A 72,089-nucleotide genomic window follows, 5' to 3' on the forward strand; every position below is an offset into this window, starting at 1 on the left:
GATTTGTTAAAAAGTACATAAAGATACTCTTTTAATAATTGCAGTTGAGTTAAAAAGAAAGAGAATTTGTATCCCAATTACTTTTAAAAGGTCTGAATTAAATGGATTCATACAAAAATAAAACAAAAGAGAAACATTTTTAATAATCAGAACGAATAAAGGATTACAAATCATTAGTTTTGGTACATATATATTTATAGATGATGTAGTCATGTAAATAATACAATACTTTAATGAATTACTTATAAATACTTTGTTTATAATTTAAACCAGAATATTTTTGTTAAAGCATAACAACAATTAAATAAAAATTTGATCATTTTCGCCATGAAATGTGTTTTTTTTTTTTTTTGTAATTGCATATTCATACAGTAACCTTTATTATTATAAAATAAAAAAAAACTGATAACACAGCAGGCTTTCTCACGACGCGGCTTTTTTCTGATGCACGGCTTACCCATACAACTTAATTTAAAATATTTATCATTTTATTTAAATATAATATATTATGTTTATTTACTTCAATGATTCTAACTAAAGCGCGCGCGCATACCGTATTTCATTCACGCGGGTGTGGCGGTACTAGTGGCCATTTTAAATACTTTTTTACACTTTAAATATTATTAATTTATTTAATTCTACCGCTCACCTGTGACGGTAAAACATGGCAGATGACTAAAACACCGGGTAGTCTAGAGGTGAACTCGTCATCGAAAATCAGCTGATTTCGAAGTCAAGAGTTCTAGTAACGGCAGTTACTTTTATACGGATTTGAAAAGTAGATAGTGGATACCGGTGTTCTTTGGAATTTGGGTTTCAATTAACCACACATCTCAGGAATGGACGACCAAAGACAGTACAAGACTACATTTATATTTACATTCATATTTATCAGACTCTGAAATAATACCTTACGGTGGTTCCGGAGGCTAAACAGAAAAAGAGGGAAAAGAGAGATACGACTACAGCAGTTGTACTTCAGTGCTACACTTGCGTTTTTTTAGGCGAGAGTGGGTACTAATCACACACCATACCCATTTATCGACTAGTTTATTTAGAGAATTATTTGGGGTGCGGGTGAGATTTTGCAAATTTTTTTTTTGAAACATTATTTTTTAATTGTTAATAAACGTGCTTATGAAAAATAAGACCTTAATTAGGCAAAATCTAAAGATACTAAGGGGGACCTTGAACTACATCCTCACCCTTTTAACCTTTTAAGTTGAAAATTTAATGGTATCAATATATAGAAGTTATCTGAACAAAATCGGTCGAGTAGTTCTGGAAATATAAGGTGTGAAACACCGAACCCACACATGTACATGGGAATATTTCCATCCGATTTTTGTGTTTTTTGGGTTCCTTAGGTTTTAAAACGTAAAGAGCCGGTGAAAACCGTATATGCCCAAATTGTACCGACTACCATATTACCTTTGTATCCTTTTATTTTTATCATTTTTATTATTTTTATAACTAATAAGCATGAATTTATTACCTGGAAATTAACAAAAAATATAAAATTGATGTAATATGATATGATACAAATGATGTAATACATTATTTTGTGAACTAAGATTACATTATAAAGTTAATGACAGAAAATTCGTTCATGTCTTATAATAAATTTTAATACATGTTGTTATATGCAAACTACGCGAATTAATATTATATTTCAAAAACACTCAGTATATTGCGTTTATATTCTTAATTCACGTCTTGGTCCTTCATCTGGAGGTCCCGAGCTGGAATCCCTGGTAGGCATGGCATTTTCCTACGCTACAAAATTCAATTACCATATCCCACACGCAAGCTTCAAGCTTACGTTCAAGTGATCTTTAAGAAAAAAAAAATGTTTGATCGTAGAAGATTGATTCAACTCATCCCGTTCAGAGTAGGAATCAAATTTTGAAAAAATCCTTCTGTTTTGTGCAGATTAGTAAAAAAAACTTTGTTATGTTACAAGTTAAAAAATGGCCATTTTTTTTTTTATTATAACACATTATTTTTGAAAAAAGGAAATATTTTTAAAATGTTCTTTTTAGAACGAAACTGAAGACAATCCTACACATAAAGATAGATTTTATTGAGATAAAATCAAAACTTTTGGTAAAAAAAGGGGATGAAGTTACAATTTTTTGTAGCTGAGCTAGGGAAATGGTACTTAAATGTGAAAGTTAAATTTACAAGTTAATAACTCCTATCTGTTACGATCTTTATAATTTACACAACAAATTTATTCAATTTAATGGTTTTTCTTTTCACTGTTTTAATCTCTACACAACTTCTATTTTTCAGTACTGTATAATAATATTTATAATACAATTAAAATCATTAAAAAAAAAAACTGATCCATTTTGTTTTCAGCGTTCAATATTCCTGCTTAATCGGCACAATTAATGGATAAGTTTCAAAATAAAATTTACAATGTATTGTCATTCAACTCCTTAAAAAACAGGAAAACTTCAAAACGTAATGAGAAGATTTACAGTTAAATGTAGATCTTTCAGGGCTTTTCGATTTCAACAAAATCGCAAATAAATGATCTGGAATAAAATATTCTTTACTACACATTAATCCTTAAGTATACTAAAGGTATAATATTATTCATTATTTCTGATAAAAAAACATTTTTCTTAATATAAATCAGTTTGATTAGGTAAATTGACACTCTCACTTTAAATTTGAAATTTCAATTTCTTTTAATAGTATTGCTCAGGTCCTACCCAAAACACGACAAATCACTGTAAGACGTTCACAAATACATCCTGCACATAATAATGAACCACTTTAGCTCTTATAATTGTGGTTTTAAGGAGACAGGCCAGTTTCCTTGCCGGCCTCCGTAGCGCGAGTGGTTGCGTCTCGGCCTTTCATCCGGAAGTCCCGGGTTCGAATCCCGATCAGCATGGCATTTTCAACACGCTACAAATAATTCAACTGGTCGATCCTCTGAAGCAATACATAAGAGTGGTCCCGGAAGTTAAAAAAAATATATATAAACAAAAGCCAGTTTCCTTAAAACTTTCCTGTCGACTTTTATTATTAGTATTATTAATATTACAATTATTAGTCAGCTTCAGATGACGTCATACACGCAGAGATAGGCGTTCCAGATATTTAATTAATTCGTTTTTTAATACTTTTAGTCGCAGATACAACTAAAAAGATAGCTTGGTAAAACATTATTAATAGAGATGGCACTCCAACCACTTCTGTATTGAATCAGTGGATTTATACACAGATTTCAGAATAAAAAACACTCATAAAAAGAATAAATTGATTGGGAATTGAGAAATACCATTGAAAATTTTCACAGAAATTCAATACATTTTTAAATATTAATAGAATTATGAACTTGATGAGCTTGATGTGGCATAATTTATTGACATTTAGTAGGAATATTACCACAAAACTATCAATTTCTGTTTTTTTTTTTATTTTCTAAGTAGTAAATTTATAAATTTAAAAGAATATTTTCAATTATTATATAAAAATGTAAACGTTTTACGTAATTATGGAGTGGAAATTTCGTAAAATGAACTTGAGTTTCTAATTTCAATTATCTTTTTTATGTAATATTTAATATTAAAATTCTGTAACTATCGGAAAAATTTACTGTTTAACGCAATGATTTTATTATTATATTAATTAATAAAAAATATATATTCATAGCTGATTAATTTATCATTTACGATATTTGTAATACATATATAAAAAAAAAGAAAAAAAAAAGTTATTTCAATCGTTTTTTAAATAAATATTTCAAAAATAAACATTAAAAATTGGATTTAAACGGTTGCTATTTAAAATACTATTTATTTTACTTTTTTATCAATTCTGAAATCCAACTACTACACTTAAAAAGTTACAAAAAAAAATCCTAATCTTACTGTTTCCCATTTTAAGAAATTCTTTATGAAAAACTTTTAGTTATATTTTAATGAAAAAATCTACGCAAACATGAAAAACAAATTGTGTAAACCTTTCTCTTGCTTTGGTTTATGATCATAATATTTACTTATTTTCAGAAAAATATTTTGTAATATTAAATTTGAAAAACTGAAAATATGACATTTGTTGTTTTTATTCTTAGTGAATTATACCTAACTATTTAAAGTATGTTTTTTTTTTACTTTCATCTATGAATAAAATGCTATCTGTAGCCAAATATTTGGCTGATTTAGAATTTTTGCGAAACTAAAACTTATAGGATTAAGTGTTAAATGGTTCCAATATAAAATACTTTACAAGGTCACAGACTGTTTATAGGATTTAGCAATTAAAATCATTAATCAAGATTTAAGCTTACTATATTAAATCAACTAATACATTTTTTTTTTTGTTTGAAAAGATTTTATTCAAATGCCCAAATTCGTAAAAAATCAATACTGACTAAAGTAAAATTTTATTAGCGCCAATTGAAAAAAATATTTTAGTTAATAGAATTTTTAGATCCATTTTAAACAAAATTGTAGAATATTCATATTTATTTAATTATTTTTTTTTTAAATGAAACAATTAACTAATGCATATAATAAATAAAGGAAATTTTCAGTTTTATACAAAATAATTTGTTGAAAATTGTTTAAGTGGTATAATATTTAATATAAACAACGAAAGAAGGATTAAAACCAGTTCTTGTTGGTCAAGTATTAAGTTATGGATAGAAAGAAAATATTACTTTCCTCTTCTTTGATAGAAATGAGTATTTTTTTTTTTTATTGACAATCGTAGCACATTTTTATATACAGATACAGTAATAAAAACTGTTAATTTACTAAATATTGGATTATATAATTCATATTTTTCTATGCCAAATGATCTGACTCCCATTTTTTTTCTCTGTCTTTCTTCTCAGACTTTTTTAAAGTATCTTTCACACAGTTAATGAAAGCATCTCAAGAAGTACTTAAACAGTACGACAAAGAGATAAAATGATTATTATTTAATCAATAATTTTTCTATCCTAAGATCAGCGATTTAGAGAGGAAAGGTTCTGTTATCATTAAAATTAACCTTACCAATTTTTTTTACTTTTTAAGATAATATTCCAATATTTTTCTTATTCTGAAGAAGATATTAATAAAAAGAACTTTTTTTAACCGATATTTTTTAAAAACCTTACGATTCATCTTATAAATTTTGAATGTGAATGATGCAATTATAAGAATAAGCTTATTAAAAACTGGAATTTTAATATATCGATAAAGGTGTGAAAAACTAACAATATGGTGCTTTATCAATAAGGTAGAAAGACCGTGACTACCTGAAGCTGCATAAGTAAGACATGTGAGAATACTGAGCGCGTCTGTGATTGGTTTATCTCCAGAGGACTTTTACTGTCACTTAGAATAAGCATAAAATAAGATTCAACCGCTCGCAGAATATAAAAGCTCAAATATACTTTAATACTTTACAATACGTTAAGTAAACAAGATAGAGGTATATTTTTAAATTTTATTAAAATATTCAAAAGGTATAAGAAATAAAATCCTACGTGAATTTAACGTGACTTACGAGATAATGTACGAGTTAATATAAAATTCTTGTTAAATATAACTGCTACATTATTCAAAAGGGAATCTATGACAAGTAAAGTAACTTTCTTCAGTTTTATCTTATTTCACTTCTGACCTGTGATACTTTCTAAAATGCTGCTAAAATATCCTTTCACGTAGTTTTCTTAAAAGGAACCACTACATATAATATACATGTTAAAATATATGAACGCTAAGAATTCTTAAATTAACTTCAATATTTATCTCTTAATACATTTAAATTCTATAAGTATTTGAATTACATTAACTAAAATATTTCAACTAAGCCTTCTCAGAAGTACATAAATCGCATATGCGTAAAAATCAATAAATGTTAGAAGCTTAAATCAATTAGTTAAACCAAGAATTTAATTATTAGTTCATTTAAGAAAAAACACTACAATATTTTAGATTACAATGAATAAACAAAATATGACAATACACTAATTTTTATAGTGTAAAATACCATTAATTTTAAAAGCAAACAAATACATTTGATTAGAAAGGATTAATAAATAAATGTTTTATATCATTGTACAAGAGAGTCAACTAATTAAACTACTTAGTAATTAAAATCATTAGATAAATTGACAAATTCTCTTGCTATCTAACATTATCATGGATAGTTTATTTATATTCAGAGTAAAACTTTTTAAACGAATTCATTTTTACCAATTAATTTCAGTAACTGTTTAGTAAAACTCTTTTTTTATCAATGGATAAGGTTTTATTAATTATAATACACATAAAATCGTAATAAAATATAGTCTAATATAGATATAATAGTAATTAATCGTATTAAATATCTAAACAATCATGAATTACCGTTTCGCCACTCATTACAGTTTTTTTTTTTTTTTTTTTTTTTTTTTTTTAATTTAAAATTATTCAATGTAATTTAAATCAAAAAATTGTATAAAAGCTCAAGTAACTTAACTTCTTTTAATAGACAGCTGTTAATTACAAGAAAAAATGTATGTTACTTGTTTTATATATATATATATATATATATGAATTTTATTTATGCAATCTTTATATATGAATTTTAAATGGTATAATAGTTGGGTTCGTAATCCAATGGTTACCGTCTGACTTTTCTCTCTTTTATGTTTAATAGTAATAATGTAGATTCCCCAGGCTGCAGTACAAGCGCTACGCTAAGTTGATGGCTTGGTAAGATTGCCAAACCTCACAGCTTTCGTGCACACTGAATTATCCTTCTGGGTTTAATTCCCTTAGTTCTTCATTCTCTGGCGATGGGAATACTTTGTATTTCCTTTTTGAGATCTCTAACTGTTCTTTAATTTTAACAATAAATTGGACGTATCATCGTCAAGTAACGAATCAATCCCAAGGTTTTTAAACCTGATTGTTACTCCTCCTTCCTACTAATGATGAAAGGAAGCTTAATATCAATGCTATTTGAGGGATTGATATTAAGCTTGGAACCAAGTTCTAAAATTCAAAAGAATGTTACATACCTTTCACTACTATATTAACAGGTTACTTTTAAATAAAAAATTTGGATAATATTGGATGGAAAAGCATTGAAACTCCAAAGTAAGAGATTTTTTTATTGATAATGGAATTAAACAGTTTGAACTGAAAATAAAAAGAGTAAACATTACTGATATAATTGCAATCAAATGTAACCGTCAGATATTTAAACAAAATTTTACTGCAGTAAGAATAAAAAAAAAAATAATTAAATGAATGAAACTGGATGTGACATTTATTGAATATATGCTAGATCGTTACTATGGCTACAACTACAACCTTCATTAAAAAACCACTTTGCCCTCCAAAAGATCTACTTAGAATTTCCAGTCCACTCTTACGAGTTCTTCTACACTCTGACAAATGACAACCTTTCTCTGATGATATTCCCGATTAATTATTATTATTATTGGGATATTGCAGAGCAATAGAGGTGGATAACTTTAACATAGTGCTTCAAGAGATAGGATGATAGTGTTAAAACTTTTAGAATGAAGTACAAAAAAATTTAATAAATTAAATTATGACAATAATTTATAAACAAGGGGTGCGTATCAGATTCTAAGTTACATTGACTATCTGTTGAAATCCTTTTAATTTATAATTACTTTCCCTCAATCCTCCTGGTTAAAATATATATTTTTTTTTAATTTATTTTTTTCTGAAAAATTAAAAGTTAAATATTTTTGAGCTAAATTTAACTTATATATTTAATTTTGAAATTAATACGCCGTCGTTGACCAACATCGTGTCGATAATTTTTATTGCTGTTTGCTTAACATGCTTGCAAGAGGCAAGTGAATGCAACCGCTAACAAAACTCCATTCATGCGATATCGTAATACACATATTTGCAGACTAAAATCAGCATATTTCATGCAAGTATAAAATGCTAAACAAATTTATTTGGTCAAAATTACCCTCTCATCCATTATTGTTATTGTTATTACTACTATATTATTATTTTGAAAGTTTTTTATAAACATTACTTTATGAATTATTTAATATAATACATAATATTTTGTGATTATAATAAACCGATATTAAGTGTTAACAACTCACGTGGAATACTATTATCAATAGCCCATTAATTAATTATCCCTATTCAATTATTACTATTCCGACGTGATATCAGCATCTTTAAAGAAATGGCTCATAAATTAAAATGTTTTATTTTAAAAAAATTATTTTTTATTTGTAAATTTGGCATTATGCTTTTCAATATTAAGCATATAAATTAAAATTTGTAAATGAATATAAGCTGACGAATTATGTTAATAATAACCTTCAACACCAATGTAAAGTAAACTTAATCACCATCACTGTTTATAAAATAAAATCATGGGTCATTATAGTTAAAATATAAGCTTTGAATTAAATTAAGGTTATAGAATTATTTAAATTTAAGTTTAAGAATTATTATAGAAAAACGTAATAAAGATGTATACATATCAGTATCGAGAAAATAAACTATCCCGACAGTGATACATTACTGAATATAGCAACTGAGAAAGGATGGATCAACGATCGATCCATGATTACTACGTTTTTCACGGATATTACTTGCTTATTTAACCAGCAGTGATAACTTCCACAGTCTGCTTCCTGTAGTATATTACTTTCAGAAACTCACAATGATTTTATCAGTCGTTTTTTTGTCAGTAGTTTCAAATCCCGTTAGCTAAAAAATGTTAATGCACTAATATACTGCGAGGTTAACTACTTTGAGGGAAACAGAGAAGAAAATCAAAGTCATATTTATTTTATGAGGCGTCCAAGTTTATCTCTATATTCGATGTAAACTGTTTTAGTTTTAGACGTATTGATAGAAGATAGATAATTTATGTCATACATATCATAATAAACATCTAACCGACTCATATAAATGCACTTAGAGAAATTGCTTTGATGTAAACAAGATGCGATGAGATGTATAGGTATTATTTCCTCCATATTCATTACAAATTTAGGGAGTCTCAGACTGAACGTTACAATCTACCTTTAAGTCATATAGAGTAAGAATTAAGATGGAAAATTTTACAATTTTTACATCTTAGGATTTAAAAATATTGAAGAGCGGAAAACTGAAATAACGACCACGGAATGAAAGGTAGTAAATGTAACATTCATTTAAATCAGTTTTTAATTGCATAAATTTTACAAATAATTTATTGCACCTATCAAGGTTCTAAAGGTCAATAAAAATTAATTTACCCTAGGTAATAGCTAATAAAAATTATTTATTTCATTTCTTTTAAAAGCATAATTAATAACTATTTCAAAATCAGGAATCATTTTCATTATCATAAACAAACATCAATTACTTAAATTTATTATTTACGTCTATATTTTGAAACATATGTATATATGTTTTACGATAAAGATAACAAGTTGACCTTACGGTACTATTGAAGGATAGTAAAAGCCATTATTGATAAATTTTAACTGTTTGATGTTCAAAGAATTTAATCCTCTGTTTTAATAGAGGATATTGCATCACACACATTCGTTTTAAGCTCATTACGACGAACAATATCATCCACTATGTTCTAATAACCATAAAGATAAAAGCGAAAACATTTGAAATTAATTAATAAATTCAATGATTTAATGAACAAAATTTATATAACCAACATCTCATCTCCAAATCGAAAATTTACAATAAATTTTATCAACACATAACATTACCATCCAGTTCTCTTCTTTCTTTAATTTTATTTTCATGTATCAGTAAAATGAAAGATTGTATCAAAATACAATATGAAATGGAAAATACTTTATAAGACAGATAATATTCAGAATTATTGATTTAATGCATTAATCATGAAGGATTACAGAACTCCACATAGGTACAATTAAAATAATATTTGTTAAGTATTATATGAAAAAATTTAAATATTCGTACTGTGTAGAAAATTTTACAATAGATCAGTACATTTTGCATTAATCTCTATTGACCAATCCCTATTCAAAAAACTTCAAAAAAATTTGTTATTATAACTAGTATTCTCACGGAATTGATGATGGTATTTAAAGAAATTAAAACGAAACGGTAGCCTATAGATTAAATATATTTATCTTCCACAAAGTGCTTTTCGTAATATTAATTCTTATTGCATAGCGCAAAAAGATTTTTAACACGATAAATAAATTCGTACACTTGTAAAGTAAAACGACTTGTAAAGTCCTATTTTCGTGAAATTAGAGCAATAATTAAATTGAAGCAGACGTAGAAAAAATTGTTAAAAAGAAATTTAAACATGACAGTAATATTTTATTAATAACATCACCTCTTTGAAAGAACCTTCTTTTATTATAGGTGTGAGAAAATAAATTATGTAACATACATGTAGGATCAAGTGAATAGATGCAAAAAAAGGAGTGTAAAAAAGAAGTGTTTTTTTTTTTTTTAATGTTACATGTTTTGTGTCCTTTTTCTATAAAATATATTTCAGTAGCACACTGAATAAAAAAGATACATTGTTAAAGTCAGTAACGATGCGTTGAGGAAAAAGAGAAGAGTAATCATAAGACGAGTTATGCCAAAGATAAAGAAGGTTCATAAGGATATTTATAAAAAGGACGTCATTAAGAAAATAATATCTTTTTTGTTAGAATGAAATGTAATCCTAAAAACCCATGCTGCAGATGGTAAATATATATTAAAGTTGAATGTTAAAAAGATGTATAATTCAAGAAATAAACGTAATGAATTCTTTTAAATATGGAGCAGTGACGAAGAAAAAATATAAGAAAATATTTACCAATCAACTCTAAGTTGTTTTGTTCGAAAAGGAAGCAACATTTTTCATTTTTTACTCCTGAAATTATTTTATTACAAAAAAAAAATTTAATCATGATAATGATTTGTAAATATTTCCTCAACATGTTTTTCTTTGTTATTCGATTAACTAATGTCAATTAGGACTAATGGAAAAACAAGTCTACATGCAGGTTGCTATTTAGAAAAATAAACTTTTAACATTAATTTGATGTTAGTGATATTTGGTTAACAGTAGGTATTAGATAGCAATTTCGAATTAACACTATAAAATTTTACGCCGCGCTCTACGACAAAATTCTTTAGAAAATACATCGAATTTTGTATCACTACCATGCAGCTTGTCGGAAACTACAAACGAGAAGAAAAACCCATTTTGTCACTCATTCTTTCAGTGAAATAAATTTTTTTGAAGGTTTTTATTAACAAAAAAAATGTTATAAATAAGAAACCAAACGACATATAATCTTTATTATTTTTCTTCTGATAAAAGTAAAGGCAAAAAGTAGTTTTAACATTTTTTTACAAAAGTAAACATTAAACTTTACATTAAAATAAAGAAAGATCACAAATATTACTGCAATGGTTTACTTATAAAACCTTTCAGCGTAGAACTGATAGTGAATTAAAAGCATAAAAGTTTGACGTTAGTTTATTTACCTTAGAAAAAAATATGATGAAAAATAATAAATAAATAATTTATTATCGTATTTTATATTTATAACAATTAACATTTTGTAGCGTTGGCATAAGTTAATCTAATTTTTTAGTAATGAATAGAAAACGTTTATTAGATCTCAGTGATACAATAAAAATAGAATAAATGAAATATAATTTAAATATCTGAAAATTAAATGAAGAAATTTACCAAATATTTATAAAAATAACGCATTCTATAAGAAAAAGACGTTTAGCTTTTAGAAAAAACGACAGTTAAAAAAAATTGAGGGGAACAGATTAACCAAAAGAATAATTAATTATCTTTCAAAATTAAAAATTAGAAATAACTGGTTTCGAGAAATAGAAAAAGATCTTAAGAAGATAAATAATAAAGGAAAAGTTTGAACCGAAATACTGTCAGAAAGAATAAATTACAAAAATTTTCAGAAATAACTAAGAGGAACTAGGGGAAAGAATTTTCCAAAGAGAAAAAGACGTAGTCAAAGAATGAAAGATTACTGTTCAGAAAACAAATACACTGCAAAGTACAATTGTTTTTTAATGCGATCCGTGGATGATTTAAATATAAATATTAGAAAATAATAAAATCTTCACAATATAGAAATCAATCCGGGTTATTAAAAAAATCACTTTTTTGCTGATGTAAACAGTAACTATTCCGTAAACATGGGAAATTAAAAAAAAAATAAATAAATTTATTAATTGTTAATAAAAACAGCCAACTGGAATGGTTAAACTGAAGTATTTTTAAAAAAAAAACTGTAATTAACTAAAAAAATAATATGCATTTCAATAAATGTAGTAAAATGTTCTATTAAATAACAAAATATATATATATATATATATATATATATCATCACGTTTAGCCAAAGATCGTATGGCAATAATCTAATGAAAAATACGGATATATAGCATGAGTACATGTTCTTTTCATGAATCCGAAAGCGACAATAATTTGCTGCCTTATTCTATTTATGCCAGTGTGTCAATAATACTGGTCACAATCAAACTTAATTCAGTTTGATATATCGTTTATTAAAACATTTCACTCCAGATTATAAGATCTAAATTAACTGATTTTTACGTTTTCGCCAATTGCAAAGCTTGATCTTGAATAATTGGTTTTAGTAGGCATCCACTTTTGTCTACAGACTTGTGAACCACTCACAAACGAGCGGTTAACTTCATCAATATCAGAAATCGTTTGTAACTTAGTCCCGTTTTTCTATTTAGCCAAAGTATATTATTATTTTAACACGATTTGCAGTATTATTATAAAAATGTTTAATACGTATTTTGCATTTATGTAATTAAATAAAAGCTTTCAAATCTGAAAATTCTTTAGGTAAATTAATAAGAATAGAAAAATTAAACCTGATAAACTTAAAAAATCTGGAGTTTACAAATTGAATGTGGTTCTTGTGATAAAGTCTATACAGAATAGATGTATAGATCTTATGAAAAGTGTATGAGAGACCACCAACCTTGTGTTTCCAATAATAAGAGGATCTCTAATTATTATTATTTATTTTCTATTATAATTATTTCATTTAATTATATTTCATTTCTTTTGTTTGTTGTTTTTACCTTTTTAGTTGTTATATAACTTTAGCTTTAATATTTTCTTCAGGACGATACTATGTACCGAAATAGCTGCTGCAATTTTTAAATATATATTTTGTGAAAATCGAATAACATATTTTGTTTATTTTCTTTTGTTACGATGAATTTTCAGCAAGTAATGGCTTAAACCACCAATTTATTGTAATTCTCTGTTACTACCCTTTTTCAGTTAAAATTTAATATTTTAAGTTTACTTACTGTGATCGCGACAAATTTGGGTTTCCAGATTTCAATGGAAATATTCATTTTGACTATCCCTGAATCCATTTTGATTAGTTTCGGCGTGACATCTGTACGTTCATATGTATGTCGCATAACTCAAAACAATTAGACAGAGGATATTGAAATTTTGGATTTAGGACTGTTGTAACATCTAGTTGTGTATCTCTCCTTTTAACTGAAATCGATTAAACCGAAAGTGTCCAAAGAAGCCCAAAATCCCCCAAAAAAATTTGGATTTTGGACTTTTTCTTAACTGCAGTAATAAGTCCTCATTGAGAGCTTTTCAAGGATATAGGTGAGTGGTACTTATTTTCACTGGTTCCAGAGTTATAGTCAAATAAAATTTTAATTAATTTCGATCTTACAAGAAGGCACATCAGTTGCCAAATCAAGTCAATCGGGCTTCATCTTTTTTTTTTTTCTTTTTTTTTAATTTAAATATATTGATATAATTGTATTGATTATATATTGATATAATATATATATTATATTATATAATATATTGATTATAATTTAAATTATTGATTAATTAATAATTATTAACCTCTGATTGTAAAAAAATATTTACGATAAAAAAATAATTCAATAATAACAATAAACAAAATAATAAAATAAGAAAATATATCTGAAGTTAATAATAAAATAAAATTTTATGTACTTTTCATTTAAAAAAATGTGTAATGTAATTTAATGGGCGTGCAAGGAAGTCACGTAATGTCCACATCAGACTTTTTAAATTTATAACAGGATAAAAAATTCTAATTCTCCTTTTTAATAAGTTTAATTTCTATCATCTATAAAAAATTTCTTCCGAATCAAATACCGTAAACGTCAAATATATAGAATTTTCATTTAATTTTAGTTACAGGCTTAAATTTCTGTACGTAATTCTGTAGTAGCAGTTTTTTTATATGGTCTCTATTAAAAAGTAAGTTTTCAAAATAACATTTTTTTATGATGACAAGAATAAATTATATCATTATGCACTGTAGTACAGCAGTTCATAAGTATGTTACTCAAATGTCTATAGTATATTCCTTATTATTATTGCATTATTAATATTTTTCTTTTTTTAGTTTTAGTGATAGGGTTTTCAAATAAAATTAATACTATAATATTTTTAATTTTTTTACTTAATTCTGCGATTTCAAATATAAGTCCGAAATAGATAAGCAAGGAAAGGAACATCAAAAAAGAATAAATATAAGAGAGGAAATATTTTACATGGCAAGTTTTCACAAATTTCTTGTATTTTTTGGTTTCTTAGCCTACTTTTGTATTTAATATTTTAAATACGTCTGTAAACATATTTTGATCTTCATTAAGTATTGAAATTTATTTACTAGTAATATGTGTTCGTGCACACGGGCAAGAATATTAAGTAATATGATATTCGATTTGGTAACCATTTTTTTTTTTTTTTTGAAGTTTTTAGGGGCATCGACTACTTTGGTCATTAGCCCCATTCCACTTCAAAAAATAAAAAATAAAAAAAAGGTTCAATGATTCACAATCTCATGAATCAAAAATGTTCAAAAATTTACATTTTTCTATAACTTCTAATCCAACAAATTACTTCCTAGGCTTTCCTTTCGGCCATCCTTTCATGCACCGTTTTTCCATTCTGCGAACGGCTTCAGCTTCCTATGACAGTGTATCTGAGGCCTCGGACATGGCAACTTCTTCTCTTTCTGATGCCAATAACGTTCGCCGGCTTACATCAGGTGATGAAAAGCTTCATTGGTGATGTTAACATCGTTGCAATTGAATCTAGACTAGCAAGCGATGCACTTTCCGCGGCTGATGAGCTGGATTCTATCTCTACTGCAGTACTGGGTCCAGCTGAAATAGATGCTCTCACCGAAGCTGTTCTTCGAGCTTTTGGAGGCTCCATTGTTGCAGTTTTTATATCACCTGCGTCTGGTGCTTTTTCAATAATAACTTGCACCTCCGTTTCGGTAGATTCGGATTTTCTTGTCACAATTTCTTTAGGCTTGTGACTAGTCGACGGAGTGATCTGTTTCTCTTTATCAGATAAGTCAAGATTTTTAATTTTTACGCTAGTTGGTGGCTTTACGATCGCAGATTTGGCTGGTTTTTTAAACGGCGCTGGTGCGTCTCTCATGTCAACGGCGTCAGTCCGGGGATGAGCCGTCTCATCTTTACTTTGTTTTCTCTGATGAGTCGACTAAATCTTTGAATCAATGATTCTTTCAATCATTGTCGCAAGACTTGGTGCCATCGTGTTAAGCAACTGCTCCACATTAATTTTAGATGTGGAAGGGGCAGCCGCTGCTTCTGCATAAGAAGTCGATGGTCGTGGTGTACGCTGATTAACAATTTTCTTGGCTTCAGGATAACTGACCTTCTGAAGCGTTTTAACTTCCTGAATGGCTGTTTCTAATGTATATGTAGGGCAGTTCCTTGAACGACAGTTGTGATGCCCTTTACAGTTAACGCTGATTGGAGGGTCTTTACATGGGTCACCCTCGTGTGTTTTCTCTCCACATATACATATTTCCTGCGCTTCACATCTAGCTGCTGTGTGTCCGAATCGTTGACACTTAAAACATCTCATTGACTGCAGAATGAATGCCCATACATCAAGCCGATGGATGCCAACTCGTACCTTTTCAGGAAGGTTTGGCCTATTATATGTTAAAACATGCGAGGCCGAAGGAACAACTTCACCATTTCTTCGCATGGTTAGTCTGCGACACTGAGTCACTCCCTGACTCGACATTTCTTGTACAATTTCTTCTTCTGTACAATTAAGAAGATCGCGACAAACAACAACCCCTCTGGATGAGTTAAATGTGCTATGCGGTTGGACAGAAACCGCAAATTCACCGATCTTCTTCAACGCCTGAACTTTCTGGCTTTGCATGTCGTTGATGGTTTCGACATGTAATCCATTAAAAGTTTTACGAATTTCCTTTACAGGGCCACCAGCACACTTTGTTATTTCTCTTGCGATTAAAAATGGGCTAACTTTTTGAAAGTTTCCATTCTCCTTTGTAATAATTAAAAATCTTGGTTTGGGAGCAATGTTTCCAAACGACGACTTTCTCAATTCCCTACTGATTTTGTCAGCATCTCTCTTGATTTTATATGACTCCTTGCTCTTTTGCCTCTTCGGTTGTGGCGAATCGGAAGTTTTTTATTATACGTTTAACATATTTTAATGTTTTATTTAAGTAAATATTCGTTATATTTATAATTATTGTTCTTGTTAAATTTTTAAAGAAACAGATATGTTAAAAGTATTAGTATAACACTGAAGATAATAATGATATTCTTAGAAATTGGTATGAACAGCAAGTATTCATCAGTCTCTGAAACGGTACAAAAGTTCAGAATGGTCTGAAACACGCACATTCTACATTATCGTGCCACAACATTTTGAATTATTAAAATTGCAATTATTGCATGATTATCTCTCGTATAATATATGAATATAAGTAAATTACATATTTATACGAACAGTAATTTAATTTTAATACAGATAAATGAAGCATTAATTTTGATGATATATTCCAAACACTTGGACTGAATTTGCAATCAATAATTAAAATTACGAATCCCTTGGTGGTTTTAATTTTATATGCACGCAGTGATTACGTTCTATAAAATCTCTTCATCAACGGTAAATAATATATTAGAATTCTTCTATTTGAAATTTTAATTAAGTGAAAAAATGTTCATTTATTTATTTAAGTAAATGTAATATCTTTGTCAAAAAACGATTAAAATATGTTATTGAGGTTATTTAAATACATTTAACAAATATATTTTTGCTATAGATTTTATATTCGTCTGATAACGTGTATGCTAAAGTATAGATTTTTATTGTAACAACTGTTTTTAGAATGAACTAGATTAAATCAGAACCCTGGAAGAAATTCAAATTAGTAAAGGTATAACTCTTTTTTAATATTTCATTAAATTTTATTCATTCATACTAAGTCAAATATGAACAAAACGAATTGTTATAATCAAAAAGTAATAAAGAAATTTTTCTACTATTATATATTTTTATGAAAAAACTAGTAGAACCAAGTAAATTAAAAATATTACATAAATAGTTTTGTTACTTATTCCAAGATAAAGTTGAACGTTTAGTTCAGTATGTCCCTAATATATTTTATGAAATATTTTTTCCTACAACTGTCAAGGAGAACAGATGCTGTATTAAAAATTGGATCCCAGGGAATAAAAATACATATGTAAACTTATTACCGTGTAGGCTTCTGTAATATAATATTTATTACAAAGATAAGGTGATATTTTCAACATTTTTTTATTTTGTAGAACAAGACACTAGTATTAGATTTGCCAAATTTAATTAAATTAGATTTACCCGTTCCTAAGAAATAATTTTTTCGTTAAAAATCACAAAATGGCTTCCAGAAGGAAAACAAAGCAAAATAGGACTTAAGTCGATAATACCTTTTTGTTCATTTTGGTATCCTGAATCAGTTCCTGAAGTTCGGCTAATACGTCCCGGAACAGCCCATATGTATTACAATCACAAAATAGACTCCTTTTAAATAAATCAACAGTTCTTTATGCACTAATATCCTCACTCTTTTGAATCATATTTTTCTTAGAACTATTTTTAGAAAGCCCGGTTTTGTGTGACAATAAAACCGGCACTCTATGTCCGTTACTCACATATGACTGTCAATTGAAGATTTTTTTTCCATTGCGTATTATTGGGTTGAAACAGAAATTCTTAAAAGTGAAAAATTAGTACCTCTGAAAATTAATGCATTTGTTGGAGCACTCCCTCAAAACAGTCTCCTGAAAAGAATATTATGGAAATTGGCCGTTTTGTTTATTTGATTTACCTCCCAGTACAAATTACAAAAACTTAAGTCAGTAATATAATATTCCAATATAATTGTGCTCTCTACTTTTAATTTTGTTACTATAACCAGTTTTAAGTGGATAGATTTTTAAGTGGATAGGTAACCAGTTTCGAGGTAGATTTACACAGCAAGAGGTGATTAATGCGGTTAAAAATGAAATAATAAGAAAAGCCCGGGGGCCGGATGGGATCCCGGCGGCAATCATCAAGGGCCTCGCTGAAGTGATTCCGTGGGAATTAGTCGATGTCGCTAGCTATGGACTGCAGAATTGCGTCTTCTTTAACTGTTGGAAAGCAGCCAGAACAGTCTTCTTGCCCAAACCGGGTGCTGCTGCGGGACAAGGTGAATACCGCCCTATCAGCTTGATCAATAACATGGGAAAAGTGGTGGAGAGGTTAATTGCGTGTAGACTGCAAGAAGAATTAGAACAGAAGAAGAGTCTACATGCAGATCAATACGGTTTTCGTAAAGGATACTCAACGATAAACGCAATTAATAGGGTGACAAATTGGGCGGCAGGAGTTCGGGAGGACACCTGGCGGACAAGAAGACTACCTTTAATGATACTATTAGATATAAAAAATGCCTTCGGCTCAGTCCCTTGGCCTGCGATTTTAAATGCGTTAAAAATAATGAACATCAGTATGTATTTAATCAACCAAATTAATCACTACCTGCATGAAAGATATACGGAAATCAGAACGATTGAAGGAACTGTTACATTTCAGATACTTGGAGATGTTCCGCAAGGGTCAGTGTTAGGACCCTGCTCTGGAATATTTTTAATAAACAGATCTTTAGACTGCGTTACCCGGAAGGGGTAACTATCGTAGGTTATGCGGATGATGTGGCAATTCTGGTCGAGGATCGAGAAGTAGAGAATTTAGAGGTCAAAGCTAATCAGTCTCTCGTAATAATCAACGAATGGCTAGAAAGCAACAAGTTACAAGTGTCCCCTGTCAAGTCGAGATGTATTTTTTTCTCCGGTAGAAGAAGAGTCCGGGGAATCAACATCGCAATACGAGGGGAGCATATCTTAGAGGTGAGTTTCACCAAATACCTTGGTGTAATGCTCGAAGAGTCTTAAATTTGGAGCGCACATAGAGATGATAAGCAAACGGGTAGCCCCCACTATAAGGGCGTTAAGGGGAATGTTCAACAACCATAGCATACCCAGAGCTTCAGTCAGGAGACTGATCACATCAGCCATGATATCGTCAGCGCTATATGCAGCCCCGGTATGGGGTGAAACAATGAGCATACAAAGGAATAAACAGAGATTAAGAAGTGTACACCGGGTTGCGTTATTGGGGGTTGTGGCGGGGTACCGCACCCTATCTTACGATGCGCTGTGTGTCTTGGCTGGGGTACCACCAATCGAACTACAAATAAGAAATCGAAGGCTGAGAGCAACTGGTATATCAAAAACTGAAGCGGAAGCAGAGACTAGGAATAACTGGCAGACCGAATGGTCTGTCTCATTGGTCGGGGTATGGACAAGACGATTGATCCCTGATCTGGAGGTCTGGCTGGAAAGAAAACACGGCAATCTGGATTATTATATGACACAACTAATGTCTAGGCATGGCTCATTTGGCTATTACTTGCATAGATTTGGCAAAAGTTTATCGCCTATATGTATCTACTGTAACGAAGTAGACGATGTTGAACATACAATCGTCGATTGTCGCAAATGGTCCCAGTACAGAAACGAAATGGCAGCAAACAACTTAACAGCTGAAAATCTGGTCGGGTGGTTATTGGTCAATGAAGCAAACTGGGACTGGTTCACGAATTTCGCAAAAAATATCCTCAGGATAAAAGAAGAAGACTCAAGACGCCAGGGGTTATAGGGGCTCAATTGTAGGGAAGGGAGGACAGCCCTGCCCCAGAGGGCCCGTACGCTCAGGTATGCGGGTTCCTGTGATGGGGTGGGGACTGCTGGGGCAGACTGTATGGGAAAATGTAAAGACCTAGTCCCGGCCGGCGGTGTTGGTCCCGGGGGCGCTTCGGTGCTTTTTGTGGCTGGCACCGTCGGTTTGAGGCAGGGCATAAAGACAGAGACCCGGTTCCCTCCAGGGGGGAGACGGCATAGCCGGACCTCGTCTCTTCCGTGGGGGATTTGAGGCGGGCGCTAAAAAAGATCCGGAACCGGGGGGGCTAACCTGCCGAGCCGGGTGTAAAACCGGTGGGCAGGGGACGCCCCCTTAGAGTCAAATGAACACGTTCCTGGGCCGAGTATACTTAAGTGGATGTCCGGCCCAGTAATGTTGGGGGGGGGGGAAGTGGATAAAATAAGTGGTTCAGGCTTTATTATATCTATTTTCAATTTTCAATTTTTTTGATTCTAATGTAAAAACATATATATATATATATATATATATATATATATATATTAAACTGATAACTGACACAATTACTACGAAAAGAATAGGTCATCAAAATGATAATTATATTTATTTTGAGACAAGCAACTTAAAAAAGCTATTAACATTACACCGTAAGATAAAACAAAGATATCTTGTAAATATATTTCTAAGAGTTAGAATAATAGGATACTCATGAAATTCTTACATTATTCATTGAATTATAAAACTATAATAAACAAGAAGCTAAAAATATAGAAAATATAAAACCGTCCAATTTTTTATTTATTACTCAATGTTTATAGTAGAAGATACATAACCTTTGGACGGACGACGAGTTTTATTGTAATGTATGGATTCTTTCTAGTATGAATTAAAAAAAAACCATGCTTATTACTGATTAATAAATATTATTATTTTATTTTAGATATAAAATTGATTGAATTTAAACAAAAAACTTAGGATTTATTTTACGATTCGCATGAGTATTTTCATTGTCTTTAATTATATTTCCTGCTTATTCATTTTAAAATTCTCTTTTATAAAATTAGCTTATATTATTTACACACATCCACTATCATGTACATCTCACTGTCTCTTTCTCTCTCTCTCTCTCACTAACTCTCTCTGTGTGCGCGGGCGCTCGTCCGCGTGTTTACATCAAAATTAAGAAAAGAAACCGTAAATAAATAAAATAAAAGCCGCAACCACTATTCTATCCACCAATATATATTACACACCTTGTGGAAAAAATGAAAGTGTACGAACCTAGTCATAAATAAAAAAAATTAAAATAAGGGTAAATCAGATTAATGTCTTCGCTGAAATTAGAAATTGCATGATCTTTGAGAATAGGAAAAGGTAAATTTGCTTTCATAAACCAATATGTTTCATTTGTGTATTATTGCGTGTTATTTTGTATTATATTGCTTATATTACGGTTGATAAGGAATATAAATTTCTAAATTTCAAAACTAATTGCCAGTTTACATGTACGTAAAGATAATTTTGTTTTATAAAACAGCAATAATATTATTTTGTATTCTAATATTATAAATTGTATCCTAATTCCAATATTTTTTTTTAATTCTTAATAATGGAGACATTGTAAACACATTGCAAAATGTGACTGTAATTTGTATAGTTAACAGATCTGGCTCTGTAATAAAATTGATAAAGTGACAGTTAAAGTATAAAACGAATTTTTTTATTGTAATTAATTCTAAAAGGTTTAGCTATTGCCAAAAATAATCTTATTGTTTTAAAGACAACGTTCGAATTAGTTATAGAATTTCATTTACTTAAGTATTAAGGATGTATTTCCTATTAAATTTAAAAATGGAATAAAAGATAAAAGAGTTAATTGTCCAATGGTTCACCGTTTAAAGGCAAACAACAATGTGTCGGTGATATCATCTGAATGTAGGTAAGATCACATATTTCTGTCCTGGCACAGAAATTTCCTCTTTACTACACTTCTCCATTTACCAACATCTAAAAAAAGCGACTATATACAAACTTCATGAAAAAGCATTTCATATATATCAGCCGATCGGAGCTTGCTTCTCTCATCTGACCATCTAGCCAGGCGACTTCGCCATCTAGACCCCGAAGTCCAGGTCGGCACACGTGAACCCCGGAGTCGATTCAGAGCACTCTGTAGACACAGGACCTACCCCAGGATTGCAGAGCTCGCTTTGCTCGCCGTTCCGGATTTGTTGCAGAAATATAATAGAAATAATACAGAAATATAATAATAAAGTAAAAGGATTAATCTTTTCTTTCTTTAACGAATATCTTTAATTTACAACTTCCCCCGAGGAGGCTTAAGCTTCGGCAATCTATGGCTTAAATACTTTCCTTGGACAGTAACGTATCCTTCAAATTTGAAAGAAATTAGTCGGTAAGTATTCGCGTTATGCCAGAAAAAACAAACAGACAGATACAAACAAATAAACTTTCGGCTTTATATATATATATATATATATATATTCCCACGATTATGTATACTTATTTTCAATAAATCAGAAGGAATATTTTTCTTGTAGAATTTCATAAAAATCGGAAAACATACTCGTATATACCCGTAGTGAGAACAATATACAAATTTAAATGCCAAAAGGTCGAAATAAATCAGGTTCTCGCTTCATCCATTTATTCAAGGATTCACTTCTTTACGATGATGTTAGAAAAAATTATATAGTTTCTAATTATTTCAGTCATTTATTATAAATATTTAAATTAGCAGCTGTTTCTACGAAAGCTTGGCCGACATTGGAGTAGGAGAAAGTTATTCTGGATCATCAATTTTAATTCACAAGGGAGGCATTCTACCGTTGAGCAATCGCACACAGCCATTTATGTCATTACACAGTGCCTGGAAGAAAGAAATTCTGCTCGGTAGCCATCTCGGGTGTGCTGCAGACCTATGACAAAGTCTAGCTGTCTGGTCTGTTCCAAAAGTTAAAAAGCAGTCTTCCTCAACTATATTACTGGTCATACGGAATTATCTTAATGAGAACTCCTCCCAAGTCAAATGCAATGGTGAATTATCTCCATTTTTTTTATCAGATCAGGGATTCCACAACGTTCTGTTTTAGATCCTGTACACAATTTTTACTGCGGACCTTCCAGCTCCGGACGATGTCACGGTCACTGCGTTTGCTGATGATACAATGAAACTGGCCGTAGACGAGGACGCGCACTTATCCTCAATGAAGCTACAATCTTTGTTAGACCTGATCGGCAAGCGACTATTAAAATAACAAAGCATAAAAGTAAATCCGAATAAGTCAAGTCATATAACGTTTGCATGGAGGAGGGGGTGACTGTCCTGACATCCACCTGTACGGGATCGTCTCCCACACTCTGATCGAGTTCGGTGCGTTGGGCTCCTTTAACGTGGATCGTCGTTTAACGTGGAAGTACCACATGAAAGAGAAAAGGAAGCAACTTAACAGCAAGTATAAGAAGCTTTACTGGTTGTTAAGGAACTCGCAACTGTCGTTGTCCAATAAATTTTGATATGCAAGTTGGTTCTAAAACCGATATGGAGCTATGGCATACAGCTATGGGGCAGACGTGCAGAAGTAACGTTGAGTTTATACAACGTTTTCAGAACAAGTGATTCATTGCAGCGGCACCGTGGTTCGTTCAGAATGAGGAAATTCATGGTTCGCAAGGAATTCGTGATTCGCTTTAAGTTACAGAGAGAGATTAGGCAGTCACGTTAACCTTTTAGCAGATAATCTTCTAGAGAACCGTGAGGATGTTTGGCGACTTAAACGTCAACACGTGCTGGACTTGGGATACATGAGTGATACTTCAACTGGTTCAGAATCGGACTTGCGATAAACATCTTTACTATGCCTTAAAGAGGAGCCTCGCGCCCTTCTATTTTTTTTTTTTTTTCATGAACATGTCATGCTACTACTATGTCATACTATTGTTAATCTGTATTTATTTTTTAATAATACTGTGGATCCTTTTTTGGTTTGTTTTTTCACTAAACTATTGTAATCTCTTGAATCATTATGATAACAATTAAGGCACGTGTGTTTACTTATATATGCAGGGTGATTTTTTAGTCCTGTTACCCAATTGTTAATGTCTGGTAATTTTTTTCTAAGAAAGGAAAATTATGTTTTGTGACACGAAGTTCTATATTTGCTATGTAAGTTTTTGTATGATAGGTCAAATGGCTGTGAATTTTTTATGGTTATTTCGGTGAAGTGAGTTATCTGATGTTTTCTCTTTTCGATCTCGATCAATTCAAGGCTGTGAATCAATTCTGTGAACAATGGGAATCCAGGAGTCCTCTTTTGGGCTCATATTTACGTAGTGTTAGGTTTTTGTTTTTTCTTGTACAAGAAAAAAATGATTTTGTATTCGTGACTTTTATTTGCCTCCATATTAAGCATGGACTTCTGCTGTGTTGTTTATAAGGAACTCGTGAAGTCTTGTCATTTAATTATGTCTAGTTGTAAGTTTTTATCCCTTTTGCCATTTTCGATTTTTTCTGTTGCTATCCTGTAGGACTTTAGGTCCATCATTACTTGTTAATTTCAAAAAATATGACGCCTAGAAATGCTAGGAGTATGCTGGGAAACATATGTTTGTATAAATGAGTGTATTATATAGAAAAAAAAACAAGGTCGCAAGGGACTGAATCGTGGACACGTGTAGGGACAAGGGAGGTAGCCTCAATTCTGAGGACGTTTTTAGTCCATCCACATGCAAGAGTGGATGGATTGGGGTGCTCTGATAAAGCATTGACAACCCTCAAGTTATATGATGTGGGCGCGAGATACGGTGGTTATTGGTGGGGGGGGGGGGGGTGTATGCATGGGTTTCATACCCGGACTCTGATTATGGTATAGGGACAGGAAGGGTAGCCTTTCTAGGGAGCGGTGTCGTGGCAACCAGAAGTGGTGGTCATGATGTCTCAATGAACCAGGAGAGACCCCGACGGGTAGGACAGCGATTAGTTGCATGTACAGGTGGGTCAATCTGCAGCCACGCCAATCAGGGCGACCGAGGCACCTTCTTCTAGACGATTACCGGTTGCCCCTGAATGGTTAAAAAGGTCCGAAAAAAAGTAATTATCATCTTAATTCACTTAAACTTATGACATTATTTTTTTCAACTTATCAGCACTTTAATATTTTTTAAATTTGAAATTTAATATATTGATTACGAAAACTGTTTACTCAACAGAAAGTATTATAAATTTTGTATTTAAAGTGAGGTAACTTCTACACCTACGATTTTTATCATCCATTTGTAATCCTTTTATGAATGAAGCTTTTGTTGGGGAATCGACATAAGGTAGCAATTTATTTGTACAATTTTCTTAGCGGTAGGTAGGAATCCATTTTTCTGGTCTTATTCAGCACTCATGATATAATGTAAAAGGATTTTTACTGTATTCAACTTCTTTGTACAGCTGTCTATTAAGGTATTACAGTAAATAAATTAATCAATCAAACGTTAAAGAAATATTTACAATAAAAATAACTAAAATTACAGTCTTTAGAATATTTTGTTTAATGTAGGATAAATTTACGGAGTTGAATTTTGAAGTCACATTATTTATTAAATTAGCTTAGCTGGCGTTCAAAAAGTTTGCTGCATCAGTTTTAACAATCATTATCTCTTCCTTTATTTTGCTTTATACTTAGCAGCTGTAAGTTTCTTCTTATTTTATTTTTATGTATACATTCATGGTCTGCTGATGATTAATGTTTTGGTTGTAGTAGAAAATGATGGATATTCAATTTTGTTCTAGCATCAGCCACGGGGTTATAAAATAGTTTGTTCTAGTTAAACTTCTGCTACATCTGCCATTTCTGCGGTTGAAAACAATCAGTAAAATGTTGCATTGTAAACCTTTAGGTAGCCTTTCTGATGTTTCTACCACAAAACTGTAGACCTTGTTAGAAGAAATTTCTAATAACAATATCTCAGTGATATAAACACTGCTCTATTTAGCTAAAGCGAAGTTTTGATGTTACACCATATTATCCTCTTTATTTAGAAGAGTACATTTTTATTAATCAAAGTTTTATTATATTTTGCCACTTTTTTGTAAAACTTTGGTTTTTAAGTATAATTAAACATGAGTAGCTACGTTAATCGAAAAAAGAAATCCACTTTTTTTTTTTTAATTTGTGTTTAACTGAAATTTAAAAAAATAATTATGTTTTATGAATAATAATAATAATAATCTTCATTTAAATTAAGAAGAAAATACAACAATTAAGTAAAAAAGAAAGATATATAACTCAGAACTGGTACAAAAATAAAATAACAGAGAAGTCTTATTCTTCATGGAATAGACCGCTTAGTGTGATTGGAATTAATACTTTGTAAAAGGGAAAAAATAGATTTGAAATAAAACAATAATTAATCCACCAAAAGGTATAGGAAAAACATAAATGGAGGTAATAAAAGAATTTGGAGGGAAGTACAATAACAAAATATCAAATAAATATAAAAAAGCGTTATTTCAATTATCAAAAATTATATGAAGAAACCGTCATAGTTATCTTGAGTAGAAAGGACTTCTCAGAAATTTTTACTATTCGTGAAATTCGTAAAATTTACTATTCGTAATTTTTTACTATTAGTGAAATTTATTAGTATTGATGAAGGAATAAATCTGAGATAAAATATTTAACTATTTAATTTTATTGGTGTTCGTTAGATTTAATCTTCAAAATAGGATTGATGCTTTAAAAAAGTATTGCGTTAAGTAGAATTAATCTGTGAATTTAAAATAAGTCTATGATTCTTTTATTCCAGGATGATAATAGTGATGGCAAATTTTAGTAATAGTGACTTAGGAAAAAAGGAATAGAAGTGGTTAATTAGTAAATATATTTTGCAATGTTGTTTACTTCCACTAGCTGTTAACATAGTCACTTCTCTGAAAAGAGAAGTGACTATGTTAACAGGATAAGCGTCAAGCATTTCGGCTAAATTAAAAATCTTCAATGCAGTTCATAAATCCATGTTTTGTTAGTGATCCCAGATTTACGAAAGTACTTATTTTTATTTGAGTCTGAAATTTTAAATAGAAGAGCATTTTTGTACGATGAATGAGATTAGCTGAGCGTTTCAATGTGCGTTTGTCTGGTTTATCTTTAAATACTCTAAATATTAAAGAGATTTTGAAAAATATTAATCTTAAGCCCCTCGTCCGTTAAGAGTCCTCCTCGGACTCTTCTCGTTTCTATAAATCGCAAATTTGTACATTGTAAGCAATTGTACTGGGGAGATAGTTTTTGAAACGGGTGTATTTACAGAAAAGATAAATCTATTTTAATCACACGGCTGTTAAATGCAAAAGTGGAATCAATAAGGCTAAACAAATATTTGTTTGCAGTTTCAAATAAAAACGGTTCTTATGTAACTTAAAGGTGGATGAGACTGTTTTTCATTTTATAGCAATTTGTTTTATACTCAGCAGTACAGACTGAAGTTTCCTCATGAAAAGAAACTAAAATTCAACTTTTAAGTTGATTAAAGGGGTAAAATTGACCCGATTTCAGTTTGTACTGTAAATATGCTTTGGCGTATTAGTATATGTTGATATGTGAACTTATTTAGAACTTGAAGGGCTATAGTCGCTCTATATATATATATTTATAAATTTGTTTCTACAGTTATAAAATAAGAAACATTTGTAATACTAGAAAGATTGTATAAGCGATTTTTATTTAAATGTTGAAGGATGTGAGGATTATCGTGTTCATAAATTGTTTATTAAATTTACTAAATTCTGTTAACTACATTTTTTGAATTACCATAATGTATTTTAATATCGGTCATTAATTGTCAATTCAGAGAATAGTTTAGATAGTTTTACCTATAAAGCAATTTGTCCTGACTGACTGACTGATTCATCAATTTTTTTAATTTCTCTATAACAAATGAAGATATCAACATGATTTTTCGTGTGTGTTCATGTAAATATCTAAAAACGAAATTCTAGATTTTTTGAAATTCCAAGTTGAAAGTGTTAAAGTGGATTTTTATTATTTTTTTTTGAAACCCAAGAAGCTGACTACTCTCACATCTGAGATTGGACGTACAAGGCGGGGAAGAATGGACTACCCGAGGGAAGTGATGGACCTTATTGCTATTAAAAGGAGACTTAGGAGAAATTAGTAATATTTCAGGAGACTAGCGGTTAGGACATCTTTGAACAATGCTGCTCGTAGTTTGAAACAACTACTGAAGTCTATTACAAATGAGAAATTAAAAAATTGCTTCCAGCATCTTTCCCATTCGCGTAGAGACAGCTACACTATGGAGCACCGCCAAGAATCTTCAACAGTTTCCACCCTTATTTCCTCCTTCCAAGACGTTAGATGGGTTCAGAGCGACGAAGAGAAGGCTAATCAATTTGCTGCTTACCTTAGTAAGGTTTTTGATTCACTTGACATACGGGGGGAAAGAAGCTGGTGAAGAGAAGGTACTGAAATTCCTGAGTACCCTGATTTCTCTGAGCTTTCCTATTAAGCCATTTTCATCATCAGAGGTTCAGGAAATATTCAAAAAGGATCAGGATTTAAAGAAGGCCCAAGGCTTTGATTTAATTACTAACAAATGCTACTTATACTTGTAACCAAAACCAGTTAAACCGGTATACGGGGTAGGAAGATAAACCCATTACCTACTTTGTCTGAAATGCTTGAGATATTTTTTTTTCGGAGGCTGTGGCTTATTCTTGAGCATGGTCATGTTATTCCAGATCATTATTATGGCTTCCGAAGTGGTCACTTCACTATTGAGCAGAAACTCAGAGTTGTTAAGGTTATCAGCAAACGTTTAGAGCAGAAGGCCTTGTTTCTGAACAAGGCCTTCTTGTTCAGAAGGCCTTCAACAAGGTCTTTCTGCCTGGCTCGTTATACAAATTAAAAATAGCTTAGGCCAACCGTTTTACTTGGTTCTGCGTACTTACCTGGGTGGAAGTTTTTCAAAGGTGAAGTATAGCAAGGAACTGTCTATATTCTTTGACACTAAGTCGGGAGTTTCACAAGGCTCAATTTCAGGTCCTTTCTTATATTCCATCTTCACAGCGGACCTTCTAACACCGAACTATGTGACTGTCGCTTAATTTTCCGATGACACGGCTATTCTGGCGATGTTGATCCAATTCTATCTTCAAGTAAAATAGAATACAATTGGAACAAACCAACGGATGGTTATATCAAGATTAAGATTAATCAAGCAAAGTCGAGTCATGTAACATTGGCAGCGAAGAGAATGGTGTTTTCATACCATGCTAAAAGTATCTTATTCTTCATCTTTATTGTCATCAGAAGCAGAAGGTCCACGTAAGGGAAAAGAGAAAACAACTGAATATTAAATTTAAGGAAATATGCTGGTTGCTGAGGAGGTGATCACAATTTCATTATAAAACGAGTATTTATTGTACAAAACTATTCTGAAACCGATCTGAAACTATGGTATTCATCTTTGGGGTAGTACAAGAGCAGCAATGTCAAGAGAAGATAACGACTCCAAGATAGATTACTGAGGACCATCAATTCATTATTTCACTTCGTTCAATTTTCTTTCGTTACTAGTTTTTATTAATCTTTCGTTTTTAGTTTTAGTTTTATTTTCATTTTTTTCTCTCGGAGACTGTACAAGACTAGACTTCATTTACACTCATACATATCATCCTCATTTATCCTCTGAAGTAATACCTGAACGATAATTCCCGGATACTAAACAAGAAAAAGAACAACAAAAAAGGTAAGCAGGTTGGATTATTTTAATACAGAATTAAAATAAGTTAAATGATAGAACAGAGTTACCTTGTTCTTCAAACCTGAAAAAGTCAATTTTGTCTTTAACTGAGATGATTACTCACATTCTTTCTAGTGAATGAATTTCTCTTCTTGCGAGGAAATGAGGATCTTTCATAAAATACTGAAATAGTTACTTAAGTTGTTTACATTTTACTTGGAAGATTTTTTGAAAAGAATTAATTTTTTATTATTTTATTATGACGATATTAAATATTTCAATGAAGGAAGAGGAGCTTGAAAAAATATTTGAATTTAAAATAACAGTGATGGGATTTTAAAAAGATATACTCGTGTTTTTATTTATAGAGAGCTGCATACAACTCTTTATTAAGGAGAAAGAATTGGATTACTTTAAAAGATATATAAAAATTTATTCACAAATATACTAGTATAATATACGTCTGTCAATTTTTTTTGTATCTGTCAATTTTTGTGATAAATATTATTATAACTCGTAGACAGAAAGTTCTATTTTACATAGATTACATGAATAAAATGTTAGCTATGTGGTTTTTCTTTATCTGTCCTATGTCTTCCTGTCTATCAATCTTCGTTGGATTTTGTTGTAATAAATGAATGTATACATCGGATAAACATTTTATAATATTTAGTTCAATAATTTAAAAATACTAAACGATTATAATGTGTTAACAATGTATTAATTAAACAGTAATTTTTTAAAGGTCATCCGTCTTTTATTCATAAATATATATAAAATTCATATTCAGAGAAAATATTTACTTGTTGAAGATATTATGTTTTGAATTAATACCAATGCTAATCTTGTATTATTACAAAATCTACAAGATTACAAAACGTTGGACTTAATAAACACAATAAGAGCTATGACCAAATGAATTTAAGGATTGCAAGATGTCAATTAATTTTTTTTAGTAGCTTAAGTCGTTTAACTTACATACTACTCCTGTCAGGCGAGTTTGTGTTCAAACTCAATGAAACCCGATTCCAAATTTTCATTTTGATAATTTTTTAAGAGTAATATCTTCTTTTTTGTGCTTTAATAGATTATTTATTATTAGTTTCAATCAGAACTTAAAAAAAATTATGTAATCTTTTTTTTTAAAAAAAGGTTAATTCAAATAAAAAATATAATAAAATTAAACTTAAGTTAAAATTAATTCTGAAAATCAATACCTGCTGCTTACTTTTATTTTCGATTCAATTTTGTTTCGGAAGATGGTATAAAATTCCTTGAACTGTTTTGTTTTATTTTCTTATCTTGATATTCCGTATGTAAAATAGAGTAATCTGGTTGCAGCTTTGCTTCATTTCTTTTTATCAATTTTCTGTATTTTATTCAGTGTCATAAATTCCTTTTTACTCTTTTGCGAAATATCTTGAATATTTTATTTTACTTTTTATTATCAATAACATTTATTTAATTTAAATTTCAGTTTTTATATCAAAATGCAATCATAAAAAACAAACAAGTTCAAATTAAAACTTATAAAAAAGAAAATAATTGATTTAAAATTAAATTAATGACCTTAAAGTCACTCAAAGTGAACAGTGTCAAATTTCAGCATATGATCTACCGTAGGATATATATGGCAACTCCAGTTAGATACTTTTGTAGGTTTGGCTGAAACTAAGAAGGAAAACTGCTGTAGGTATTTAGAAGACGTTTTTTTCACGACGTAAACGAAGAAATCCAGTATTGTATGATGGGTACTGATAGAATATGGGTGAAACTTACATAAACCGATTGAAGGGTTACATAGACGTCAAAATAGGAGTACCGTATCATAAAAATATCAAATAACACAGTTCGCTGCCAACCAGAATGGCTGAACTATGAGTAGTTGAATTTTTGTGTTATAAAGTTACGTACAATAATATTCTTAACCGTCAATAATAAAGAAACAGTGTTGCGAAAATGTAGTATATGTATTTTAGAGCAATCTACCAGTATTTCAATCAACAAGGAAAACAGATACTTAAGGTAAGCGAATCAAAAATGTTCACTAATTATATGAATATTTTTTAAATATCATACAAATTAATCAATTCATAGCATATGGTTGGAAGAAATATTTTGAAGTTGTTGGAGGGAAGCACGAGTATAATAGAAAAGTTTTTAATAGTAGTAATATTTATTCTGCATCGAAGTAACCATTATAATATTTTTTCGTTAATTATTATTTTATTATCAGGAGACAAATCATCATAACAATACTACAAGTACAGGAAGAAATGTACAACTGAAATGGGTGTTTTACGAAGTTGATTCTTCCGTACCTGAAGTGTTCATTTCAGTTTTTCTACTAGTTAGAGAATAGTTCAAAAAATACAAACCATTTATATCTATTAATTGATTTACATACTGATAAGGTTTTTTTTTTATTTTTTTATTTTTTTAGTAGAGAAAACGATTATCTTTGATCACTAAAGGAGAAATCATTTTACAATTAATGAATAATTACTGGTAGTTTTGTATATTTGAACAATTTAATCTTTCTTTAATAAGTAATAAACTACTAGAGAAGTTAACAGTTTAATCATCTTTTACGTGTAAATATCTGATGTAACATATATTTTAAAGATGTAATATTACAACATACTGTGCTGAATGTATGAACAATGTGGAATTATTAAAAGAAACTGAGAACTCAATCAGGAACATGTCACTGTATAATTAAAAATGGAGATAAATTATATAAATAAATAAAAACAATGAATTAAAAAACAGTCTGTTCCAGAAGGCATAAGAATGTAATCGCTTTATAATTTATTCATTGAAAATTATTATTTTGCTTTTGCTCATTTTAATATTTAATTTCATTTAGATTTAAATAGACCTACAATTATTTAATAACGAACAAGTATCAGAAGTATTTATATTATCCGTAATTCACGTTTTTAATTGAAATCTTGATTGCAGTTTTAATAAATTTTTACGCGGCTTTTTTTAATTTCAAAAAATTAATTTTTTAGTTTGCAATTTTTAAAATTCTTTTTATATTTTACTATTTATTTTAACTATCTCGGACGTGCTGCATATGAATTTTGACGAGAAAGATAAAGTACATTCATCGTCGTTGAAAAATAGCTTTGTCTAGAATTGAATCTTAGACTAGTTGATAATGTACAATCCGTCAGTATTCATAAATATAAACAATTTCCAACCATTAACAGCGAACTTGTTTTCGTCATTAATTCTTTTCTTTTCTTTTCTGTCTATTCATAGTAAAATAATGAAAAGGTTTCTTTTTTATATCTAAGTATTACTTTTGAAAAAATACTTATATTTTAGACTCACTATATATTTTGAGCCACTATCTTTTAAACTTTGATAAATTGACAAAGACAAATACTTGAAAAATTAAATAACCAATTTATTGGTATTTAAAACATTTTTCTATTTAGCGGTGGTATATCCATTTTTTCTATTCTACGAAAGAATTGAAATTCGGTCAGCTTCTTCTTTAGTTAACAGTCCTTAGGCTAGTTGGCAGCAGCTCTCCACTCTTCTCGCTTATCAGTCTTTCCCTTTAACTCCCAGTAAGAATCATAATTCATATCGTCCATTATCTGTTTTATGAACTCCAACCGTGGCCTTCCCCTACAATTTCACCCTAACATCTGTCTTTCTGTACTTTTTTAACCAGATCCTTATGCCTAAGAATGCGTCCTATTAGCTGAGTCCTACTTTGAATTTTTTTTCAAAAAGCTTCTCTCTTTGTTAACTTTCTTAAATACCTCTTCATTTGACACATTTCCAACCAACTTATCTTCATCATCCTTTTATAACACCATATTTCAAAAGCCAAAAGTCTCCCGTTTTCCAATGAGCCTTCTCCAGTTGTCCAAAACTCGCTCTCATACAATGGAATACTCCACACAAATGTTCAGTCGATGTTTTTTCAACTCAAAGGCTTATATTATTTTCTGTAAAAAGGTTTTAGTAGCCTCATCAAAATTATTCGGCCAGCATTTCATTATATTTTGTTAAATGATTTACTTTAACTTTTTTAAAGAGAATGTGTCAAAATATCCTGTTTAAAATTGATTATAGTGAATTTATTTGCCAAAGAAAAAGTGAAAATAAAACATAGTGAATGTAATGGATAACACTTGCCCATTAAGTTTTTAAGAAAACATTTTGTTCATTTACTGCAATCAACAACCTGTTTGAGCCGGCTGTTGTCACTGTGCTACAAACACCGTACCATCTCTGTTTTACAGCATATTATTCTCTTGAAAAAGTTAAAGAAAAATGAAAAATATTGCTCCTACAAAATTTTTAAAAATTTGGTGTCTTTTGATTAATCTTTCTACTTGAAATCCTAGTTAAAATGAATCATAAGCAGGTAAGACACAAAAAAATGTTTGAGAACAAATGTCATGAAAAACAATACCCAGTTCAAAAGTTGAAAAAATTTTCTTTGACTAATCTATGCGCTACAAATATTATTCGACTAATTTTCCGTTTTGATGTTTCAAACAAAACGGACATACTGGATCATGAATGATAAATGGCAAAGGGAAAGCCGATCTATTTTCTTTAGACTTAGGCGAACTTTTCAACCTCACAATGATACCCTAGTGATGAGGATATTAAAGACGGCTTATTAAAGACTTCCCAATGCAATTCAGCTTTCCGATTAAGCCGATCTCAATAAGGGAGTTACTGTAGTTAATCAACCAGGGAAGGCGTCTGAAAAAAGCCCAGGGTTTTGATTTAGTGACGCACAAAATGGTAATTATGCTACTCTTACTTAGCAGCTGAATGGAAGGTATCTCAGGTCGTAATGATCTTGAAAGCAGGGAAGCCTGCACATGAGTTTTCCTCTAAAAGACCAATTAGCTTCTTGCTAGTCATATCTAATTTATTTGAAAAGCTGTGTTTATTAGCAGACTTAGGCCGGTTCTGGAGAGTGAGGAAGAAATTCCGGGCCACCAGTTTGGGTTCAGGTAAGACTACTCCACCATTGAAAAATCCCAGAGATTGGTCAAAGTTATCAACGGATGTCTAAAGGAAAGAAAATTCTATTCGGCGGGATTCTTAAATATCCCAAAGTCCTTTTACAAGGTCAAGTTACTTGGTCTGCGCTATAAAATTAAAATTAAAACTTCTTCAACCCTACTACCGTGTCTTATGGAACTAATAAACACCAGGTCCATATTTCTGGACCTGGATTCCCAATCCTAGAAGGTTACTCCGTCACCACATTTGCTGATGACATCGCTATCCTACAGTGTGTACAAAGTAATAAAATTTAATTAATTCTTTAAAATTCGTAGATCTGTGTTGTAGGAAGTTCGACAATCGGTTGGTAGAAACCCTTAACACTACTTTACGTGTGATATTAATTTAATCAAGACTACAATACTATAAGACTACAAGACTATAAGACTTATATACTATAAGACTACAAGACTATAAGACTTATATACTATAAGACTACAAGACTATAAGACTTATATACTATAAGACTACAAGACTATAAGGTAATAAAGGGTAAATAAATTTAACTCTATTTATTGGAGAAGAAAAAGTACTGCTCAGCAACGTTTATGGATTTTCAACAGGCTTTAGATAAGTTCTGGCTGCCTGGTCTACTGTATAAGCTAAAACAGAGTCTCCCTCAGCCGTTTTCATAAGTCCTGCGGAATAAACATGGATGGACGCTTTTCCCAGGTTAACTACATCAGAAATTATTTGGGTTCTTCGACAGGAAGCCGGGAGTTCCTCTGTACTGGAGCCTGTTTTGTATTCAATTTTCACATCAGATCTTCCTGCTGTGGATTGCGTCACTGTCACATTGTTTACAGACGACATTACAAACCCAGCTGATGATGAATATCCTAATCAAGCCTCTACTAAACTACAATCAGATTTAGATGAGGTAGGCGCGTGGTTGCAAAATGGAATATGAGGGTGAATCAGAACAAATCGAACCATGTGACATTTGCGATGAGAAGAGGTGATTCTCCTAAATGGCGTCTGCTTCCCTCACACGGATTGGGTACGGTATTTTTGTCTATACTTGGATCGGGAACTAAACTGATTGATTGCTAGGTAGAAACTCACAGTTATCGTTATCTAAGAAATTGTTGATTTAAGGAGTTATCCTTAGACCTACCTTAACGTATGGGATCCAGCTACGGGGTACAACGAATAACAGCAGTATTCAGATAATTCAAATACTCCAAAATAAATTGGTGAGGATCTAACAGAGACACCTGATTTGTTAGGAGTAGAGAAATTCATGACTACCTAAAATTACCTTCTGTTTATTTAAGATCAAAAATTAGCTCACGGTACAGAGGTTAGTCAAACATGTGGAGTATCTGGCAGTAAATCTATTGCGATGACATCAGGTGACTAAAACTTTTCCATGTGCTGGAGTTGGGAAATGTAACAAGAGGAGTGACCTGGGCAAGGAACCTAGAAGTGGGAACACAGGTTAACTCTGTCGCTGAACAGTGAACGACTCATTGAAAGTCTATGAGTTACAGCTATTTCTATTTACCGACGAATATTTGTTTAATATTTAATGTTGTTTTTATATGTTGGTGCTGATGACATTTTTTTTTTGTTTACTTCCTGTAGTCCATTTCTACTACTATGTTAAAACTCTACTTGGATCATCTGTGATAGTACTTTTTCTATATATGAGGTGTTGAAGCTTTGTATGCTTTAATGAGGGGTTTCTTCGGGGACTTCTCTTCACGTGATTAACATGAATTAAATTTACTTGTGGTTCTCTATGAAGTGCCGATTGTAAATGCTAACAACAGTACAAAAAAAAATAGCCATGCTATGTATACGTTTACATATATATCTAATATTTATATACAAATAATATTATATGTAATCTAATATTTATATAATATTATTGTGTATATATGAATATATATATATATATATATATATATATACAACCATCCACACGCGCACACGCACGCGCGCGTGTGAGTGGCACCTATCTATATACCCGTGTAAACTGCCGATTGGAGACAATGATAAAAATTATTTCATCCACAGATTGATTTCACATTTGAAAAGTGAAATCGCTTTGAGCGAGCTTGTGGATGAATACTCTAGGAAAAAATATTTTATTATTTAATGATTCTCCCCAACATCATTTATTCCAGAAGTAAAATATATGATTATAGATTAAATTCATAGATAAAATGATTGCAAAGAAAAATCAGACATGAATTCATAGATACCTAAATTTTTTCAACAACTTCAAATAAGATAACAATACCAGATGCTCCGTGGTTAGATGTTATAAAAATAAAATACTAATCATAATTTAAGGTGTTATTCTACGATGTTGATAACGATATAACTGAAAGAAACTAGGAAAATAATTTAAACAGTTTTATTTATTTAAATAAGTTGCAAATGTGTTAGAAATTGAGACTACGTACATTATAAATTTTATTAGGGATAATTATTCAGTAATCATTTTAATAACTCAGATGTTTGTATGAAACAATAACAACTTAAATAATTGTTTAAAAGATGAGAAGTTTCAATATGTTTATTTAGTGTTCTATAATCAACAAAATAAAGTAAAATTTAGTCCATTAATGAATAAAATAAATTTTTAACGTCATTTCAAAGACACCTTAGAAAAAGCTTAAAACATTTATAATTTCTAAAAAAATTTTTCTTTCTCGAAATGCGTTAAGAATGATTTTACTCACATACATACATAATACATTAAGGTAAAATCCTGAATACGTAAAACTCATAAAAGACTGAATAAAAGGAGTTGTACTCTTATTCATAAATAAATAAGCATAATTTAACTTACGATTTTAAATATGCAGTGCATTACAGAAATAACATTTTCGGTTGAATTAAAAAGTAGTTAATTTTAATAATATTAGAGTAGAAGCTGTTAAAAGCAATGAATACGGGTCAAAACTTTTGTTAGCATTAAATAAATATATCTTCCATTCATTTACTAAACTGTCTTCACAGAAATCCAATAAAGAATAATGTACTTCTCAAGTAATGAAAGATATTTGTACCCATTATAATATAAGAATTATCAAACTGTTATTTACAATAAAGGTTTAGTTTTTAAACTAGTCTCCCCTTATGACCGCTAGAAAGTGATTTGACATAATTTTTACAGATGAAATAGTAAATAATTCAAGAGAATATTAATATCTTTACTAAATAAATATATTTAAAAATAGTGACTGAAGAAAAAAAATTATAAAAATAAATAAAGTATTTATAAACCTACTGTAAAATAAATTTTAAGAAAACAGGAAGGATTTTAGGTAAATCAACCAATTTTTAACGTTTTTTTAGGTAGAAAATTATATCTGAGTAAAAATGACTTCAAAAGCGATTATCTAATTTAAGCAATAAATTTTGCGCCACGAAATCATAGTAAGTAGTCTGAAAGAACAGAAAGCCTCTTCAAGATACCCGTTTATCTATCTAATAACTCATGCTAAAATGTATACACAGAATGCGAAGAAAAAAACAATAAATGTATATAATTTTACTGTCATGAGTTTATTATACTTTTAAAATAACAGTTATTTAGAAGCATTATATTACATTTCTTAAAAAAAAATATTTAATTACGGTTGAATTCTATTGTCGATAAATCTGTACATGGAAATAATTATTGTAAATATTTTGTTCTTTCAGAAGAAAATTTGGTCATTGCTTCAAATAAACAAAAAACTTCTATTAAATGAGATCATCTTTACACATACAATTTTTATTAGCGGATGCTATTCGTAAATTATTTAAATCGGTAATAATCAACTCACGTTGTTTTGAGACAGACAAACAAAGATTGGAACATTAAACGGACCTGTAAAAAAGTAAGTTTTTATAATTCTGGTAAATTAATTCACCTATATTCATTCTATACGTTTTACAACTACCGAATGAACGCACAACATTTTAATTTACAGTTGTGAAAACAGACAAAACCAGATAGATATAACACGTCGCAGAGCTCTTAACACCACTTGTCTATCTCGTGTAACATCTCTAAAAAAACAACAGGAGATTGATGAAACAGTATCTCTCTTCGACTTCTCTTTTTTAGTCAAACAGAAGAACCATAAATTATACGCCATAAGCAAATGCGTAGATATTTTCCAAAAAGTAGTTTCCAAAATATTAACTTAATTCTTTCTATACTAAGTGCATGTTTCATATTTATATAGTCTAATTAAATAAATATATACAAATTTTTTATATTAAAATATATCAGTTATTTAATTTCTAATGTATTCTTTGTAATTTATTCAACTAGTGAACAATAAGTAACCTCCCGATGGCCCAGTGAGATGAGGATGATATGTATGACATATAAATGAAGGGTAGTCTTGTAAAGTCTCAGGCTAAGCATTCCCGAGATGTGTGATTAATTAAACCCCAACTACTAAAGTACATCGGTATAAAATATCTAATGAGTACCGGTCAACAACAAGTAAAGTGGCGTAACAAGCATTCCGGTGTGGGCAGTGGATGAATGTAAGAAGTTGTTCGGTGAGAAGCTGTGAAAGTGACAGAAGTAAATTTATTCATAAATAGCTAGGATAGTTCTATTGTAAACAGAAAAGGTATTTGCAGGAAATGGAATTCTACGAACCTTAGACACATCTAATCTTATCTTGTTACTAATGCAATATTGGGTATAGAATGTTGGGAATGCAGTCAATGGGACTGTATTGTGGTTTTTATGATTTAACTATCTTTAAAAATATCCTGTCATTTGAAATACTATTAAGTATGCAATTTATTCACAATTATTCTTACTTTCATTATTATTATTGATTTTTCTTATTTTCTATGTTCTTAAACAAAAAAATTATAATTATATAAACGTGTGTATTTGTTAGTCTCTCAATATCCTGGTTGAGCCGTGAACCCTTCACAATATGTACATGTACAAAAAAATAAATTTTATTTGAATTAGTTTTTAATTTTTTAATATTAATTAAAACTAAGTTAAAATTTGTTTTTTTTTTTTGTAATTACATCTTACATTAAAAGATTTTATTTATAGAAATATTTATTTATTTTTTTTAATATTTCCATTCACAAGATTTAAGCTTGTGGTGAATGTAATCAACAAAGAAACAATATATAGCTGATTCCTATATTTTCCAATTTTTTTGCTGGTATACTTTTTAGTTAAAACTTTTTAAATTTCACATACTGACTACTATGAAAAAAGAAAATTTTAAATTGGTTTACGCGGAATAAGTTATAACTAAATGCTATAAATATCCAAGCCGATAATACACTTTATGAAGGATGAAGTAATAATTTATAGTTAAATAAATGTTATAGGAAAACGAAGCCCTCATTTAATTTCACGTAGAAGTAGTAAAATAATAAAAATATTAAAATATTCATTTATAGAAGTAACAAGAATTTTGTTTTTTGGATGATTAATTCACTATATAAGGTTCAAAGCTGTTGCATGAAAATATGAAGTAGGAATTTTGTAGCCTATGAAAAAATGTCATGCCTGACCGTAATTTGAATCCAAGAACTCCAGGTGAAAGGCTGAGACGCTACCATCCCGGCACGGAGATCGGCAATATTGAAAAATTTCTAATTGGTATATGCACCTTATCATTAGAGAAAACAAGATCTGTTTCGTACTAAATAAACCTTTTTTAATTTAAATATTAATTCCGTAGTGGTATTGTTCAAATTTAATAAGTACATTCATTTTACGTATGGGTATATTTTAGTTATGCGATTTTAATATCATTGTTATGAAGATAATTTTGAGGCTATAAAAAGAAAGAAAAGGGCGGATAACGCCTTTAAGAAGCGTCCTAGTATAGAAAATCTTGTTGCCTTTAAAAAATACAGGGCGTATGCAAAACGTCTTATGATAGATTCGAAAAAACGATCCTGGCAGCAATACGTGTCATCCATCGCCAAAACTACTACTGCATCAGATGTTTGGAGGAAAGTGAAGGCGATTTGTGGGCGTAATGATTTTGCTCCCATAACTAGCCTTCAAGATGAAGATGAAATAAAAGATACTCCATATAAAATTGCAGAGCTGTTATCCAATCACTTCGAAAAGGCCAGCAAAACGGCCAACTACGAGGAAGGTTTTCGAACCAAAAAAGAAGAACTCGAAGGTCTACTAAATTTTAGAACTGAGTATAAATACTCATATAATGCACCATTTAAAATGGAAGAATTCGCGAAAGCGTTGGAAAAAGCAGGTAACACAGCTGCTGGTCCGGATGAAATCCACTATAATATGATCAGGCAGCTGAATACCACTGCAAAGTGTAGATTATTAGAACTTTATATTAAAATATGGCGGGATGGAACGTACCCGCAGCAGTGGAAAAAAGCTCATGTTGTTCCAGTAGCAAAGAAAAATAAAAATTTAACAGACCCCAATAGCTACCGTCCTATTTCTTTGACCTGTGCTATGGGGAAAATATTGGAAAAAATGATTAATAATCGACTCGTCTGGGTTTTGGAAAAAGAAAACCTGATATCACCGTATCAAGCAGGTTTTCGACAATACCATTCTACCACTGATCAAATGATCAGCTTAGAGGACATTATATAGGGCTTTATTACAAGGAAACATTGTGTCGGAGTCTTCTTTGATCTTCAGAAGGCTTTTGATATGACCTGGCGTCATGGTATAATGCTCCAGATACATGAATCGGGCATTCGTGGCAATCTGCCTATACTGCTCAGCAACTACATGAATGACCGTACCTTCCAAGTACGCGTCAACAATGAATATTCATGTGAAAGAATCTTGGAAAATGGCATACCGCAAGATTCGCCGTTGAGCGGTACCTTGTTTACCATTGCCATTAATAAATTGATATTAGCCATTCCAGTAGAAATCAGCAAAAGCGTCTATGTTGATGATCTGGCAATCGTATATGCCAGCAACAAGACTGCTATGGTGAGGTACAAATTGCAACGAGCGATCAATGCTCTAAATGAAGTTGCAAGGAATAATGGATTCCAATTCTCACCAGAAAAAACGTGCTGTGTACACTTTTGTAGGAAGAGAATTCCTTATCAAAGTCCTGCGTTGACAATTGATGATAATCCAATACAATATAAAGACAGCGTAAGGTATTTAGGACTAGTATTGGATAAATCCCTTACATGGGGATTACATATACAGGACTTGAATGATAGATGCAAAAGAGCCGTTAACATTAGAAAATGTTTATCGAACTTAAATTGGGGCTCAGAAAAAGAGACATTATTGAGATTGTATAAAGCATTGGTTCAATCTAAACTAGACTACGGATGTATCGTATATTCATCTGCTAGAAAGTCGCACTTCAGAAAGTTAGACGTAGTTCATAATAGCGGAATAAGATACGCAACAGGTGCTTTCCGCACAAGTCCGGCGACTAGTCTGATGTCTGAAGCCGGAATAATGCCACTACATTATAGAAGAGAGATCCTCTTGTTAAGATATGCAGCAAATATATGGGCTTTCCCTGCTCATATAAATAATAAATTGTTTACGAATCATCCCATGGCTGCATTATACGAACGTCGTGCTACCTATTCCAGACCAGCCGCAATTAGGTACCACGAATTAAGAAGAAAATATGAAATTGCTATACCAGAGACTCTAGCAATTTCTACTAGAGAAATGCCGCCATGGCTCTTGCCAGCGGTAAATACAAGTTTGGATCTCTCTCAAGGAGAAATAAAAAAGAAACCAGCGGTGATCATCCAGCAGGAATTTTTGGCAACCGTCAGTAATTACGAAGAACATATTAGAATTTATACTGACGGTTCTAAAACCGAACATGGTGTTGGATGCTCGATATATGTAAATGAAGAAGCCCACTTTTGGAGACTGCCAGATGTGGCCAGTGTCTACACGGCAGAACTCACTGCAATTCAGCAAGCTCTTCGCTACGCTGAACACTATTGCGAAGAGAGAGTGCTAATATGTTCCGATTCATTAAGTGCACTCGTCGCAATTCGGAACAAGAACATTAAGGATGTCCTAATTGCAAACATCCTGTCCATTTTATACGTACTAAAACAACGAGGACAGCGATGCATATTTGTATGGACTCCGGGGCATGCTGGTATTACAGGTTATGAAATCGCAGACGAAGCTGCCAGAAAGGCAACAGTCTGCAATGATTTGGATGCATTTCCTGTAAGAGTGGCAGATGTTAAAAACCGTTTAACAAACATAGTAAAAAACAAGTGGAATGCTGAATGGAGGAGATTAAATACAAAATTAAACACAGTAAAATCTTCTCCTTATAAATGGAAAAGCGACTATAAGTTGACTCGCCGTGAACAAGTAGCGGTGACCAGACTTAGAATCGGTCATACGCGATTAACAAATTTATATTTGTTAACCGGCGAAGTGAGACCAATGTGTGGTGTTTGTAATAAAACACTGACAATCAAGCATCTTATAGAAGAGTGTACCATATATGAGGACCTCAGAAAGAGGTTCCGTTTTAGAAATAATATTACTGCTGATCTGGATAATGGAAATGAACAAAATATAGTTGCATTTTTACACGCCAGTGGACTTCTTAAAAGTCTATAAAAATGAAAGTTTAAAGCTGTGACAAAAGAAACTCTAAGCGGTAGTTTATATATATATAAAAAAAAAAATGGTATTGATAAGTTTAATTTTAATTTTAAATGTATGCATATATACATAAGGGAGTCTTGAAACGTGGCACGTATAGTGACGGGAGGTAGCCCTCTTGCCTAGGCCATTTTGGCTCACCTGCATTCAAGAGCAGTGAGTCGGGGTGTGTCCGATGATGACATGGGGGACCCTCAAGGGTGGATTGAGGGCGCGAGGCTGTGGGTGTACGCTGTGCATGCCTATAGCCTGTTTATAAGAAGGATTCAACTGCCACGGCACCCTGGCGCGACTGATATACTGCTCAACTGCGGTTCTGGTCGCCCCGAGGGTGCTTAAACAAACTATAAATGAGACTCGTAGAAGAAAGAAAGAAAGATATGGTAGGATAAGTTTTAATTTAATTTTAATTTAATGGTCTTTTGGGAACCTATCTCAAATTTTAATATTGGGGCCCTTTACACCCCATAAGTGTTTGTGATTGTCCTTGTCTTTATGTCTTAAATGTTTTGTGTAGTTTGTGCTTTTAAATAAAATGTAAGGGCCCTTTACACCCTTACATATGACGTTCCAGATGGTGATAGTAGTTTCTTTTAAAGATTGTGACGAGGGCTAATGACCTTAGCAGTCGATGCCCATAAAAATTCAGGAAAAAAAAAAGAAGATAATTTTGATAAAATGCGAAATGAAAGGAAAGTATTGAGTTGTTTTGTATCAAATGAATTTTATCTTTATCCACTGATTTATGATCACAAGAGAAAATGATGAAATATACATATATATATATTTATATCTCTTAAAAATAAAAAATTACTTATGTACACAGGTATACTTTTGTACGATAATACTAAACTTTTAATAATTTATAATTCTTCTTTTACAAAGAATTTTTATAATTACTTTAATTCACTTTTATTAGGAAAACTCGCATTGAACAACTTGCAGTGGTGAAAGAAAAGTTACTAAAAAATTGAAGATTTCATATTTACTCTTATAATAAAGAAATAATATTAATAATTTATTGTTTATAATAGAATATTATTAATAAAATTTAAATAGTATATCTTCGGTCGTTGAGGAATAAGATTAAAAAAATATATACTTAATTATTTTGTATCGACTGAAAATGCTCATTTAAATAAAATAAAATAAAATTCTCTAGTTAGTGTACAATTCAGAAACGAAATAATCCTAATTTGCCAACACCTCTGTTGTATTGTACCTCTGTATTGTAAATATAGATTATATTTGTAAAGTGGATATTAGGTAGGAGATTCATTAACTTTATTGGAACAATCAAAATAAATTAAAACACTTTATATTTATTCCATACCCAGAAGGAGAAAACAAAACGTAACAATTACATCTAAATAGAGAATTATTGTCTCTCTTTAACTTGATGTTAAACGACAAACATTAAAAAAAATTGATGGACTTCGAAAAGAATATACTTAATTTTAAAATTGTATACCATAAAATACAACGTAAAATGTATACTGAGAAATGTATGTTACTTACTTTTGTAATTAATAAAACGAATTTTATTACAATTTGAACTGATATTTAGATCGAGTGAATTTCATCTATCCAGAATGTAAATCTAATATTTACTTAATTTTATTTAACTAAAATATTAGGTTCAAAATACGTTTTATTTATTTCTGTTAAATTAAAAATATTGAATACATTTAATCAGAAATTTGTAAAAAATTAAAATACTCTAGAGATTATGAAAGCAGTCGACTAAATTTCCATTGATTCTGGCTTAACGATAAATAAAATAAACATGTTTCAATTTCAATTTATTGACATTTTTCAATGTATGATGGTGCATTAGTGGTATGCAGTAACAACTTCCTAAGGGCTTTGATTTTAAATTTAGTTTGAAATTTGATTAAAATTTCATATTGTGTAATCATGCTTACAATCGCAATCACGGTAAACTCTAAATAAGCACAAACCAGGGCTTTTATATATATATATATTTATTAAGTAAAACTATAGTTTCTGAAATTATAAACGTATTTAAAATAAAATATAAGAAACAATTCTATTCTATGAATTTTCATTTAAAATAGATACCCTTTTTTAATTACAAAACTTTCATTGAAAAAAACATATGATAATATTTAACTGAATAGACTTTTAAATTTTATTAATGCGAAATATAATAATTTTAAGGACTATACCCACCATTGAAATCTGGGTGAACGGTTCACAAGTCAGCTTGATGCTTCCAAATCTCATAGAATTTTGGTAATGAGTGAAGTTATTCCTTTAGGAAACATGCGCCTGTTTCTGAATTTCTAATTAATTTATAAAGGGAAACAAACGTTTATTATTTCATTAATTTAAACTAAACACTGGAAAGTTTTCCCCTTGTTCCTGATATCCCGAGGAACATTAGTGGGATATATTCATACCACCTAAAAAGATTGTTTTCTCCTGTGATAAGGATGAATACGTTAAAAGCTAACTACGGCGTGGTTTGGCAGTTATGTTTCCTTACTGGTACCTATACTACAAGCCACCATGCTGAAATGCGTACTTGACAATGTCGGAAGTTTTAATTTTCAATAACTACAAGTTATCATTTGCGATAAACAGAAATAAAACTGATCACTGAATAATCAAATTACTAAATAAATTTAATACGGCTGAAAATGTTAAACCCTACTAAAAATTTAATAAAAAAAATAAAATTCCATATAAAACAAATTTTAAAATTGAAATAAAACAAAAGTCTTTCCTTTAATATGTAGATTTTTTTTAATGCAGTTTTAAAAAATCAATTCTTACTCCTACAAATTAAAAATGAGGAGAAAAAGTTTCAAAACGATCATGAAAAACCGAAAATTAGAATTAATACTTAGCTCATCTTAAAGATGTAAAAAGGTGTACACCACCTTCGATTCTTGTGTTTACAATTAATGTATGATATATATATTTATAAATAATCAAATTGGGAAAATTTTTGAAAGTATTCTATTATTGCCTTGAAAGAAAATAATTAAAAATTTTTTTAGGATAATTGAAAAATTTGCAATTATGGTTCTATTAACATTATTAATACAAATGTTATAAATACCATACATTACAAGGTTTTACTCACTTCCGAAGTAACAGAATTTTATTTTGATATCTGCCCATTACTTTCAAAGCAGCTGTCCACACCAATGCTATACCTCCAATATCATTAACTTAAAAATACGTATAAGCTAGTTAAGTGATTATTATTATCTAGTCAAACTGAAACTCTTTAGTGTTGAAGGTTGACCTAATTAGGTCAAATCTAGTTAAAGCTATTGTTGTAATTAAACGAATAGGAATAACTATGTCCTCATCAGTACAAGCTTATCGTTGGAACCAAAATTAATGATGCTATCTTAAGTAATGTTGAGCTGTAATCGGCCAGCAGCTTAACTCAAAGTAGCTTTTTAACATAATAGCAGCCACAAAATCATGAAGTATAGCTTTTAAAAATTATATTTAAAAAAAAAATATTTATTTTTAAAACTTGATAATTATTCTCGTAGTATTGAAATTTTATAAAATATGTGCAGTTTGTTGCAAAACAAGTCAGTGAAACTGAAATATAAAATTTAAAAATTAATTTAAAATTATGAGATAAATAATTTACTAGTGAAAAGTTTTCTTTTTCATCGAGGTATGTTATTCTGAAAATGAACAATAGAGACTAAAATTGTCCGCGGAATTATGAAGAGGATTAATGCTGCAAATAGATTACTGAAAACAAATCTAAAACGAAATTCACCATTATTCATTTCACAATGGAACAATGAATGGAATTTTATCGAATACGTTTATGAATTTAAACACCGAAAATAATAATAAATAGACTAATGGTTATATTTCAAATTACAAAAGTAATTATTTCAAAACAAGCTAGCAGCTCAAGTGGTTAATTGCATTAATTTATGCAATCGCTCAACGTAATCAGAAAGAGCTATGTGTAACTACCAACAATATAGCATTCACTTAAATAACTGCCATTATTAAAAGAATGCAGCATTACTATCCTGAAACATTGTCTTTTTTAATTTAATAAAAAAAATAATTTTTTGTAATTTTTTAAGTACATTTGTCATTTAATTGCTTGAATAAGCGAAAAAAATATTCTATTCTTCTTATCAGCATAAAAGAACAATGCATATGTTATAAATAATAATTAATAATCTATAATTTTAATTTAAGAGAATAGTTTAATAATTACATGGCAAGGCTTTATTAAATGATAAAGAAATCAAAAAATATGTAATTTTTATTTCCTAGAAAACTGGAACAGTCTCTTTTAGCCATGTTGCAATTAATTTACTCTCTTCAGGTTCGTTTGTGAATTTATGAATATTTTACTTTGATCGATTGCGCATCATCATTCAACAAATACTTATTTAATGTTGCAAGGAAAACAAACATTTCCAATTTTTCTGCAAAAGTTTTCTTCTGATTTTTCAAGAATACAGATAAATATTGAAAAAAGGATCAGTTCAAAGCATTCTTTACAAGTATTATCATTAAGAATTAAATGAAAATTTACACAGTATTCCGTATAATATGACACAACAAAATTATATTAATTGATAAAAAATGCACGTTCACGTAATACTAGGAGACACTACTGATGGTTAAACAAGACCACTGATTTCAAAATTCTGAGGAAAAACTTCAAACACTGCATGCAGATGATTCTCTTTCTTATTTGTTTTTGTCCAACCCAAAATACTTTACCAGCCTTGGAAGTAGCGGTTAAATAAAAGTTTTGATAAACTACTGGGTAGTAAAAAATTTTGAAAGTGTTTTTTTTCTTGAATTTTTACGGGCATCGACTACTAAGGTCATTAGCCCTCGTCAAGTTCTTAGAAAGAAATTAGTATCACCATCAGGATCGTCATATGTAAGGGTGTAAAGGGTCCTTACATTTTATTTAAAAGCACAAACTATACAGAACATTAAAACACAAATAACAAAGACAAGCACAACACTTACGGGGTGTAAAGGGCCCCGATATTAAAATTTGAGATAAGGTTCACAAAAAATCATAAAATTAAAAATTACAAGTTATCAATACCATTATCTTCTTCTACCTGTCTCGATTATTTGTTAATTTTAGCACCCTCGGGGCGACCAGAACCGCCGTTAAACAGAATATCAGTCGCCGGGAAACCAGTAACAGATTACCAGGATGCCGTGGCAGTTGACTCTCCATATAAACAGGCTACAGGCATGCATTGCGCTCACCCATAACCTCGCGCCCTCAATCACCCTTGAGGGTCTCCCATGCCATCATTGGACACACCCCAACTCACTGCTCTTGAATGCAGACAAGCCAGGGTGGCTTAGGCAAGAGGGCTACCTCCCGTCACTACACGTGCCACGCTTCGAGACTCCCAATATGGATGAAACTACCTCTTAGACTCTTTAACACAGCTTTAAAATTTCAATTTTTATAGACTTTTAAGAAGTCCACTATTTTTCTTTCATTTCCATTAGCTAAATCAGCAGTAATATCATTTCTTAGACGGAACCTCTTTCTGAGGTCCTCATATATTGTACACTCTTCTATTAGATGCTTAATTGTAAGTGTTTTATTGCAAACACCGCCCATTGGTCTCTCATTGCCGGTTAACAAATATGAATTTGTTAATCGCGTGTGACCGATTCTAAGTCTGGTCACAGCTACTTGTTCTCAGCGAGTCAACTTCACGTCGCTTTTAAGTGTTTATCTCATTACCAAGTTTTCTTAAATATGTATTTACCCCTCACCAAAAAAAAATTGTTTTTTTGATCTATATATTTTTTTCTTTTTTATTATTATATAAAGATCTATTTCTCACTTTTACCAACATAATTAATTCATCGGTCAAAATTGGTTGGTTTACATGTGTTACAAGCAAGTCTGCTGAATGTGAGAAAGCTCCCGTATTCGCAAGATATCTTGAGAAGATTGTTCAGCCCTTTGAAATACAAGGCACTGGTGAGAAAGAAATAATCAAATCCCTGAATAGCCCAGTTCCTACGAGTGCTCTTGTGAGGTTTTCTTTAATTCCAGAGAGCTTTTTATGCGACTAATCAGGAGAAGAGAGTATTCAAAGAAAGCACCCGGATATGATTAAGAAAATAATAAAATGCTTTTTATGCTTCCATTCAAGGTCATCCAGCATCTAGCACATCTCTTTAATAGCATTTTTCAAACTACAAGCTTCCCAACTGAATGGAAGGTATCGCAGATGGTAATGATTCTGAAACCGGATAAGCCTGCCCATGATGTAGCATCAAACATCTCGACAAGCCCGTTTTACCTACTCTACCGAAAGTATTTGCGTGACTACTCTTTCTGAAGTTATGGCTTTGAAGGACAAGTTATTCCTGATCATCAGTTCGGCTTCAGACGTGAGCACTCAACAATCGAACAAACATACAACTTTATCAGCAGTGCCTAGAAGAGAAGATGTATTGCTCGGCTGTTTTATGGATGTCCAGCAGACCTTTGATAAGATCTGACTTCAGGTCTATTATATAAATTGAAATGGAAACTTCTTCAACCGTATTACTTAATCCTACTCAGCTAGCCTGGATGGAATTTTTTCCCAGGTGAAGAAGTAAAATCAAGACTTGATTGATTTTTTTGCTACTGGGTCGGTTGCCCTTCAGGGCTCAGTTCTGGAGCAGGTTATATATCTGACAACCAAAAATTAATTCTGATACTATAAATGCAGAGAAGAGAAGGAAGTATAGTACTGATGCTATGTAAATAATATATTCAGATTGATAGTTGATGTTAACATAAAAAAACATACTCATTCTGCAATCCTAATAATGTTTACTAACGTATATTGGTGCATAGAAATAATAAAAGGAAACAAATTTAAATTTAAATTAATAACGCGTAATGATGAAATTCAGCGATAACTAGGGAATTAAACTTTGCGTACCAAATATAAAGCAACATCTAAAATTTAAAGAATTAATTTACAGATAAATTTTAAATGTTTGGTCAAAAATATTACCATTTTTACCTCATCGAAAATATACGTTATAATTTTACTGAAACTTTTTTCTCTTATAAATTATTATCTCTATAAACCAAATTTTATCTCTTAAATTATTGTTACTTTAGTCCACCGGGTTAAATTAATTAGTCCAACGAGCTGGTCTAGTGATTAACCCGTTGTCAAAAATTTGTTAATAGACGATTTTTTAAATCGAAGGTTTCTGAGGTTCAATCCTAGTAAAAGTTAAGTTAACTTTCACACAGATTTGAATACTAAATACTGGATACCGGTTTGTTTCGGTGGTTGGGGTTCAATTAACCACACATCTTAGGGATGGTCGACCTGAGTCTGTACAAGAGTGCAGCTCATTTACATGTCATACATATTAACCTCATCCCATTTGTTCGTGGGTGGGGGTTGCTTATTATTCACCATTTGAATAGATTGTAACGTACTCATTAGGAAAATAATAATATTACTCAATAAACGACTAAATCTTGTTCTCTAACATAATAACTGGGTACTTAGATGGTTAATTGATCTGATTGTAATTTGAGATATTATCTAGCCAGAATGAAACGATTAAAGTCGGTTACACGGCTATTGTATTAAACATGTTCCATAATTTAATCATAAAATAAATCATATAGAACTACCAATACTTTTTATTTATATTTTATATTATTATTTATATATTTTTTAAATGGGAGAATTAATTTTCTATCTATTTATCCGAAGAACAGTATGAACAAACTACAATAAGAGATGAGTACACCTATATATTATTTTAATAGCAGTAAAAACAGGATCTCATCTTAAGCTTTCAAGCAAGACTTCTGAGTAATTACAACACAAATCTAAAATAGGCCTATTCATATTTTATAATACGAAGCACGTTACACGTCAGTAGACATTTATTTTATTTATGAAACTAATTCGTTTACGGATATTAAGCAGCTGGCTTCCTGCAATTTATCAATGATCTTAAAAAATTAAGCAACATGTAAATAGTCAACAGCATTATAATACATAGTGATTACTGATATTTTAGCAGCCAAAGTATAAATGTAATATGCTTTAATGTAAATTGTCATTTTCATTAAGTTTTAAGCTTTTTTCTTAATTATTATCGTACAAAGACGGTTCAATCTTATTTTTGAATTTTTGTATTTTGCTCTAATCAGAGAATTACCGATTAAGTTTAAATAAAATCTTCAATTGAAGAAATAACAAACAATTAGGGATAAATATATTCCTGTAAGACGTGTTCAGCTTATCAAAAAAAAAAAAACTATAATCTCTGTAAAGCTTATCATTTTCACCTTTACTTTTTATTCCTTAAAAAGAAAAATGTATATGCGATAATTGGAAAAAATAACAAGATTTTGTACAGAATTTCCAATTGCATTTGTTTTAAACAATATTTCAAATCACAGATCAAGAATCCGCACTCCTCTATGTAAGATTGCTGCGATTTCCCAAATGCATTTACGAAAAACAAAACTATTTTTTTACCTTTATATTTTTGTAATTATATTTCATCTAGTAAAAATTTTATTCGGATAAATATAATGCTGATGATACTTTTAATTACTCAAATTTATACAGATATTGTAACTTCACAATTTTCAAAAAACTTTTTCTGATAGAATAATGAGTAAATATTATACTTAAATAAATATTTTATTAGCATTATCAACAAAAACGATTTGAAATATCAAAAATTTTATCAACGAAGAGATGTATCAAATTCTTTGATTAAGAAATTTTACAGTTACGACATGACATACGGAATGAAATGGGATGTCGTTTTAGGATTTGTTGAATCCATAAAAAAAGCTGAATTATTGCAGGCCTATTAATTACATATACACATTTTTTACTGCTCTTCATTTAAACTTATTTCATCTGAAAGTGAGATACGATCCTCCAATTCTTTATTAAGTGGAGAGTTAAAAAATTGCTGAAATATTAGTTTTTATTAACATCAAATATTTATACAATTATTAATTCAACAATCTTACATGAAATATTAGGATAGAGTAAAAGTCCCTTTATTACTTGTATTACTAGATCAGTATTATTCGTATCTTCGTGAGTTGCTGTTTAACAAAAGTTTTAGATTTCTGGTATGTCGTATAAACAAAAGTTAATACAACTATTCTGTTTAGTGAACTCCTGTATACTGGTTACAAATATTAATTTCGACCTAACAGTGTAAAATATTCAGTTTTTATTATTGGATTATTTGGTGAATAATCAAAAATGAAAAAGAAACAATCAAACAGGATAAAGAAAGATAATAAAAAGAAATAAATCACAAAAAACGACAAGAAGATGAATATGAAGGGGAAGAAAATATTAACAACAAGGGGACAATAAAAAAATTAAGAGAAGATGATAAATATAAAGAGGAAAAAACGATAAGATTAAGGAAAGAATAAAAAATTAAGAGAGAATGATGAATATAAAGAGAGAGAAAATTTGAAAACTAGAGAACGTGTACACAAATTAAAATCAGAAGAATTATATTAAACCAAAGAGCGATTAAAATGTAATAAACGAAATGATGATCAACTCCGATTTAGGTAGAATATTATACGAAATGTCAGAGGAGTAATGAATTAAAAGATAATTTTTTTCAATTTATTAATGATGGACCACGTATGCCTCAGTGTATATGTTGTTCTCGTGAGGGCCTATTTTTTCAGTCATTCTGCAGTTAACATTTATGTAGATAAGATTAAACCGAAATTCCAGAATAATTAAATAAAATTAAACTAGAAAATTCAAAAAATAATGCAATTCTAAATTATAATTTTCAATTAATATTAAATAAACAGATATTTCACCAAGTGTATTACATATGCACATATGTAATGCCTATTAAATTACATTTAAACATTTTTAAAAGTACATAAAATTTTATTTCACTAATAAATGTTTTTTAATTTTTTTTTTTTTATTACCTTTGAATTATTATTTATTGTGATTTTTTTACAATTACGTGTTAATAATCATTATTAAATCAATATAATTAAATTATTAAAAAAAAGTTAAAAAAAAAATCAAAAGGAGATGAAGTCTGATTCGAACCGATATGCCTTCTCTTAAGATCCCAAATATTTCATTAATTAAAATTTTTATTTTAATTTCAATTCCAATCAAAAAGGAAGGTGCGCAACTAGATGTTACAACGGTGCTAAATCCAAAATTTCAACATCCTGCTGCTAATCGTTTTTGAGTTATGGGAGATACGTACGTATCTCTCACAAGTCGCCCGTATGTATTCGCCCAAAACTAGTCAAAATGGATTAAGGGATGGTTAAAATGGATATTTCTGTTGAAATCTGAAAACCGAAATGTTTCGCGATCACAATACTTCCTTTACATTGTATATGGAAGTAAAAATAGTTTAAAAAAAATAAAAAAGAAGATGAAATCTGAAGACCAAAATTTTTCGCGATCACAGTACTTCCTTTATTTCGTACAAAAAATTAATGAAGTACAAAGTACTTTTATTAAGTTTAGTATGTTTCAGCTGTTTAACCTTATTTTAAGATAACGTTGATCATAATCATATAACATTTTAACAGTAAAGTGTTTTAATATAAATATATATTTCAGTATCTTCTACTAAATAAATATTTATATTTACATAAAATTATTTAATATGTAGACCAAATATTTCACGAAATTTCTCACGGGACTTTCATACCCTATTCTACTCATGTAAACAATAGAAGAAGTTAATGTAAATATATATTCTAAATTGCTTCGTTTTCGATTATTATAATATACGGCTAGTGAAATATTTCACTCCTATTTCAGCTACTCTGGTGAAATGAGACAGTATTTAAATTTTGAGGACGTTAATTAAGGGGAAAAAAACGATTTCTTATGGGTTTTGACCTGAAAAATTGAATAACATAATCCTAGATCGATCTGCAGAAGTTTTCGAGAAATTTGGGGTGAAAACCAATAAATTGGGGGAAAACCCCAATTCTTTATTTGTTAAAAATAGGTAATAAACAGTTAAAACTATACGTAACTAGTAAATAATTTAATTCAAAAAATTTTTTTTAAGATACGTTGAATAAAACGAAGAAAAATTTGAATTTATTTAGAAACAGTCACTGCGTTACTACATTTGTCAGAAAAATATTTAATGTAAACAAAAACCAAATTAATTTTTGGTGATGGAAATTTGTAAAAATAAAATTTGCTTTTAAAAATTACTGTTAAAAATTAAAAAAAAAAACCGAAAATTACAGAATAATTGTAAAATAAAAATAAACAATAAAAATTGCTTAGATAATATTTTTTTTATTAATGACAGAAACAGAAACACAATAGATTATTTTTTAAATTATTTCTAAATGTGTATTAAAATAACAACAGTTGATCAACAATGCGAATACGGTATTAGTATTTTTTTTAAATTCAATTAATGTTACTCCAAACTGAATCAGTAAAATTTTGTTAGTCGTTTGGTTTTATTAATTTGGAGCCCACTTAAAAATGTTTTGCTTATTTTATGATGGAAAGAATATCACAGATGCGGAATATTTTCCTTTCCTCAATAAATACTCGTGAATGCAACAGAGCAAAATTAAACTATTTCATTTTAATTATATTAATAAGAATGACCACTTTGTTCACTGTTTCACTATTTCTTTGTTTCACTTATCTTAAGAAGTAGCATTTCATAAAATTTTTGTTTAATTGATTTTTTTTAAACTGAAATTCTGTTATACATGTAAAAAATTACGTTTTCACAACCAGATTAAAGGTCTACATTTTATTCTAACCTGCAATAAATACGGAATGAATTCTGATTGACGGAATGCATTTTTACTATAATGTGACGAAATTTCATTTACCTCATTTAAGTACCATAAAACCTTATTCTCTCGGGCTGTTTGAGAATATAATTATAGAACGGGATAATTACATTAGGAAAACATAAAAATAAAGGGAGAGAATGTGAGGAGAACAACAATCTGAACGATGAAAAGAAGGGTCAAAAGAAGTAAACCGATTACGAGAGTTGTAATTATGTCAGAAAATCTCCTAGGAATTGACTGACGTACACAGCTGCCTGAAAATGTGATTAAAAGAAGATGACGCTCTTTTCTCTTATAAACAGAAAAATATGCTTTGCTCCTTTTATTTGTACTCAAATTTTCTGTTATGCGACGCACGCCACTTCTTAATCATATTTTTTTTATATTTTTTAATTGTATTTCATGTCGATAATTCGATCTTGATGAAAAAATAAAATTTTTAAAAGAAACTTAAAATTCGAATATCCGTCTCTCAATGCCAAACATAATAAAAATGTTAGACTCCTATTATAATTCTTTAATCCGTTAAGAAAATATCCCACCATTTTTAATGGAAAATTTATTTTACTATAAACACGAAATACTGAACATGTCTATAATCATGCTGCTAGGCTTGCGCGAAATCTACGTTCTAATTTCCAATCATGAATTATTACGTATCTTATTTAACTGATAATTTCTTTTAGTTCATTAAATATTATTTTTTTAAATTTCTTTATCTTTGATAAATCTAACATTTTTCTAAGATAATTTCATAAATGAAAATTTTAGTTAAAGGAAATAATTTCTTTTGTTAATTAAATTATAGTTCTCGTTTATTAATACCTTACATTAAAATAAAACAATTAACTGCTTTAAAAAAATTATGGCCTTAAATAACTCCAAAATCTTAAAAATATTAGCTTCAGCTGTAAAACTATTAAACTATTAAACAGAATTGAAAAAACTACTATAGCTGAATAATTCGGCCATGAAAAATACTGCAATCTTAATATATGAATATTACTGTAAATAGATATTCTGATATTAGAATACCGACCAAACCGTTGAAGAAAAAAAATAAAAGTTATACTAAATAAAACAAAAAATTTTACTAAAAATTACTAGTAAAAAATAGTTTCCCATGTTTTAAAATCTACATTTTTTCATGATCCTTCATCATTAGTCTAGTATATTGTCTTCATGTTGTTATCAATCACTATTAAAATAAAACTATCAAAAGTCTTTTCTTAAGTAATCCAAAAATTACGTGATATTAAGAAAATATCCTTAATTGTGATTAAACATTTATCTATCAATTCACTTGAATATTTACTCGTAATAAAAAAAAATCTGATGAATAGATAACATTTATCGACCAACAACCGTTTGGTTAACGTTTCGTATGATTTTCAGATCCTGATTTATTTGAATATTCTGTTTTGGAAATATATTTTTATTTTTAATTAAAAATAATTCTACTTAAATAGAAATGGTAAAAATCTTTTTAGAAGGATTCTTGGTGGCATTATTAGTGTCAATGTAATGAATTATTATAATTCTTATTACGCATTTCATTTTCAAATCTTTATGTATAAAGATTACACTACAATTATTGAAATATTTTTAATATGCCGTAAAATTGTAACGTAAGTCCTCGTACACGTCATACTGTATAATAAATTAAAATAGAAAAGAGAGAATTTACTACCTGTCATCCAATTGTAAAATGATACTATGAATTTATCTTAATTGAAAATGTTGAATAATATACTGAGCTTAAGTATAATTTCCAACGCCTAATACAATTGAACTGCAGCATACATATAATTTCATCCAAACAAATCGAACAAAGAGAACCAAACGTTGAATAGAAATCCAAAGAAATAAAAAAATATGAATATGATTAAGTTTTTCTATTAATTTGCCAATCTTGTCCACGTTTCGATCCAAAAAAGCAACTTCAGTGTTTATAGTAATGGAATTATTTAAAACAAATTTTATTCCAATTAAATTTTTATTTCCCTTATTCAAGCAATGAAGGATATCTTTAAAAAATAAATAAATAAATAAATTAGAATTATGGATAATGTTCACAAATTGAATTTATTACTAATAAATGGTAATGCTAGCAATATGAAATTTGATTTTTTTATTTATCTTCAAATTACTGTTTGATAATTATCACTATTGACAAATTATCAAAAACATTATATATTATATGATAAATTATGAAAAATATAAATACAAATTAAAATAATTGATCATTTAACCCAATTTGGGTTAAATGATCATGATTTAACCCAATTTGGGTTGGGTTGAATGTTAACTTAATATTTTTATTAAGTTGATTAATAAAAATATTTTTAATTTTCGTACTTAATCGATATTATAAAATATAATGAAATACTTTTATTTCCTGAAAAAATTTATCCATGTTATGTTTAGAACAGGATTGTATAAAATTTTATCGCCCTGATAATAAAAAATATATCAAATCAAGGAAATTAAAAAAAAAATTATAATTTTACTAGCGTTCATTTAATCAGATTTATATTTGTGTGTGAAAATATGTTGTTAATTATATTATTAAAATTTATTTCCTAAAATGTCTTGTTCTCTATTATGAAGTGTTGCTGTCGTAGATTACTTGAATTACAACCTATTACGTAAAAAGCGGATATCTTACCGAAAGGTTTTATAAAGTTACTACCAAAAACAGCTTAAAAGGTTTTGTAATTAATCGTTTTAAAACACTAAGGATAAATACTAAACGGGTTTGTCAATAACGATTGGCGTATCGGTAACCATTTCCAACATTCAGTCTCGTATGACATCAATTCCTAAGAATTCCGAATATTATTCACAATGAATGACTGAATTTTAGATAAGAACTCTGATGAAAAATCAAGAGGAGATGAATTAATAATAAGATTGTAAGAGAAGTTACCAAGAGGTCTGAATAATATTGGTGGAGATTTGGTTATGCGAGAGGGATGACAGAGGAGAGTGTACAAAGTATCGAAATAGGATGACAAAGAGGTACGTCTAGGAAACGATGGACATTTAGGTGAGGGAGAATATAAGTAAAAAGTGTAAGGACAACTGATGGTAAAAGAGGTTGACATAAGGGGGGGATAAAATTAAAAGCTATGATTTACCAGTTTATCCAAGAATTTAGATAAGAGAACAAGAGCTTTTAAAACTATTTCTATTTTTGTAAATCAGTAGATCAAGATTCTTTTAAATTGGATCAAAATTAATTTCATTTATGATTGAATCATTGTTTCCAACAAATTATTTATATACGTACATATTAAATTTGTATCCATTACATTTAAAATGCATTTTTATAATAAGTAAAATTTCTTTAGAGATTTGCAGATAAATATGAGTACTATTGTTTATAATAATATTTTTTTGGAATATTATTTATAATATCCCGCTATTCGAATAACGTTTTTAAACAAAACTGAGATCTTTTTTTCTTTAACTTTTAGAATTAAATAAAATAAATGAATATTTTATTATTTTTTTATTTATTTTGCTAAATAAATACAAACTATATACGATGAATAAAACCGATTCGTTGCATATTAATTTGTAAAATGACGTGCTTTATAGAATATTTTGACGAATGTGGTTTGTAAACTTATTTAAAAGCTAAAATATACGCTTTGGCCGATGAAACTAGAGAAGTGACGAGGTAAATGTCAGTAAATCAGTTTTTAATACTTTGAAGAAGATGTTTCTAATCCTTGTCAATTAATTAGTGCAACGAACTCCTAGTAAAGACAGTTGAAGGTATCAATAAAAAGGACTTTCACCTTCTCATTTCCATTCCTAAACACAACCGTGTTACCTCCAAACGATCTGAGATTATCGATTTTACGACCCTGCTTATATCAATGATAAAATACGTTAATGAGCTCACAAAATGTGTTAAATTTAAACGGCACTTCGTAAAAACGAAAATAACAACCAAAGTTAATAAAAAATTAAATAAAATAAAATTTTTATATCTAACTAATCAATAATAACAAAAAAATTTAAATCTAAAGATAGTTTTTTTTTTCAGTAGAAATACCGACGATAAAACTTATATTACCTATTTATTAGAATTGCATAAATATTTAGTGATGTATACAACCACTTAGAGAAAATATAGAAAACTGTCTTCCTAATTACATTATGATAAAGAATTTACTCTATGAAGAAGAAAGTTACAAGATTCGCAAGAAAAGTTTTTTTAATATTAATAATCGTTTGTCATCTATTTATCTGCAAAGCCAGCAGATGTAAATAATCAGAAATCCCATTTTAAAATGGATAACATGAAATAATAATATTTAACTAACTCCTTTATTCTTTATACAAGATATCTTCTGCTTATAAAATCCGGTTTGCTGTATACTCTGGTTTATCCGGTTTATATATATATATATATATTAATTAATAATTTATATATATATTAATATATTTATTAATTTATATCAATATTTCTTTTTACAAACATTGATATAAATTGAATGTTATTTTTATCATTGATGAAAAAATCAACATACTTCAGAATAGAGCTTAAGTTCATTTATAGATATATTCTATGTACATTCTAATATATATTTTAATATACCGTAAATTTGTTTTAATGTATTAAATGTCAAATTTAAGAAGTATAAACACATGATGGAGGCGCAATAATACTGAGTTATCGAAAATAATGTTGAAACTCCTAATAGTTCAGTGGAAGGGGAAAGTGTACCAACAGGACAAGAAAAAGGTCGCCAGTTCAACAATCTATTCCTACATTGAGCTTTCTAAACTTTGATGAATAATCCAGTTTATAAATACTACCTTATTTGTGATAATGTTGTATTAAACAATTTATTTTGGAAACATTACAATTTTTTTTTTTATAAAAACTATTAACAATATCGTTATCCTGGGAGAATTTCATCAACATCTATGTATGATATCTAAAAAATCTACAGACTTAAACATCACACACAGCCGTCTGTAGAAGCTTAAAAGAATACTAAAAAACTGACAGTACCAGCATTCATCATGATACCAAACTCTCTTTACATGTAGATTGACAAATTTAAAAATACCCATTACATTTTTTGTTTAAAATCACGTAACCCTTGAAATGATTTTTTTTTATATTATTTATCAGTCTCATAGGAAATACTTTTTTTTTAATTTATGACTGGTACACACCCAAACAATTCAAACGTAATAAAAAATAGAACCATAAATAGTTTTTAAAAAACTAATAATATAAAGTATGTCTGTGCGATTATCTTGGAAATCATTCAATTTATTTAAATCGAATAAAAAATCGTAATTGCATAAAAAATTTACTATTTTTTGCATCTTTCTTTTGGTATTACAATAAAGTAACAGATGGTGGTAATTTTCCTATTGTTTAACAGATGAATCTCCATAAATCTCGCTATATAGTATGGTAAATTTTATTTATCAAAAAGAAAATAGGAAACACCAATTCTCTGAAAAATAACTTTATAAAAATATATCTATACTTTACTCCCCTTAAAAATAATAAATGTAGAGCAAGATCGGCGTAAACGCGTAAATTATGACAAACACCTTACAAAAAAATAAATATTTAATATTTATCTAATAAAATATTTTGTATTATCAATTTCGTGTTTTGGTATAACACTAGCACTGTAAATTTGTTAGAGACCAATCACAGTATGATTATAAGGTAATGCTATATATGCATAATATACGTTATAGACTGTATATGTATGAATAACATAACTCTGGAATAGTAAGATAATTTCCAACAACAATATACTAAATTATAGGTTCTAATTTAAGTTGCTGTATGCTCCATAAACAGAAAGCACTAACTAAAGATAATCAATAATTTTTGGTAAATATAATAACATGTTCGTACAACGTAGCGATCATGATGCAATTTCAGTAAAAGCTCACTCCTTTGTGTATTCAATAACAATAATATAATTTACAAGGCGAGGAACTAATACTAAAAACTGAAGTTCTATTTTATCATATTTACGGTTCGAGCAAGTAAATTTAGTTGATAATTTAATACACTATAATTCGATAACTCTGTTATTTCATTAATTTAAATTATTTTAATCTATATTATTAGTAACTAAAATAACTGTTCTTCTTACAGGCAGATTCTTAATTTTTTTACATAGAAATCTTAATAACATCGTTAGGGAATTCTAATAAGCTTACTATTATGTAGTTTTTTAAAGGCTTTTTTATTGCCCTTAGTAATTAATTAGTTAGTATACCTACTTCTCGGTTATTAATTATTTAAAAAAATTAAAAATTAATGGAAATGGATCACTAAGGATTGGTCATTTAGTTTAGATATTCTAAATTATTTCAGACGTTTTAATTGCATTTCAATCATTTTTAATGTGCAAAAATCCTTTTTTTAAGACTACGGGTAGTTATTGAAATTCGTAAATTCGGTAGTTTAAGTAAATTCGTTCGTAAATTTCTTAAGGACTACAATAAGGAACCAATGTAAATGATAAGGTAACTTTTAATAATTTCATGTTTTAATATTTAGATATAAGACAGAATATTTATTTTATTTTATTTAGGCACTCTTACGAACTAATGAAGCGATTTGAAAAATTCTTTCAATAAAAACTTATTTCTTTACGAGTGCTGTAGAATTTTTACCAAAGGAAACTACCACTGCCATCACTATAATTTAGAGTGATAGGGGGAGCCATAGATATGAAATTCATATTTACGGCACCTCATTATAATAATTTTTTTTGATAATATAAAAATCTATAATAAATTCTGACCGAAAAAAATGTTTATCATTGGTTCAACAAACCTTTGCGCATAAACAGAACCGTTTTTTATGAAATTTTTATAGAGAGTTAATTTCAGGTTGATTGAAATAAATTGATTAAAAAAACGACTTCGAATCCCGGTTGGGAATGACTTTTTTCATACGATACAATATCTCATTTCCACATTCCACGCACAAACTTCAAGTTTATTTGGGAGATATCATCAAGCAAAGAAAAAAACATAAATATTTAATTTATGATGTTTTTGAAATATAATCATTCAGAATACCGGTACATCTTCTAAACAGGAAATAAAATCTGTTAAATTAAGCTCAAAAACTTTACAATAACAATGCTAGGAGTATTATATGTTAATTTCCAGTTTATTCTGAGAGCCTTTGGCTTTGAGAAAAATAGTTTAACTTTTTTAAACTATTTTTCTTTGAAACTATTCCGAAATCATCTTTAACAAAATATGAAAAGAAATAAAATGAAAGGACATTACATTTTAAACAGCAGTTAATAAAATTAATTTTCATAATTATCTCTTCTGCACATAATAATATTTAGTCGATACCTCGTTTCACTTGTTAATTTTTATAATTTTTTTTATAGGAAGGTTATTTACAGGTTCTATAATGAACAGATAAACTTAGTATGCTATTAATCCGGAGTAAAGAGATACGATAATTATTTGTTTCGTTTATATTCAATATTCCTTGATTTATTCAACAGAAGTTACCAGATTAGTAACATATTTTAAATATAGGCCTTGGCAAACCAAAGAGAGAGGTCATCTTGGCTTACATTTAAGAAAACAGCTAATCTTCAGTCGTTAAAAACTACCATTTTTCTTTTATTATAAATTTAATCTTATAAAACTGCATTTCTCAAATTTTTTTCTTTTCTATAGTGAATTGTTTGTATTTATAATATTACTTATGTGCACTCTACTTTTAATGAATGCCACTTTTACTCTTACTTCCCGATTTTTAAAATAAAACAGATATAAGAAATGTTCAAATCTTCAAACCTACCGTTAAATAAACATATACTACGATTAAAACTTTACAATCAAAGTCCCACTCAATTATGTGTTTTGTGTGTAGCTAAATATATAGAAGTAAATCTCGTATAAACAAATACATCTATTCTCTTTGAGGTGGTTAGAATCTCTAATATTAATAGGTAATTTTAAATATATAAACAGTGATTAGGGATTTAATTCTTTCAGGAGGTTAAATTTTTTTTATGGTGAGCATTATTTTTCAATTTCTCTTTGCATACATGCCAATAACCCGTTTAAGAATATCGCTCGTTCTATCAATTATTGCTAATCAGTCGCATGACGACAATAATTCTGATATTAATTGGTAAGGTCTCGAGTACAAAAATGCAAGAACGTTTGTTGTCATTGTAATGCACTATATAAACGTTACTATATACACGCTGTATGTTATAATTTAATTATCGAGTTACACAAACGAGACCATATTAAATTATAACTATGAGTTGTAGTTAATACAAAATTTATTATTATTAAAATAAATGAAGTTATGGTAATATTTGTTGATGATTTAATAACATAATTAATATTATTAATTTAATAATAATAATGCTCGCCCCGACCTCCGTGGAGCAAATGGAAGCGTTTCGGCCTTTAATTCAGAGGTCCTGGTCAAGCATGGCATTTTTCATACGTTAAATTTCCATATCCCACAATCTTCAAGCTTATGTGGCGATACATAAAGCAAAAAAAAAAAAATCTTATATTTGGAGGAAAATGGTTTTATTATTTTTATTTATCTATTATTTTTTTATTTTTTTAATGAGAAAAATCACATAAAACAGTTATAAAAAAGATAATAAACACCAGATCTAAAATTAAAGCTATTCAGTTTAGTAGGGAGATTTTTTTTTATCAATTGCACCGAATAAATTTGTCTTCAAGTAATAAATTGATATTCATGAGAATCAGCTAATTTAGGGAAGTCAAACAACTGAAGTTCAATTTCGTTATATGTTAAAGCACTACCTTAAATCTCTCAGAGAAGGTGGCTTATAAATAAAGTACTAAATTTTCATTAAACTTAGTATCCTAATGAAATTCTACTTTTTATTTATTTATTTTTTTTTTAAATTTAAAAATTTAAATATTTTACAACCCTCGTATTAGAATCATTTTTCATTTTTTTATATTTGTTAATGACTTGAGTGCATACCTTGTTTAATATTTTTCAACAAAAACATGTTTTTAATGTAACAATGAATCATCAGGCGTGAAGTTTTTTTTTGTAAATTAATAAAACTTTCACCCAGAGGTCCCGGGTTCGAATCCCGGTCAGGCATGGCATTTTCACACACGCTACAAATCATTCATCTCATCATCTGAAGTAATGCTTAACTGTGGACTCGGAGGTTAAACAAAAAAAAAAAAAAAATTAATAAAACTGAACGGTATTCTAGCGTAGCACAGTAAGATACATATGTTTCAACAAGAACAGATCTTATTCATTGTGATTTGTATATAACTAATTGTTAAATTAATTTGTTTGCGAAAGGGGTATGGACGATGCATGACAATAAAAAAAATATCCTTTGGTTATGTTGACAAACAATTACGAAAACAGAAACAGTAAATAGAGAACAGAAAAAATAAACAGAAAAACATGAAATAAAAATACAGTTGTAGGTAGAAATAAAAGAGCAGTAAAAAAAGCACATTTACTTCAAAAGAAAAGCAACATTCATTAAAAAGAGCTTTGAATATTTTACAGTTAAATTATTTTTCTCGAGTATTTATATGTAATACAAGAAAAAAAGAAATTCTTTGTTGCTATATATTTACACAAACCCCGTAGATGATATTTAGAAAAATATTTGTTTTTATCTATTAATATTATTTAGAGCTGTTGTTATCAGAAAGTATATAACATAAACTACCATTATCATTACTTGCATATTTATTTTTCCAATATTGAAAAATTCTAAATTAAACATATCCTAAAAAGTAACCTTGACGTATCATCAAAATATTATTTTCATACTAGGATGCATTTTTAAATATCAAACAAATCTGTTTATTTATTTAAAATTCGGCTTTAATTGTAAAAACGAGTTCTAGTATTGTTATGCGGCCAAAACAGAACGAGCTCATTATCTCAATTTTAGGCTGTTTTTCCCGGGTATTGAGATAACGTTAACGGTTTTTTACTGTTTTTCTCAACTCGACGTTACCGATATTACGTATCGACGTTGCTTCCTACCGATGTTAGGAAGAACTAAGAATGAACATACAAACAAAGTAATACTGATATATTGTTTATATTGTAACTTAAAATTATTACTGGAGATCATTAAGGAAAAGATTCATAAGTTTATTAATAAACTCAAAATTTTGAAAGAAAATTTGAAAATTTTCTAATTTTTGATTGAGATTTAGATAGTCTCATACCATTTCCAATAAAGATGTTTCCTAATTTTCACTTAAGTTGTATTTAGACTTAAATAAAAAAAATAAAAATATATGTAATTTAAAATGTCCAAATTTTATTGAGAATATTTAAACAAATTTATCATTAGTTAATTCATCTTTCAATGATGAAAATTTTATTTTACAATCAAATTGTTAGAAATGAATGTTAGGAAAATTATCGGAGGGGCCAAGAAGAAAGCAAAGAAAATTATTTATAGCAAACATTTCTTGGAGCATTACGATCGAGAGTTCTCTAGAGGGTAGCAGATGAGGATTACCGTGCGGAGGAACACCGGAGATTTAGTCACTTCATAAATACGAGTAAAATTAATAATTAAACTTGAAATAAAAAAAGAAGATAATAATAATTTTTTTTTTACAATAAAAACAAAAAAAATGATTTTTGCAAACAAGTTTTGTCAATATTAATTAAAAAGATAAACTTCTCTATAAAAATACTTCAAATTACAAATTACTATTGCTGACAATAATTTTTAATTTGGATGATAAACAAGAAATTGGAAAATAATGAGCTACTGATTTTTTTTAACTATTAATGCAGAAAAATAAATCAAGTGCACTTAGAAAATAATCATTATTTAAAAAATAGTAAATGATTGTTAAAGTATCTGCTAGGGTGTTATTCGTTTCTCATAATTAATCCGAAAAATACTGGTGAAAAATTAATTACAGAGATAGAAAATATAAAAACTTCATTATTAAAACAACATTAATGACATTGATGTCGTAAAACGACTTGTTAGAAAAGAATTTATTTCTTTAAAATATTGATTTTTAGAAGCAGTTTTACGGAATAGTATTAAAAGGCGGTAATAAAAGTATTGTCGCCAACCTACGTGGCGCGAGTGGTAGCGTCTCGGCCTTTCTCCGGAGGTCCTGGGTTCTAATCCTGGTAGGGCATGGTGTTTTTACACACGCTACGAATAATTCATCTCATCCTCTGATGCAATACCTAACGATGGACCCGGAAGTAAAAAAAAAAAGTGTTTTTATATATTATTACTGATAAACTCTCTGACCAATCAATAATAAAAATTGAATAGGGTAACTAATTTTAAATCCATTGTTACACAAAAGGGTTAACACCACATCACAGTCAACTATGTTTCAATTTTATTATGAAGGATAGATAGGTAACGTAGGCCGTAAATTGTTGCATTCTAAGTGTTACCGTTATCACAACAAAATTAACTTATAAAATATTTTTCACCATAAGATAATTACTTCTGTCATATATCTGTAATTAATTTAAAACAAAATCGAGTTAGGAGAATCTTATAAAAGTTAAATACGTCCATTTTATTAGATAAGTTCACGTAAAAAAGGCAGCTACAGTTTAAAGAAGTAGTACATTCAAAGTAACAAAAAAAGGTAAAAAGTAATTTATCACTTTCTGCACCAGGACTAAGAAATAAAAGAAACTTCTGTAGTGGATAAGCTTTCTTGATGATAGTTTAACAGAATACAAATATTAATTAATTGCTCTAAAACTAATTCATAATAATACTAAATACGAAAGGTTTTTTGATAACAATCACGTAATTTTTAACAATAATAAATAATTATAGTTCGTAAATGAAAAAGGAATCTTATAACTATCGATTGGTTTATGATAGAATAACACTATTAATTTTAGAATTCAAACTAGAGATCTAATTCTCAAGTTATCATTTGTTTTTAACATTTTCCCGTTTTTTTTAGTCTTAAAAACATGTTGCGTGCACTACATGAATAAATATCGTATTAACGTTTTAGATTTTTTGTGACGTGATTTGCTAGTTTTACTGTGCATTCGTTTATTTTGCATATTTATGGATGTTTAGTTTTATTATTCTTGTTATGATAAATGTTTAAATACTTAAGATACCTGTTTAATTTTTTTTTTTTTTTTTTGGCTTGATGATTTCCTCAAATAACCTTGAAACTTGTGTTTGGGAAATGGAAATAGGATTCTTTAGCGTAAGAAACAGGACAAGCTTGACCGGGGAATTCGAACCCGGGACCTCCGGGTTTATTCTTCTCAAAATTATATAATTATTTAATTAACAAAATAAAAAGCTTTTAAGCCGATAAAATTATTATGAATTTATACATTCTTCTTTTTTATCCTATTTTCAGATACTAGACTGATAAAACTTTTCTCTATATTTTCCTTCATACTTTCAGGAAAATTCTGAAATACTGTTTCTGTAAAGTTGATTACTTAATCCGCGCGATATTTTTTATTTAAAATTAAGTAATAATTTGAATAATATTTTTTATCTATTTAAGTCAAATAATTCCTGAATATTTACTGAATTTCGACATTAAAGAACAAAAACTTAAGAAAAATTTTAACTTTACTATTCCCAGTGATCTATTTTTTATTTTAAAAAAATTTAACAGACGATTTTCTTTTTTGTTAAAAACTAATAATTATTTTGTCTAAATATTACATACTAGAATACTGTACCTGAACGATAATTTTATCTTTTGTTTACATTTTGTTGTAAAAAAAAGAACATTTTTCGAATTAAAACAGAATATTTTTCTAATTAAAAACTGATTATATTTAAAATTAATCTACTCAATAAAAACGAGGAGATTTAAAAATACAAAGCTTCTTGCATCACTTTTTGCGTGGAATAAAATCAAGTTGATGATAAACAAACAAAGCATTATGTGTATTATTTTTACGTACAGATATTTATATATTATATAAATTTAAGGTCATTCATCAGTTTATGTTGGCTTTCTTGCGGGAGAATGTTTATGTAAATGATCGTTTTGCGTAATTAATGGATCTTTATAATGTCTGTTTACGGAAACTTACGGTTAATGTAAATGTAACTAACGTAAATGTTCTTTTTATTTCAACGTTCATAAACTTTTCTTTTTTTTCATTTCAACTATCTAATAGGCACATTTGATTCTGTATTAAATCCAGTTCATTTATACATGTTTACATAAAGTTAAATTTAGTAACAAAAAAATAAAATTGAAACATAACGATTTTTTCGTGAATAGGTTTCTCAGAAAAACGTTAAATACTATTTATAGACTACAATACGGTAACGAAAGATCATAAGATAGATGATAAGTTTCAGGCCCTTCATACGTGTTATTGATGCCTTAAAATTTTAAAGTCCAGGAGAAATAAAAAGGTTTTCAACGGGAAAAAATTACTACGAAAAACCAGTTAATATTATTTACAAATTGCAAATCCTATATTGTAAAGAACCTATATAATTAATTAAGAAAGATTTTTCCCTTGTAATAACTTACACAGAATAAATCGAAAAAAGTTTTAAATGAGTTATGAAAATGAAAATAAAAGAAGACCAATACCCAGGAATTAGAAAAGAAAACTAAAAAATGTATAAGTTCAAAAACCCGCAAATACTCTTCAATAATACAGAAATAACCAAGATTTCTGTGAGCATGAAATGTAGTAAAAAAAAAAAATATCTGAGAACACAGCCTAAAGCAATTTCGGAAAAACCTATGTCACTGTGACACTGTGAGTTGGATCAAGGAAAAGATTGAATGTAAACATCAGCTCTGAAAATCAGGAGACATTGGAACAATACGAATGGCGTAAGTTTTCGAGGTCAAAGGAATACATTTGAAACGTAAATTTAAATTAAATTTTACATTTTTTTATTTTACAATTTCAGGACTCATGGAGGAAAAGTTATTAAAATTAAAGCTTTTTATTCATTATTTTATTTGAATTTTTACTAAAATACTTGACGATGAATCTAAAATTGCAGTAATAATATAATGATTCTACAGATCAATGTATCAGTCGTTTCATAAATAAATAAAATTTGGATAAAGTTACAAATGCAAAAACGTCTACCAAAATTAATTATCTTATTTCTTAAAGTTATTTCATATTTTGCATGAATAACTCCGACAGTGTGTACTTAAATAGAATGAATTAATAAAATTTAGCAGTAAGATTTAAGTTAGGGATAAAACATAATGAAAAAAGTAATCAGTACTGGGAAAAAATTATTACGCAGCTTAATTGTGAAATAAATAACTATAAAATTTAGTGCAGTATAAAAATGAAAAACGGAAAACAAGATTTGAAAAATAACTTTATCTGCTTTCACGTATTATGATAAACCTATGAATGAAAAATAAGTCATAAATTTTGTATAGATCTAATAAAGATGCTATGTAGCATATTAGACAACGTAAAAGCTGGAACAATGTTTATCGCGTAAAATTGGTTTCCTCTGCAGTAAGAAATCTCTGAAAACCCCAGTACGTTCTGCATGATATAGATGGAAGCTACTTTTGTTTTAAATCTGAAATGGATTGAAATAACATAAGTAATCTTAAATGGAATATTGTTTGTAATGTAAATTACGTACAGGAGTACAAGTACGAGAATTTTGATATTTTTAATTTCTTTACTTCTTTTAGTATAAGAAACATTTTATTTTTATTGAAAAAAGCTTTACATTACTAAGATCGGATTAAACATTAAATTTATATAATTGGGGCTTAGATAATTACAACTTTTCTTTGATGGGGTAAAATAATAATTCCGTAAATGTTTTTTAATACTTATTTCTTGTTAAATTATTTATAGACACTTTCTTTTAATTTATTAACCACACTGTAAAATGAAAGAAGAGTATATATATATATTTTATCTCATATATCCAGATTACTAATTATAAATTATTTCCGTCGGAACTTCAGTAATATATTTTAAGTATAATTATACCAACTATCATTATTAATATGCTAAAGAAGAATGTATAGTAAAAAAGGTAAAAATGTATAATAATAAAATAATATGGTAAACATTAAAAATAATCATGGTATCGTCAAAGCTAATTTCATCTAATTTCACTTTTTGCATTTTTTTCATATATTTTCAAAGCTTTGCTTTGCCATTTAACCAACTGAGTAATAATTTGATATGAATAAGCTGGAGAGAAAATATACTGCTGTGAAGTGGAATTTAATTTTCATAATTATCAACCATTCAGTGTATAACTATTTTAAAACATACATTTTCATCAGATTCAATCAAAATCAGTTTTATTTGTTGAATTCTATTATTATTTTATTAAATCAAACATACTTTTACGGGTACTTACGTGTTATAAGATTTTTTTTCTTACCTGCAACAATAGAAAAAACTGTTAATCACCAAATAAAAAAGTGTGTTAATCAGCAAATATAAAATATCATTAAGAAAATATGAAAAAAAATATATATACATATATATAAGGAATAGTTATCAGACAAAAGATTACCATATCTTCCATAGATTTTTAAAAGTTTCGACACCCTGAGTCAGTATTAAGATCTAAAACATACAACCGTTTTTCCAGTGTATTATTTACTCATATTTACTGCTACTCACGTTCGTATGTTTGTCATAGCGTTTTTGACTAAACTTCTTCAAAATTAATAAACCGACTTTGTTCAAAGTTGATTAGTAGATAATTGTTTATGGAGCATTTATCGTGCTCCAGGTTTTTTTTTGTTTTTATATCATAGTTTGTTTATTTACAATTATGGTTCCAAGAAGGAACCATAAGTAAATAGAATTACAATAAGCACTTAATGAGGGGTTTCCATTGAATACTATCAATAAAACTTACTTACAAAAGACTGATGACTAATAGTTATTTGCATAAATGTAATTTCACGCGTTCACAACATAAAAACTACAGAAGTCGTAAAATTAACAAAAAAAAAAAACAAAACTTTAAATAATATTAGGAGACAAAGGAAAATAGAAACAAAAAATAACATAATTAGCTTAAAAAAGGAATTTAGGCTTTTCATCACGACATTGTTCAGTTTCATGTGTCTTTTCCTCCATATAAATAAAATACTGTCTTGTCTCCTTCTTCGTTGTGTAAAATACATAAAATATTTAATGCAGTTGGCCTATTACCAGCTGATAGTTTTGTAACATTTTTTTTTTATTCGTTATTTTCTATTGTTCACTGTAATTTCAGTTCATATACAGTAAACATATATTTTTTCATACGTCTTGATGTACAACAATATAATGCATAAAGTATATATATATATATATATATATATTATTCAGATATTTAACATAACGATCATTGCAGTTAACAAAAGGTACACACCAAACATATAATCCATGGGTTTTTATTTAAGTAGTGAATATGAATCTGTGACACCATAGTCAATCAAAACATTTCAACATTTGTTTGGTCCTCGGGACCGTGGATATATTTAATTATTTTAAATAGTAATTAAAGAACCCACTTATCAACAATTCTTTTATACATACGTTCAAGCGCTTTCAGAATAAATTTCCATCATCAGGAACTTAAAAATTTATTTTATAATCTTAATAAAACTAAAACTTCTTCGTCATGTAAATTTGTTTATGTAACGTAATATAATACAATAGTGGTTGTCGTATGTTTACAATTATGTCTA

The sequence above is a fragment of the Lycorma delicatula genome, chromosome 2, assembly GCF_047948215.1.
Source record: "Lycorma delicatula isolate Av1 chromosome 2, ASM4794821v1, whole genome shotgun sequence".
Lineage (NCBI taxonomy): Eukaryota > Metazoa > Arthropoda > Insecta > Hemiptera > Fulgoridae > Lycorma > Lycorma delicatula.